General features: G+C 36.3%; 1 long non-coding RNA gene and 1 pseudogene across 1 annotated transcript; one reads left to right on the top strand and one right to left on the bottom strand.

Annotated features, from left to right (window-relative positions):
* Positions 1–11,855: 11,855 nt before the first annotated feature.
* LOC141417448 (uncharacterized) lies at positions 11,856–30,004 on the bottom strand. Its single transcript, XR_012442010.1, has 3 exons — positions 29,936–30,004; positions 12,537–12,582; positions 11,856–12,052 (listed from the first exon to the last, which is right to left on the bottom strand). It is a non-coding gene; the product is annotated as an uncharacterized lncRNA (long non-coding RNA).
* Positions 19,552–24,265, top strand: LOC109677078 (uncharacterized protein C2orf78-like; annotated as a pseudogene).
* Positions 30,005–69,546: the final 39,542 nt, after the last annotated feature.

Below are 69,546 nucleotides of genomic sequence, written 5' to 3'. Positions count from 1 at the left end.
TATACCAAAATGAAATAAGATAGAATGTCATTGTTTGTACACGACACCAAAGGTTCTTTTCAGATAGCTATGATTATCCTAAGGGCAATTAGGTAGATTTTATGACCCTATTTGCTCAGACAATTAGAGACCATACACCAGAATTAATTCTTTAAATTTAACATTTGTAACTCATAATAAGAAACTACCAATTTAAGCCACTAGGAATAATCTAGTTTTAACAAGAACCCATCCCAGTGCCCATTATTGTCACATTGTTCATAACTTCAACTATGAAATAATAGGGCTAAAATTTGTTCTCACATTTTTAATCAATGAAGGAAGTTACACAAGTGGAAGCACAGAAAACATTGTATCAAACTCAAAGATAAACTTTAACCATACTTTATTACAGATTTTAAGAATACTTTAGAATTATTTAAAATGTTTTTAACTTCTGTATTAGTTACCAAATTATGGCATACTTACTCTAAAAGGAGTATGCTGCATTTTAAAGAAAGGAAAAGAACTTTCCAAAAGTGTAAATTTAAATTTTTTCATACCTGAGATGGTTATTTCCAGTGTCATCAAGCCTTTTCTGTTCATTCACTTCCAAATGTGTTTATCCTGTCAAATGTATATATTTATTTATAATAAACTGGTTAGAACAGCTAAGTAAAAGCAATAGTCTATAAAAATAGATATTAAGCTGAGCGTGGAGCCTCACACCTGTAATTCTAGCTATGTGGGAGGTGAAGATAGGAGGGTGACAGTTTAAGGACAGCCAGGGTAACAGTTAGCTAGACCCTATCTCAAAAACAAGCAGGGCATGGGGTACAAGCCTGTAATCCCTGCTACTCAAAAGACATAGGTAAGGATAATCATGGATCAAGGCTAACTGGGCAAAATTAGTATAAAACCCTGTCTGAATAACAAGCAAACTAAAAGCAACTAGACTTGGTGTGGCTTGAGTGTCAGAGTTATTGCTTAGCAAACACACAGCCCTGAGTTCAAACACTACTACTGTAGAAAAAAGAAACTCACGAATACATAATAAGGATAATAATTCAATTGTATTTTCCAAATTGAGCTTAATACTAGTTGAATACTTCTATAGGAAATACTTGTACATATAAAATCTGCAAAAATGTCTTAGACAAGATATTACATATAACCACATTCAAGACATACAAACATCGGCCTGACACAGTAGCTCATGCCTGTAATTCCAGCTGTGTTGAATGCATAGGCAAGAAGATCATGCTTCCAGACTGATGCAGGTGAAAAAAAATGAGATTCTATTAAAAAAAATAACCTGAAAGTGATAAAGGGCTGGAGGCATGGTGCAACTAGCAGAGTACCTACCTACCAATCAGAAGGCCCTGAGTTCAAACACCAATGCCACCAAAAGAAACAGAAACATCTAAAAGATTTATCCACAAATGTGAGCGCAGAGAATCCCTCTATTTCCCCAGCCCCAGACCTTCACCAGGGTGTTTACTATTGATTCTTGAAACTGACTGCTCGACCCTTAAATGGCCTCTCAGCCACCTATTGCACTAGTCTGAGCATGTTGTTGTATTTAGGTGGTTTATTTTTTCCTCCTTGGGTTGTACCGAGGATAAAAGGCCTCAAGAGAAGGCTCTTTATTAAGATGAGTCCAGAATAAACATGAAAGAGATATTCAGGTGGACAAATACACAAATTTCCACTTTGATTCACAAGGAACATAAAATAAACAAGCCAAGACAACGCTTTCTAAATTTAACTCTTCAATAACTGAATCCAAAGATACTTAAAAGGATGAACTGCTACACAAATAACCCAAAAGTCTAGTTTTAAAAATGATTGATGACTTCAAAGTGGATTTAAACAAATGATACATGAATAAAAATAGCCAATTCAAGAACTAGAAGAGAACATCGACAACATGGAAGGGAAATACAATGACCTGAATGAGAAATCCAGCAAACTGTTAAGGATTCTGAGTAAAAACAACAAAATGAATAGGAATGCTGGCAATGAAAAGCTTAATAAATCAATTTAAACACTCAATGGAAAGTATCAACAATAAACTAAATCAAGTACAAGAAAGAATATCCAGAAATGAAAACAAGGTTGATTATTACATTCAAATATTAATAAAGAAAAAAATGCAATCATGACTCCAATATCCAAGACCTCTGAGACATGACTACAAGATCAATCATGTGAGTCTGTGGTATAGAAGAGGGCACTGAGAAAGAGACTGAGACATAAAAACAAAATGAAATTTTAGCAGAAAATTTCCCAAATCTAGGGGAAAAAATGAACATCCAAGTAGATGAGGCACTTACAACTCCAAAGACACATGACCAGTAAAGACCTCTGTGTCAGGATCCAGTGGCTAATGCCTATAATCCTAGCTACTTGGAGGCTCAGATCCTGATGACCACAGTTTGAGGCAAGCCTGGGCAAATAGTTTGTGAGAACCCCACCTGCAAAATAACCAAAGTAAAGTGGGCTGGAGGTGTGGCTCAGGCAGTAGAGTGACTGAGTTTAAACCCAAGTCCCACCAAAAAACAAAGAACCTCTTTATATCATATTATTAGACAAAGACAGCCTCTTCAAAAAATGTTGCTGGGAAAAAAATGGATACCAAAATGCACATGATGGAAACAAGATCTCTGCGTCAAATTAAAATGCTTCTACACACCAAAGGAAACAATTACCAGAGTGAAAATATATTCCACAAATGGGATATAGTCCTCAAGAGCTATCCATCAGCAGGAGATTAACAACCAAATAACCAGAAGAAGAACTCAAAAAACTAAACACCAATATAAAAAATAACTCAATTGATAATGGGTTAATAAGGCCAGGAGCAGTGGTCCCTGCCTATAATCCCTTCTACTTAGGAGGTGGAGATGCAGATGATTGGCAGCCAAAGACAGTCCAGGGAAAATGTGACAGACTCCATCTCAATGATCAGGTGGGGCATGGTGGTCCATTCCTGTAATACCAGCTATGTGTAGGAGGATTGTGGTCAGAGTCTCGTATGGCAAAAACACAAGACCTTATCTGAACAAAATAAAAGAAACAAGGGCTAGGGATGCAGTGGTAGAGTGCCTACCAAGCAAGCATGAGTCCCTGAGGGCAAACCACAGTACTGCTTAAATAAAAATAAACAAGCAAATACGTGCAAAGGAACAGACATTTCTCTAAAGAAGTACAAATGGCCACAAATACATGAAGATATCCACATCTTTAGGAGTCAGGGAATTGAAATCAACACTACATTGAGATTCCATTTCACCCCAGTCAGAATGACTCACAAAAGAAAGAAATTACAATAAATTCTGGTCAGGATGTGGGGGAAAAGGGCACTTACACATTAGTGGTGGGACGGTAAGTTAGTCCAGCTACTATGGAAATCATTATGGAAGTATCAAAAAAATTTTTAAGATGCATGAAAGTAGAAGGGACACTATGTGGGAAAGGGAAGGGGACAATTGGGGGAGAAAGGATGACAAGAAAGGGAAAGTGAGGAATAAATATGATCAAAGTACATTATATACACATGTGAAAGTGACATGAAGTAACCCAATAAAAATGTTCAAAACAATCAATGCAACATCATGAGTAGTATCTCAAATTGAAGAATTTGAAACAGAAAATAATTAATTTTCATTATGTACTTAGGCAATCAAATAAGGAAAATGATCAAATATTTTATCTTTAGTCATAGTGACACAAGTCACACTTTAGTGGAACACAAAACAGTGTAACAATAGTTATTAAATGAAAGGGAGTCATTATAAAAATGAAATAGAAAATCCAATTTTATAACAAATTCAAATTGCTGTAATGTGACTGTAGAGGAAACATACATCATACTAATTTTAAAAACCTATTTCTTATTCATACAAAGATAATATAAGATTTCTAGTGGTAAAATTAAGTAAACCAACATTTTCATCAGAGAATATGTTTAAGATTGTAAATTTCCTATAAATAATCTCTTAATTAATGATAAACTCCTACACTATTAGGAAAGAAATTTGGAGAAGATATGAAATGCAATATACACTTAAATTGTTTACTTTTTTGTTGGGGGGGGGAATCAAAGTTTTTTCACTCTTGCTTTCTCATCTTGGGTAGAAAACTAAGGTAATTCAGAATCAGAAATATTACCTGAATTGCCATGTGAGACACTTTTAAGTACCTTTCCTTCATAGTTCAAAAGCATTTGCCTAATGCTATGAGTTTAAAATGTGATAAATAAAATTACTATTTTAATGTTGGTAAGAAAATATTTATCAAATACAATGAATTCTTAAGAGTATCTCAGACAATATCAGTGTTCCTATCAGATCTTTTTTCTTCAAAATTTTGAGCTTAACAAAGATTTATTGAACTTGTAATTAAAGTAGAAAAATGAAGGTGAAACTTTCCTGCATAGAGGGCAATAAAACTCAGCTGATTAACTAGATTGGCATGACACATGGAAAGTCTTCTAAATTCAAAAGAAGTCCAAACTCTACAATGAACAAGTACTTGCTCTTGAACAGATCATTTCTCTTAGGTTGAAAACTCTTCTAAAAAGTAAGGATTTTACAAATTTAGTTAGCCATATTACTATGAAAGTGTGCACAGAAAAAAATTAAAAGGAAAGAAACATTTTTTAAAAACTGAACTGTTTTTAAAAACATCCCAAATAAAATCCAGCATGTATGTGCTCAATATTAAGAGTTCAATTTTAAAACTGCATTTATCAGAAAACTGTAAGTCATAACTTTGCTTATTTTGTCCTATTCTTTGTACTTTTTAATTCAGAACAAATCAGCTATCTAATAATTTCTAACTACATTGTATTAGTATATTATCCCATTAAAGTAGATAACATAATTTCCCATATTATTGACCTAATCGGCAGGAAAAGAAACAAAATGTCAAGACGTGGTTTGGACTACAACTATTCCTATGCGACCTAATCAAACTCAGAATCAGCAGATCAGTGATAGAATGGCATTTAGTTTCCACGTCTATTTCCAGCTGACTTGGAAGACAAAACTTTCTTTTTTACATAGGTACCAAGGAGTCATTGTTAAAGTAGGCAGATACCCAGACTGATGAGGAAAGAGAATGGGCCTACACTTCACTTCCACATCTGTCTGGCCCTTCCAAATATAAGAAACACCCTAGACTTGTAATTAATGAACACCCCCTAAAGGGGCCCATTACCTCATTTCAGGGCCTAGCATGTGTATGCTTACAATGAAAGCCACAGATGACCACTATGATCTTCTAGAAGTGGTACCAGATGGAGAAGGTCAGAAAGGATCCACCATGCATGTGCCTTCTCGCCACTGCCCAGGTGCTGGCCTTTGCACAACTTGTTAACTTACACCCATCTGGCTGCTTTAGGCAGGGTCAAGGTTGGACATAAAATTCCTGCCAACAGATTTCCCCTTTGTGTTACCCAACCCTACTTCAACAAAGGACCCCTACTGCAATAGATTCTGGGCAGCTGGATTCTGCACGTCCCACCCCCATCTCTCCTCAAGGCACCAGTTAGTTGTAAAAGCAGCTCCTGCTCTCCTCCTTGCCTGCTTAGTTTACTTTCTGCCACCCCCGCCTCCTCCCATGGTACTCTATGTTAGACATCATCGCCACCTACCACCAAAAATATCATTATGGGGTTTAGCTCTCTTGAATACACAAATCCACTTCAGATTCAGAGAATTCTGCACAATAGCTCCTTTTGGAAGCAAAATTCAAAAATATTTGAACTTAAGGCAGAAACTAAAGTAGCTTAGGAGTATTTATTACTATGGACAAGAGATCATGTAAGCAGAAAAATTGAAGTTGACACCTATCTAAGAGAAGGGTAATATGGAATTCCCTATAACCTCAGAAAAGGTGCTACAGAAGATAAAAGGCATCTTTTAGTACAGATCTAGTAGTAAACACAATGAAAACTGGTCTCTTCCTACAATTTTATCTGAACCAATTTCATAGTTTACAATGATCATAACTAATAACTACTGGCAGAAAAGGCAAAGGCCTCAAAGCAAAACTCTCCCTGAAGGTATAAACTGACATATAATATGTTGGACATGCAGGATGAGTCATTTTACCAGCAATGTGTCTGGCTAAAGCTGGAAGGCCCAGCTGTCAAGGTAGAGTGATCCTACTGGAATTATGGCTGAGTGCAATAGCATATGTCCATGTGAATTAAAAATATCATCACACACACTCACAGGAAATCAATGTGAGTCAATGCCCTGTATAGCTATCCTTATCTCAACCAGCAAAAACCCTTGTTCCTTCCTATTATTGCTTATACTCTCTCTACAACAAAATTAGAGATAAGGGCAAAATAGTTTCTGCTGGGTATTGAGGGGGGGGAGCGGGAGGGGGTGGAGTGGGTGGTAAGGGAGGGGGTGGGGGCAGGGGGGAGAAATGAACCAAGCCTTGTATGCACATATGAATAATAAAAGAAAAATGAAAAAAAAATATCATCTTTTATGTCTAAATATATCCCTGGGTATCAAAATCATTAAAGACAAACAGAAAAGGCAAAATGTTACCAGGCTGCAGGATGAATGTGAATAACAAATCAGCAATCACAAAGTCAACAAAAACAAAAGAATGACTAAGATGTTCTTCACTCTATTTGACTTGTGAGAAAGGATTCTCTTCGTAGTACATAAAGATATTCTTAGATTGTTTTTCAAATAATGACGATTTAAGGATGATTATGGGGAAGATAACTACTAAGGAATGGTAACCACATATTTTTGAAAGGATATTTCCTACAAACAGCTAATTAGAAAAATCAGAAGATATAATATTTGCAGCCTGTGCATAGTGCTTGATATCAGAATGCTGTGATCCCTAAGGATAAAGGTTTTAAATTCCTAAGACAGGTGCTAGGTATGCAGCTGAGAAGCCCCAGGTTCAATCCCCAGCACAGCCAAAAATAACTCCTGAGAATCTGCACCCAATGCTACTTCTGTCTATTGTATGTTTTGCTTTGTTGCTGGCTAGTGAAGTTTTTTAACTCACTACCATTACAAAACTACCAAAACTACAGTATGAAATCTCACTGGATGCATGATTATGCAACTGTTGTAATTATTGTGAAACTCAATTTAGTGCTAACTAGCTTTTAGATATAAACACTTACGCATTATCACCTCCACCAACAGCATAATGTGATGCAGTCCATCCAAAGTGTCTTTAAAAAAGACATCAACACCTTGCTGAAGAAGAAGGTCTACCTGTGTTCTGAACTGCATTTTACAGCATACATGAAGGCAGATCTAAAATAACACAGGCATAACTTCACCTTTAGGTACTTCAATACACCTATTTATACACATGATTGGACACATTTCATGAATTTGATATTATGTCAGTGTGTGTAAAATATTTCTGACTTGAGTGACTGTTACTCACACTGGAACACACTAAGATATTGAAAAGAATAAACAAGTATACCTACTCAGCTTATCAACTGCATATAGATTTGCTTCTTTCTTTAAGAAAAGTTCAACCATATTCTGTTTGATTGTCATTAGAGCAAGTAAAAGTGGTGTGAAGCCATCCTGAGGGGGAAGACAAAAGACTCAAAACACCTTTTTCAAGACATTATTAATTTACATCCATTTGTATTTACTTACTCAGACTATTAATTAAATTAATAATGAGTTTAAAGAATGGATGAAACTAAATTGTTCAAAAAATTCTCACCACTGGTCCTACTAGCTACATTTTTTCAGTGTTTAAAACTTCAGGCTGATGATATAGGCATCTCTGAATTAAGGGACCTGAGGACTGCCACTATACAACATCAAGTGAAAATAATGTTCATGATTTGCTGCTGTTCTCAACAAGAAAACCCTGCTGGTTCTTGACATTTGTTGACTTATGACCTGAATGATAAAAACGAGCCATGAAATCTTTAAATGACAATGTGTGTTTATTAATTACTTATCATAATCCAACTTCTAAAGATCTTCTGAGAGGCAGTGAATGACTTATAATTGGATGGAAAAGGGTGGTATGTTATCCAATAGCTATGGCCAATAATATTCCTATTCACTTCCCAACCAAGGAGGTGGAGAAAGACAGATGAGAGACAGGCTAATGTTATTGGAAATGAGAGATGGGAAGACAGGAGTGCCTGTTCAAACTCCAACTCTTCTAGGTTTAAGTTTTCAAGAATAGAGAATTCATATATTGTTTTTCTAGAATACATTTATCATGAATCATATTTTCTTGTGCAAGAATTTCATCACAATTTTGAGGAAATATTTTAAAATATCCGTGTCCAGGCCTTATGAGAATTACTGAATCAGACTCTTCAGGGAAAGACTGGACTTGCAATCTATCAAAACTTTCCCCAGGTCATTGTTATGTGCAATATAGCTGAGACCAGAGAAGCAGGTTATTTTGGTTTTATCATTCATGTACCTGAAGAATTACCTTTGTTATTTGGCATTTTGGCAAAAAGGGGCAAATAGAAAGACACAGTCACTTACTGGCAAGTGAATTATATTTAATCTCCTTGGGTAGGAATAGAATGGAAAACAGAAATTGCAAAATGCAACTTGATTTCATTATACAAAAATACAATATAAAATATCACCCACCTCTTAATAAGAGGTTATATATACGAGAGCAGATTTAGACTCTCATCAAAGTGGCTTTTTCTGCCAGAATAGATAATAGGACAGTGAGTTATTTAAACTTCACTTTTGTTTTCCACATTATCATCACCTAGTTACTGCCAGTCTGGTTTCCTCAGATTCTACTAAAATTGATCTCTATAAGCATGTTCGAAAGACAACCATTTTCTTTCCTGAACTAAGAATTTTTATTCCTCAAAATGGAGAACATAATTTCTAAGCACATAAATTTTAAAAAGAAGTTCAAATAAACAAAGTTTTCTTCATAGTTTCCCTGTGTTACCTAATATCAAAATTGGATTGCACACTTGTGGTCACTTTCCATTTCTTATTTTTCTTGCTTCAGCCTCACCTCCAAGAGAAAAATCGTTTGGATATAATTTCCTAACAGCAATAAGATTTCCATTTGTTGTAAACTGATTGTGCTTTGCTTGACTTTTAAGATACTGCCCATTTCCAGAGCACAGTTTTCTTTCTCTGTTGTTTTCCACTGATTAGAAAAAATGGTGCAAAATATATTAGGAAAAGAGAAAAGCTTTACCTTTAACAATATTAGTACTTTTTGCACATTTATCATATGTGGGTAAAAGAAACCTGGACCTGAAACTTCATCAAAAGTATCAATATTAAAAGTGAAATTATGGAGAACTAAGTCATTTTGAAAGATTTTCATTCAGGCAATGCTTCAACATCTAAATTTGGAAAACATGCCACCACATGTCACTGTTAAAACACCAAAACAGTGTTAAACTCCAAATGTTTTGGAAATAATCTTGGGTGATGTATACCTTGGTTTGGGATTCAAAATTTGCCTTGTGTACAAGGAGTTTGGCAACTACTGAAGTCTTTTCACTGCACACAGAGTAGTGGAGAGCAGTGTGGCCAATGCAGTCCATCACGTTCAGATCAGCAACATTTTCCAAAAGAATACTCACACTTTCCTCAGGTTGGTATTGTCAGGCATGTGGGAATTGTTCCAAAAAAGTGAACAGTGAAACCTGGTGGAACTGTTCTAAGAAGGAGGGAGGGGGAAAAGAGAAAGACAGAAAGGGGGAATCTAATTAAGATATATTGTAAGCACCTATGTAAATATCACAATGTACCCCATGTGCAACTGTAAAAGCTAATAATAAAAATACTTAAATTCCAGAGATTCAGGAGAAACATTCCACAGGTTTCACAATTAGTTACATTTAAATGAGATAAATTCACTTTTATTTTAAGCATTTTTGGTTTTGGTTTTTTTTTGAGACAAGCTCCCACTGGCTTTGAGTTCAACCCACCCTTGAACTCACTATGTGGCCAGGCTTTCTGCACTGGAGGTCTTCCTGCCTCAGCCTCCCAAGTCCCAGGACTACAGGACCCACAAATACCCATGGCTATGTAAACATACATATCAAACTCATCTCCTGCTGAATCATCCTACCTTAATCAATACAGTGCTGGGTTCATTATCACAAGCATCAATTAGATAATTCTGAACTAAGAGAGTCACAACATCTGGATGGCCATAAGCACAGGTATAGAAAACAGCAGTTCTGTAAGTTGAGAGAGCGTTTTAGAAGCTCAGATGAAAGTACTCAAAATTATCCATGTAGCTGTAGACATGAAATAGCATGTAATTAATATTTCAGAATGTAATTAATTTAGAGGAATGATTAGCCTATTTGATCAAATTTGTTTTGATTTTGCTTGCAGTGCTGGTGATAGAGCTCATGGGCTCCCTCACACAAGCCTAGTTCTCTACCATTGTGCTACATGCCCACCCAGAGCAGCCTGTCTGAATAAAAGAAGTACACTCTTTAGATATAATGCTACTTGGAGGTCAATACTACTTTAAGATGTTATTTACTAGCTATTTCTGAGTTTTCTGTGAACACAGTGAGCCAACTTTCTCTTCCATAAAATGGAGATTCAAAGTAGAAGTTATGTTACAGAATCCAGTGTGATTCCTCAGTCTAAGGGAGCTATCTATTCACAATAGCTTGTAGCACATGTCAACTCACTACCTGTGAGATATTATGAACATTATCATTGCTACTACTAACAAATACAGCATTTCAATTAAGCAAAATAATACAATTGCACCTATTCCACACAAGTGTTTTAGGGACTATGCTTTCAATGAGTCTTTAAGTTTTTTAGTTGTTTTTTTCTTTAATTGCCACAGTCTTGGTTATATTTCCCAGGCTGGCCTTCATGTCAAGATCTTCCAACTTCAGCTGCTTAGGAACTAGCATTTCAGGCAAGTTCACCCTGCCTGATTCAGATGCCCTTTTCACATTTTTATTAATGTGTATTAATTTTACAAAGGGTTTTCATTGTGTATTTCTGTTCTTGCATTGACCATACCTTGTACAAAAATGAAAAAGATGTTGACTGCTGTCTACCTGAATTTGGAACAAATTGAAAAATGAAAGTGAGTTTGAAGCTTTAAGATGGGGAAAGCTGCCAGTGGACTGTATTCTTCATCAGAAGTAACTGACCTTACTGAAGGTCTTTTAGAAAATCCAAACATTGTCAACAAACCCTCTTACAAATATTGTTGGCTGATCAAGATGGCACTGTGTAACTCTTCAGAACTAGACCCACTAATGAGTAAAAAGGCACATGAGGAATATGTAAAATTTCCTCTTGTGAAACTAGAGGAACACTGTACACCTAGATAAATAACATAGTGTGAAAAAGCTTCAAAAAAAGAGCATGGATCCATTACCCTACTTAAATGATTCCTCACTAAAGAAACAAATACATGGGTACATAAAGCGGATATTGGATTTTATCTGAATTGTTTATCCCAGAAGCTGACACATTCTGGGAAATATTTGTCTCATTATGCAATTTCTCACAATATATATAATAAAAATTTTTCTAAATGTATACAAGAAAAATAAAACACTACATATACTAAATTGTGCTAGTAAAATAACTTTTCAATGATCAATAGAGTTCTAGAGTGGGAATTACGGGTGGATTTGGTTTGCTGCTCATAACAACGGCCCAGCCACTAGACCTCTCCAAGTTGTGCAGGTCCCAGGTGCCTAGGTGCCTGTGTTGGGGACAGTGCAGCATCCTGGGTGAAGTTACACCCACTCCTCCCCCTTTCCTCTCACCTCCCTTCCCCCTCCTCTGTGTCAAGTCTGGGAAGCAGGCACTCCTCCCAAACTGCCTGCCTCCACTGGACAACCTTCACCCCCAGGCTCTGTCACCTGTTCTCCCAATCAGTGTCATTCACAACGTGTTTCCCACCTTCCAGCATTTTCTGTACTTTGGCCACATGGTTGGTGCTCGCAGCTTCGTCCATCTTTCCCACCACTTTGTAGCACACAAGGTAGACTTGGTGTCATGTGGCTTTTGGTATACACACCACACACTCACAGCACAGGAAGATCCTCCTCCTGGTGACAAGAGGCAAACCAATGAGAGAATAAATGACAGGATATTTTAAAAGGTACATTTCAAGTGATTATTTATGAACCATAGTTGCTTCACTAAGTATTGCCAGAGAAATCCACAATCATCTCCAGTTGAATGGCTAATATGATGCCTGGCACAACTGGCTAGAGTCTGGGTTTTCAGTCATAAACCTGAGATGGACATGATGCCTTTGTTTTTCATGAATGGTGTTAGTTGTATAGGCTGTCGGTTTCTTAGGAAGGTAGACGTGATAAAGTATTGAAACAGAAAAAGAGATGCAAAGATGTTTTGAGATTTGCCTGAATAAATGAGAAATGAGCATGTACTTCATTACAAATGGTTATGTTTATCACACCTTTCATTTGACCAGTGTATGAAAACAAGGGGAAGGATATCATTTGCTATTTAAAGCTTATTTCAGGAATCAATTAATCTAAGGTTAATTCATAAATGTTGGCAACCTACCTTCATTTAGATCTCTAGTTATTGCTTCATTGAACCCTTGCTGCACCTGAAAAAAATCAAACATTATTATGTTCAACATCAACAATACACCTCATCATAAAATGCCATATCACATAGCAAATGTGGGTTTTAAATAAGATCTGAGAGACTAGGCCTAGATTAAAGTGTCCTTTAAAAACCTCATAAATAAAATAAAATACCTACTTATTTTAAGTTTCGATCACATACAAGTGTTAAGTTGTTTGAATTAATATCTTTAAAAGTATGATTAATATTGATCTTCTGAAGATACCTCACTTCAGAAGATTGATAATTTTGTGCTATTAATAAGAGGTTTATAAGTCAAAACATATTTTATACTGAATACATCACTTTGTAATTCTTAGTGAAACTCCACATTTCATAAAATATTATCCATTTTTCACTTAAGCAGATTTTTCCTTAAAATGAACTTTGTATTATATACTTTTAGAAAAGTTGAAATGAAACATATGTTCTATCCTATTAAGTTTTAGCAGAGAATCTTCAATACATAAATGAAGGAAGTGATATTTTAAAATGTCATGTGAAAATTCTACTGGCAAAAGATTTAAAATATTATACTATCTTGATTATGACTAAACATTTCTTTATCGAGACTTTAAAATTTCTAAAACTTTCCTTGATAGATACATGTTAGTGCTATGGATCAGTTTCTTTGATTCATACATTTTTGGAATTAGAAAAAAGGAAAAGAGTACATAGTTACTTAATCATGATTGAATTTCCATTACAAATTAGTACCAATTGTTTGTGAGCATGTGCACACACACGTTGGCATGTATGTGTGTGCATGTGTGGCATGTATGGTTTTTAGAGACAGGGTCTTGCTATTTATCACTGAACGTCTGATCACATGGCCTAAGCCACTTGGATTATAAGTAAACACTATCATACCCAGCATAGAACAATTTTTTAAACAGTTAAAGATAATTATCCACTTTAGTATGGAATGTATGAGAATACTTCAAAGTATATTGGGTAGTGCCAAGAGACACCTTTGACGTTCCTCTTTCTCAATTAATATCTAAGAAAATATCAGATACATGGCTTCGAGGAAAGTACATTTAGAAAAACAAGGGAGGGCAGCAGAAAAATGGATAGTTACAGAGCAGGGTAACCTCAGAACAAGTGGACTTCAGAACTATAAAAGAAACACAGGGAAAATTTGGCTCATGTGGATCACAGAGTAGCTACATACTCTAAGACATCCCCCCATACCCAGTGCTAGCTGAGGAAACAGACAACCTGTGCAGAGTGTGTCCTGCCCCACTCCATCCCTGTCTGTGTATTTGTGTACTGAGAACTACTCATGTACCGCACACACTCATTTGCAAATTAAGCTTGAGCAAAGCAGTGTACACCTTATCTCAGATCAGCCAGAACTACCAGGTGCCCTGAATGGCCAACCTAGGACAAGCTACAGCCCCAGGATAAGCAATGAGAGAAAAAAAAAACTCAGTAGAATCAAACCCACCCACTAGGTGGACATAGATGCCTATCACTGCCCAGCTGCTGCTGCACATGCCTGGAGCTGCTCACTCCTGTTAAAATGGCTATCATACAGAAATCAAACAACAACAACAAAAAATGTCAGCGATAATATGGGGAAAAAAGGAAACCTCATACACTGTTGGTGGGAATGTAAATTAGTATAACCACCATGGAAAACAGTATGGAGGCTACTCAAAAATCTAAAACTAGAACTGTCAACCTTTGAGCAAAACCACTCTGAGAGATATAACCAAAGGAATTAATTCAGGTTACAATAAAGACACCTAAACACGCATGTTTATTGCAGCATTACGGACAATAGCCAAGCTATGGAAACAATCCAGATGCCTTGCTACTAATGAATAGATTAAGAAAAATGTGGTGTTTGCAAACAATGATGTTTTATTTGAAGATAAATGAGAATGAAATTTTGTCCTTTGCAGGAATGTGGATGGAATGGGAAAACATCATCTTCAGTGACATTAATCAGCCAATGTCCACAGTTTTCCTCTCATATATGTAATATAGGCTCAATAGAACAAGATGCAAGAAAACATGCTAAAAATTGTTAAACAACACAAGATACAGGAAAGGTAACCAACTGCAGTGGAGGAGGGATACAATGACTTAAGCACAATACTTGTACAGATATAATATGAAGACAAAAATCCCACTAAACAATGAACACACACCTAAAAACAAAAGACAGGAATGGCAAACTGGTTAAGCAAAGGCATGGGTATTAAAAAAGAAGTAAAGAAGGTGAATGTGGTTGAAATACATTCTATACTGGATTGAATAGAGGTTCCATCCCCTTGTGCCTTGTTGGTTGGGGTTTTATGAAAGATTGCACAGGACTGGATAGTGGTTGAGTTCTGGTGTTTCTTTGCCAGGAAAAGGGAGAACTATGTGACCTGCTCCTTCATTTGGTGATATGGTGTATGTTCAGACATTCACATGAACAGTGGAATTAGAAGAGAAGCAGGATCATGTTGCCTGGAGATGTAAAGACATTCTTGACTTCTCGTACATGGTTGAATGGTTTGAGGGGGAGATATGACAATGACAAAGAAGTGAAAAAAATGTCTTTTTTAAAATCATGTAACTGAAAACAGGCTGATATGTAAAGTGAGTTATTGAGCTAACCTACAGTTGTGAGTATATTTAGGTGTCTATTCTGGTCACAAGAACAGAATCATTAACCAGGTTATGAAAAGCAAAGGCAATCCAGATGAAGCTGGGCTGACTGCAGAACTCTGTTCCTTATGTTTGGGTGCACATGTGATTCCCAAAATGCCTTTTCACAAGCCTTTTTTTATTAATTTTTCCACAGACCTATAAGTTCAATTAGTTAATAATGCTAAAAAGTAAATAATCATCATGAGAAAAACAAGTAATGTGTCTAAACAATGTGGTCTCCTAAAAAATATGACCACAATAAAGAAGTAGAAAAAAAACAACTTTTAAAAGTAGCCTATAGTATAAAAACATACTAATTAATTATGTAAATGAGCAATGTGACATAAAACAAAATCTTAAATATTTACTTGAAAAAATATTTCTCCCTCAGTGTACAGAATTCATAACAACTTCTGTATTATTTAGCTACATAAAAGATACTGAGCTTTTATGTTAACACAAAGAGAGGTCAAGTTGTGTAGATTTGTTTCTCACAGAATCCAAAACCATTCTAACGAATCTTCTTTTTCTTAATTTTACTGTGCTCCACTAATGTATCCTTTTTTCTCTAACTACTCATCTCCCTATTTTTCTTGACCTTGCACCCAAGCATGGCAGACAAAGAATGCAAGAGGCCCAAGATTCTATACTAGCTGTTTGCAAGGGGGAAGAAACTACAGTAATGGCCACAATAGTTTTACTTGTGAAAAAAAGAGAAACTAACTTAATTCTTCTAAGGGATGAAGGAAACAGTGTGGGATGTCTACAAGGCCCAAGGAGCCAGGGATGGCAAATTATGAAGCAACATATTGTGACTGAAATCCAGATGAGGTAAAGTCAGCTGGATCTTTGCCTCTGGATCTTTTGACTCTCTGGTATTTGCATCTAATGGGAAGAGTCTATTTCTCAAAGCATTGTGGCTCTGAAAAGAAGACTCCTGCTTCTGAAACTTTACAGGAAATAGCATCCATACCAGTATGACTGCAAAATCAATGCTTGTCCAAGAAACAATTCAAACAATGAAGGAGAGAAGAAAATGCAGGTCCAACGTAGCCCAGGCCCACCACAGGCTATGAAAGAAGAAACTAAAAGAGAGTAAGATTGAATCATATCAATTCTACAAGGAGCACTCACTGAACTTCACCTTACAATTCAATCAAGTTACAAAAAAGGATGCTTTAACCCTTACCTTACCCAGTAAATGCACTACTCACATCAATTGGAATAGTTTCAGAATAACTATAATTGCTAAACCTCAATGTGTCTTTCCTTCTTCCCCAAGGATATTAACTATATATGCATTATATAATTCTAGTATGTGTTAGAATGTAAAATATAAAATTATGAATAACTTTATTAATGAACATTTATAAGAACCATTGAGATGATTTCCCTAAAAGTCGAAAGACAGACTATAATGTCTGCCTTTCAGGACTTCAGCACCTCAGAGCTCAGTCATTAAGGGGCTGTTATAGCTCTACTGTTATGAGCTCTAACCAATCCTGCTTTGTGGTTTGGAATCGGATCTTGCTATTGGCTGCTTCATAACTCTAAACTGCCAATGACATCATTCACCCACCAGACCTCCTGCCACCTGGGTAGAATCTTGGGGTTTCCATGGAGCTGCCTGTAAACAAATTTGAATCACTGCAAGTGACCAGTGACCAGTGATCAGTTGCCAGTGTCCTTCAGACTTGACACACGCACTGTTCAGCTTCAGCTACCCAGACAAGTATCATCTCCTCATTTCTTGTATCTGTAGTTGATGTTAACACTTCTCAGACCATGTTGGGTAAGGAAAGAAATGTTTTTTAAACACAGCTTTTGAAAACGAATGAAAAAAATAGCTTTCCTCCCTGACTAAATTTAGTAGGAGAGTCAAAACAGCTTAGAATAATTTGGGGGGGGATGGAGTATTGAAGTAGATATGTGGGAACAATTTCAATTTTGGCTTTGACTTTTACTAGGCATGTAACTTTAGACAGATTGTATACTCACTCAGAAAATGTTTTTTCATCTGCTACATGAGGATGGTGTTCAGCCCATGTTCTGTTCCTTTCCCTCTTCTAATACTGTCTCAAGGGCATGTGAATAGTGAAGTCAGAGACTTCTTGAGACTGTTAGTTTCATCAGAACCAGAGAAAAAACTAGATGGTATTAAAAACTGAGCACTATATGCCAATATGTTTCATCTACAACAGTCTCTCCCTTCCCTAATATTTCCACTTTAGAATTTCAAGTTTACACTGACCAAAATTGTCCTTGGGTTTTGGAATTTTCTGTTCAAGCTAGGTAAAAAGAAACATAGGAAGGAAAGAAGGAGGAGACTGAGTTATATGAAGGAAAGATTTTCTAGAGTAAGGAAGTTTGGGATTGTTTTCATTAAGCATAAGCCAAGAGTAACAGGAGGGGTGAAGAAAATGTAAAAGTGAGGGAAGAGAAAAGCCTAACAATGAAAGAGATGCAGAGGAGGGAGACATTCTCAAGAAAAAAGAGATGGTCTGGGACAGAATTTTGAAGAGAACTAAAAATTTTTAAATTAACACACAAGTGTAGAGTGAAATCTACTCAGAGCAAAACAAACTGAAGTTAGTTTTGGGAAATGCTTGTATTGCTGGACTAGGAAGGTAAAGAAGAGTAGAATAGGGCATCACCCATAAAGGCAGTTAATCAGAAAAATTCCATTTGATTACATTTTTTCTATTGACTCTAGACACAGATAACACTTGACAGTTTTGTATACGAACAATTTAGAGACATATTTTAGAAATGATTCTGCCAATAAACACACTAAGAAAGGGGCTATAGAGAAGGCTGGTATAACAGAATTATCAGTGTCCTATTTCATTCTGATTTTTAAAATACATGGATTTTTAAAAATCATGCATCTTAACTTGAATCAGTAGAAAGTTTCAAGGTAAAGCTACTTTTAATCTTTTCAATAATATTTTTCTTTTTTGACACTACTGGGGTTTGAATGTTAGACACTACTGTCTAAGATTTGCTAGGCAGGCACTCTACCACTAAAGCTATGCCTTCAGTCCAATCATTTTCTTCCTAAAACAGAATACATAGTTATGAATAGAAAATAACTGTTTTTAGACACAAGATTCAAAAGAAAGAACTTTCTAAGAATAAAAAGTCAGTCTCCACATCTCTAATTCCACATTTATCTAAAACAAAGTTGTAAAACCTTTTGAATTTTCAATATTTAAAACAATTGTTTTGGGCTGGAGGTGTAGCTCTAGGACAGAGTGCATGCTTATCAATTACAAGGCCCTCAGTTCATATTTCAGGAAACCCTACCCAAAATTTTTTCATTGTATTACTAGAATTTTAGTGGTAATTTTTTCAGACTTTAGGTCTGATATTTTCCTGTAAGTTCAAGGTGACCATTAGCTACCTTTTGAGAATAAATATAGAAACTTTCATTATCTTTTTTAAACACTTTTTAAGTGATTTTTTCTGATTTTTATGTGGCTACATTAATTGAACTGTCTAGTAGGATTAATATCTACTATATGGTAGATAATATTCAGAAAAATATGAATGAGCACCATAACATAATTCCTTTACATTTATTGCTTTACTCTCAACTTTATAGCATTTTATTTTGTTTTGTTTTATTTATGTCTTGCTATGTGGCTCAATTTGGCATCAAACACTTTAGTTCAAGCAACTCTTCTACTCAGCATTTGACAGTTTTGCGGCTACAGATGCACCCAGATTCACACAACAATTTATTGAAATATTGTTCTGCATAAAATATGACTCCCTAAATGTTTACATTTGCTGCATTTATCTGCTTGTTACATGCTTTTTAAAGATATAGTTTCTCTGTGTTTATGTAATGATTAGAAATACATTCAAAAGAAATCAAGGTGTGGTGTTTGGTGCTTGTAAACCCAGCCACTCAGAGACTGAGATGAGAAGACTGTAAGCTTAAGGCCAGTCTAGGAAACTTTGATGCTGACTACATATCCAAATTTACTTTACAATCTACTTACTCTTTTTTGGTGTTTGTAATTTGTCTGTCTTTGCAGAGCTTACTATGTATTCCTCCATACAAATCATGTACAAATGTCATTTTATTCTTAGATTGGATACCACTATTAATATTGAATAATAATAATATTGAATAATAATACATGAATTATTGATAATAATTCAATAATACTGCATGACACTTGTGCCTGAAAAAGTTTAAATAAATTTTTCCCAAAAGGAATTTTTTTTTGAGAAACTAACTCTCAGGTAGTTATTTTGACTTTAGGATCAGAAGTCAGACTTTACAAGGTTAAACATGATCTTTTACATTTACCACCTGGTCTGTGTTGTAAGTGAACTTTATGAAATGACATGTGACTTGCACAAAGAAAATGAGACAGTGAAGGTAAAATTGGTAATAGCACATTGTTGCCTTCCTGCCTTTCTTCTTTCTTTCCCTTCCTTCCTTCCTTCCTCTCTTTCATTCAAGGCAGTACTAGGGATTGTACTCAGGGCTTCATGACCGCTAGGCAGGTGGCCTACAATTTAATTCACACCACCAGCCATTTTAGCTCTAGTTAATTTTGGAATATGTCTCACATTTTGTGTGGGCCGGACTGGACTGTGATGCTTTTACTTTATCCTTCCCACCATAGCTGGGCTGACAGGCATTGGTTGAGATGGGGTCTGCTGAAATTTTATTTCCTGGTGGTCACATATAACAATTCTCTAGATCTCATCCACCCAAGTAGCTAGAATTACAGGCTTGAGTCATGGCCTAGCTAGTAATACTAGTCTCTAATGAATAAGAAAACAAAAAGCAATATTAAAAGCTCTATTTCTCCTGGTTTTTGGTCTTTTTTCAGAGGACAGTACCTGGTGAGAGAGTCAGGTTCTATAACCTGACACAGATAACAAGGAGACATTTTATTGTGGTACTGGGGTCTGAACTCAGGACTCTGAACTCAGGGCACTCTACCAAGTAAGACACTTTGTCAGCCATTTTGGGGGGGCGGTATTTTGGAGAAAGTGTTTTTTGAACTAGTTCCTGGGCCTGCTTCACACCATAATCCTCTTAATCTCTGCCTCCAAGGTAGCTAGGATTATAGGCCTGTGCTACCACCTCCCAGCAGTGGGAGATCTTGATGGGAGAACTTGAAGACATAGGTCTGCCTCTCAGGCCCTCAGTTTGTTCACCTACAAAATGGTAATATTAGAAGTTCTCTAAGGATATCTTAGTCTTAAAATACTTCAATTCTAGAACATACTTATGAGATCGTACTAGGGCAGGCTCAAGAAAAGCCTGTTTTCATCTAGAGAACAATGTAGAAACCAGGCTACTTTGGGTCTTCTGTGCACAAATTAGAAAAAGGTAGTTCATCAGAAGAGGACCAAACTGCTTCACCAGTTACAAGCTTCCTACACTGTTTGATTTTTGGTATCTCAGTGAGTAATGGTATTAGAGACTTCTGGTTTACAACAACCTTAAGCTAATAGTGGTCAGCAAATAAAGTTCTGAGAGTTTGTCAATCTCATCAGTTTACATCACCCTCTTTCTTCCTACAGAAAATTTCCAAAACCCACCTTTGCTTGGAATTGACAATTCTCTACAGGTCTCTCTTCCTGTGCTCAGCAATGCCACTTCCCTACCAGGACGAGTCTGCAACTTCTCCAGAGATTCTGGTCCAGATGTCACTCCAGCATGGCTAGAGCCATCACTCTCTGACACCTCTTTCCAGGCACTCACGGGTAGTGCCTACCTTTACCAACATTCTAGCATAACCATGTCATCTCAATTTACTGCCCAGAGCCAGATCTCTACTTCAGCTGCCAACACAGTGGTTCCTCTCTATCCATCATTGCCTGCCAACTTTGTTCAGGTTGCACCATCTCATATTGCAAATCAAGGACATAGCCTGTCACTTCCCTACCAGGAAAGAAGTGAGGTCTATTATTATAATCAAAACACATTGGGGCCTCCAGTATATCTAGAAAATGGCTGCAGCCTGCAAACCTATGGCACTGTTTGGTATGCAGGGGGTAGGGCCTCTGTCCCACAACCAGAAATGGTGATGGTACTTAACGAGGGTCAGACTACAAACATTATAACACCAGTTTCCACCTCTGGAGTCTTCCACTCTGAGACTGCTCAACCCATCACAGAAAATTTGAGTTTACAAGGTGAGTACAAAGGTCAAAAAAGGAAAAGAATGGTTAGCATTCAAAAGGACAGCCAACTCTTCAGATGAGTGGTGGTTAGTCCACAGATAGGAAGAGTCCAAGTCCTGAGATTACAATCACTGTTCTCACTCAGGACTCTGAAGTTTCACATTCTATATAAGGTGGAGGGCTGAAGCCATGGCTTAAGTGGCACTGTGCATGCCTCACAAGTTTAGGATGTGAGTTCAAACTCCACAAACACCAAAAATTAAGTAAATAAATAAAAGTGGAAATTCAGAGCACTGTAATGTTCATTCATGATGCATTTAAGAGCACACTGAATAGGCCTCTCTGCCCTGGCATACCACCTACAATGTAATTTAAATATCTTCCCTAACTTATTGCTCTGGTTTCTTTGGAAAACACTTCCAAACCCTCAGGTTCCATTTAATTTTCTTTAATTGCCTTGTTTTAAGTGATGCTGTAAAAAGATCCCAGTGTGCACACAGCATGTCCTTCTTTATGTATTTCATGAGGAAGAACTCCACTTTATCTCCCTAGTCCGTGGTTTACCATATTCTTATATTCACAAGGAGGGCAGAGAGAAATGAGTGTACCATATAGGAGAATGCAAGTCTTTAAAAAATTGTTTTCATTTTTATATGCTTGTGTTTAAAACCAGGGGCAAGAGCATAGGAGACAAGTGCTCTACTACTAACCCAAACCACAAGCACAAAACATTTCATCTTTTTATCAATCACTTTCACTTTTTAAAACTTACACAAATCCTATGAAAAATTACATCAAAAGAAGAGCAGTAGCAATTCAAGCAGTAATCACTTATCTCCTAACACAGAGTACTACCATTGTCTTAAGAAGAGTCAGTAAAATGATTTTGTTCACTGTTGGCAGGGGCTTGGTTGCTGTATTAGTGTGTAACTAGGAGATGCTACTTACGAGGGATTGACTCCTTTCTTGACTACCTTTTAGAGATGGAAATTTCCATGGGGATGGAGAATTCCTACACTTGCAACCTCCAAACCCGACACCTTGTCTTCCACAATCTCCAGAATTCCTCAAGTCCTGCAGTAGTATAGATGCTCAGATACTTGAGAGTAACCCACCACGTGAACATGGAGACATTTCATTAATACCTCCAGTCCAAAGTTCTACCAATATCTATTCTTGTCTCCAGCCCCATATACCAAACAAGTAGACAATGAGAATTTGGTTGAAATTAAAACAGATTTCAAAGCCTCTGGATGCCTTCTAGGTCCCAATCAAAAAAATCACAATCTTCACATACTCTTTTAGAAATCCATGACATTCACCAACTTCTAGCCTACATTACCTTTTGGGTTCAAAGGGGAAGTACGGTTCTGAAAAATGCCAATTTGTAAAATGATTGCCTAAGTCTTTAGGAAAAAGGGACATTTAAAAACAGGATTGAGTCTAGCAATAGTATTGCAGACATTGCTACATTGGTGGAAGATATTCACATATTGCCTATTTTCAATTCATTGACAGGCTTTGAACAATCCAAAGTCGCCACAGCCATCAAAGCCAATGATACAAACATTCTCAAGATGGAAAAGTCCAGCATCATAAAGGATCCCACTGGCCCAGTGAGAAAAAAGGATGGAGTTCCAAAGGCCAAAATTCAGCACCAGAACCGAAAGTGCCTGCTGGAGGGAGAAGTGGTTGTGTGCACTGCCACATCCAGTGACAGACCACCTGTGAGCATCATCAAGCATTCTCACAACAAACCTCCAAAAGCCACATCCAGCAGGGCCAGCAAAGCTAAAGGCCAGGGACAAGAAAATACCAAAAGGATCAGAGAAAACCTCTCCAATAAAACTGAAGAGAGTAAGCAGACAGGGAGCAAAAGGAAGTCAGAGAAGACAACCATTCCCAAGGCAAAGCGCAACAGAAATCAACCTGAGTTTAGCCAAGAGAACTTTACTAAGCCTCAAAGCACCCTGGCCATGCATCTGCTGGAATCAGTCCAGGTTTTTCATGCACTGGGGAAGAAAAATGATAAGAACATTGGGCCATCTTCCTGTCAGGCTCTGGGAAATTCAAAAAACACCAAAGGCTCCCAGTATTCTCCAGCTATCAAGTCACAGCTGCATACACCACATGAGAGCAAAGAGCCTAAAAAAATTGAACTCAAAGCCCAGAAGAAAAATAGCAGTGATGGCAATGAATGTCCATCTCCATCCCAAAATGAGGTTCCCCCTCCTGGAAAGGTCAAGTTGGTACCTTTAGCTTTCCCAAGGCTGGACATGCCTCAACCTCGACCTGTTTCTTACAGACCACAGTCTCTTGCTTCATGTAGGCCCTTGGCATCTTACCCTGTCCAACCTCATTCTAACACAGCCCAATCTAAGGCAGTCAATGTATCTCAACCAGATAGTGCCAACACATCTTCGATTGGTCCTGTCAAACCAGCTCAACCAATTCCGACCAATGCAACACTACAGGGTTTGACCAAGCCTATCCAGCCAAATATATCTCAGTCTGCTGCTGCTAGACCTGCACCCTACAAGACATCATCTACCACTTCTTTCCAGTGGGAGCCTGCTTCCACGGCTGTGACAAAGTTCCAGCGACCACCTAAGCTACAAACCCAATTTCTACTGCATGATTTCAGCTTGCAACCCATTCCATGGAGGAAACCCAATGTGCCTGAGCCAGTAATGTCAAGCCCCATCACAAAAGAGCAGAGGCCAGAGCGTGAGGCCATGAAAAGGAAGGCTCAGCAAGATCGTGAGCACGCTGCCAAATACCCTTTTTTGGGAAAACTTCAATTTTTCATTGGGAGGGAAAAAGAACTGGAAATTTCTCAATACTATGGTTATGTAATGTAAGAACACCTAAGATTTTTGGCACCACTATAGATACCAAATGCTTTTACATATACATATGTTTATATATACATAGGTTTAGATAAATATATGGATATATAAGTATATACAATTTTTTGATAAAATGTAGATTAAATTTTAATTATTGTAATGTATTTTAAAAACTTAAGTGTTGTCGTAGATTAGTAGATGAGCAATAAAGAGGCCTCTGGTGCTTTGAGATGCAGCTTCCTTGGTTTTCATTAGTAGAGGTGGGGATCAAAATCTACATTTGACCAAAGGAACTGAGAGTTGGATGGGAGAACAGGGGGAGAAGGATAAGTGGGAAAAGAGGATGGAGTATGATCTGGGTGTAGAAGATCAAAAGAGTGGAGATTATATAGGTGGCTAAGAAGAATCATGGATAGGTAAAATGACAAAGACTGAGATTTGAGTTAAAATAATGAAATTTACAAAAAGTTGGAAAAGCCTGAATATGTGACTAAGTGGACCAGAAGAAATGTTAACAACAACAAAAAAAAAACTCTTTTGTTGATAATGGCTCTTGCCTCATGACCCACTAGATAAGTATTTTAGACATTCAGGACAAAATTCAACATGTTTGAGTTATCTATGATAAAAGACAGGAACTGTGAATAAAATGTATCGGAGGATCTACCACAGTAGTGGCAAGAGCTCAGTCATCGTAGGGGCAGCTGATAACCTGGGGTCTAGCCAAGTGAACTGCAGCAACTTGAGGCCCACCCTGAAAATGACTTGAAATATAAATCACCATTCTTTCACCACTCAAGCACCAGGGCAACATGAGTGTACTTGCATTGCTCTATTCAGAATTTTCCTGGCTCTTTTGCTTTCTATAGTTGTGATCTTCTTTCTTCATTTTGTCAAGTACTGCTACGAGTCCTTCATTAATTTGCAACATGATGGTACACCAAAATGCTAGGTGGTCATGGGGGTGGCACCTAGCCACCAGGTGACACCAAAGTATAGGCCAAAGGCACAGGAAACTTAAATATTTAACAAAATAATAGCAGAAAACTTACCAAAACTCAAGAAAGAGATCCCATTCCAGGTGTAGGAAGTCTCTAGGACACCAAACAGACATGACCAAAGCAGAACCTCTCCGCAGTATATGTCAGGTAAAACAATTAGCACAGAAAACAAAGACACAATATTGAAGGTAGAAGAGAAAAAAATAACATATAAAGGTAAATCCATCAAAATAACAGATTTCTCAACAGAAATCTTAAAGTCAAGAAGGGCATAGAAGAAGGTATTTCAAGCAATGAAAGGAAACTATTTCAATCCTAGGATACCCTACCTAGAAAAGCTATAATTGGAAATGGAAAGAGAAATAAAACCTTCCATGATAAACAGAAACTAAAACAACATATGACCACTAAACCAGCACTCCAGAAGTTTCTCAGAGGAAAACAACACCCTGAAAATGAAAATGAACTGTCATGAAAGGATATGAATTATTACTCTCAAGAGAACAGCAGACAAGTAATTAGAGAGTAGCACATACTTAGTTCCACACACAAACTCTTGCAAAACAAAAAGGACTAAATGACAGGAATCATCACATCCCTCTCAATATTAACACTGAATGGCCTCAACTCCTTCATCAAAAGACATCAATTGACAAACTGAGTTTAAAAGGAATACCCAATGATTTGTTATTTACAAGAAAGTCAGCTACAGGGAAAAATAAATATTGGATTATGGTGAAAGGTTAGGGAAAGATTTACCAAGGTAAAGGCCCCCAAAGATAGGCAGGAGTAACTATTCTTATTTTGGATAATTTAGTCTTCTAATCTAAATTCATCAGAGGAGAAAAAGAAGGTCATTTCATACTAATAAAAGAAGCAAAGAGACCTCAAGTAAATGATCTCATATTGCATCTCAAATTATGGTGTATTGTATTTTTATTTTTGTTCAATTCAAAATGCTTTCTACTTTTTTTATCTTTTTGACATAAAGCTTTGTACATGTGTTACTTTGCTTCCAAATATTCACATATATTCCAGAGATTTTTTAAAATTGATTATTCTGCTTCAATTGCTTTTTGATCTAGAACCAGACTGTGCACAGTTAAACGGTTTTGACCTAATACTTATTAAGATTTATTTTATGGTGGTAAATTGTGTTTTATTTTGGTAAAAGGAATGGTGTTGTTCAAGTCTAATACAATCTTGCTGATTCTTTACCTATATAATTCTAACACTTATTGAGTAAGGGGTAGTGAAATCTCAAACTACGATTGTGATTTTTCTACTATTTGCACTTCTATCAGTTTCTACTTTGGATTTTGATGCTGTTACTGGGTACATAAAAATTCAGGGTTCTATATCTTGATTAATTGATCCTTTTACAATTGCAAAATGATGTTTCTTGTTGCTGGTAATAGTTTTTACTATAAAATCTATTTTGGTGTTAATGTAGTTATTATGGCTCAGTTTTTTTTCTTATACTTGGTTTTATTTGTGTAGTTTTGACAAAGGATTTCCACATGTAGAAGACTGAAGCTAATTTCCATTCACCTAGTATAAAAATAAATTCCCAATGGCTTGGCAATCCTAATATGTGAGCAGAGACTTTGAAACATGTAGAATAAAACAGAGAAAACTCTTGAAGATTTAAGCATATGTAATTTTTTTTATCTGTAAAATGGTCAATTGCTCAGAAAATAAGATCAAGAATTGAAAGATGAGATTGTAACAGATTAAAGAGTTATACATAGCAATCGAAACCAACAACAAGAATCAAAGCAAAACCTACAGAATGTAAGAAACTCTTTGCCAGTGAATCATCAGATAAAAGATAAAATGTCATAATACATAAAGAGCTCAAAAATTAAACACCAAAAGAATGAATATTATTCAATTAATAAATGGGCAAATGAATTAAACTGTTTTCAAAAGAACAAGTAAAAATGACTAGGAAATACATAAAGAAATGTTTAATATCTTTAACTATAAAGAAATTGATAATATCTTTAACTATAACTATAAACCACTTTTGAATCACTGAAGTTCAATCTCATCCTAGTTAGAAAGACTATAACAGAAACAACAAATGTTGGTGAAGATGTGGAGGAAAGGAAGTACTTTTTACATTGTTGGTGGGAATATAAATTAGTCTACCAACTATGGAAAACTGTATGGATCTTGTTCAAGAAAATAAAGAAAGAGCTACCAAATGATCTATTTTAACACTCTTGGGCCTATATCCAAAGGAAGGCAGGTACACATGCAAAAGAGATACCTGTACACTAATGTTTAAAGCAGCTCTATTCACAATAACCAAACAATAGAATAAGCCTAGGTTCCCATCATCCAAAGAATGGATAAAGTATGTGTGGTTTATTTACACAATGACATATTTTTCAATCATGAAGAAGAACAAATTATGTTATTTATAGGAAAATGGATGGAAACTAGAGGTCATAATGTTAAATGAAATAAGCCAGACTGAGAAAAACAAATATTACATGTTGTATCTCATATATTTAGGGGCAGAATCTACCCCTTAAAAATAAAACACAGGAGTGTAAAACAGGTTCTATTTTGAGGTGGGTGCCAGTGGGAGAGATGTTAAAGGAGAGGGTGCAATAAAGGTAAACATGGTCAAAGTATTTTTCACACATGTATAAAAATACAAATGATGAGCTGGGCAATAGTGGCTCAAATCTGTAATCCTAGCTACTCAGGAAGCAGAGATCAGGGGGATCACAGTTCTAAGCCAGCCCTGGCAAAATTTTGCCACACCCTATCTCAAAAACAGCCATCACAGAAAAGTGTTGATGGAGTGGCTCAAGTTGTAGGCCCTGAATTGAAACTCCAGTACCTCAAAAGAAAAATACAATGATGAAATCTGCTAAAATTATTTTTTAAAATAGGTGTGGGGATGAGTGGAAATGATAGGATAAATTTGATCAAGGTACATTATATGCAAAAATGGAAATATTGTGTGAAAGCCTGTGTTCAACTAATACATGCTAATAAAAATGGGGGGAGAAAAAGAAAAATTTGGTTGAATTTCAGTAATACTGAGTTGGGAAGAGCTACTTTCCTTTAGGTACAATGACTATTTAGTGGGGTTGTTTAAAACATGTCCATGTATTCCTTGATATTGCTCCTGGGAGATTCCCACTACAGAATATGAGCTGACCTTTATAACTGGTTTCTAGTGAACAGAATATCATGGGCCTTCTCTGTGACTACTAAGGCCAGGTTAGGGAATGTAACCCCTAGGGAATCCCACATGACTTTCTCTAGGAGAGCCACCCTTGGAACCAGGCCACCATATTATGAAGAAGCTCAAGCCCCATAGTGAATCCTTATACAGAGGTCCTGCTACAGCCACTGCTAAAGGCTCAGTAAAATGCCAGCTTCACCAGCCAGGCATGTGAAAGAACAAGACTTAAATTATTCTAGTCCCTAGCTTCAAGTCAACCAAGGTGAGGCCAAGAGGAGATATAAAGACCTGGCCTCCTGCAAAATTGCTGATTAGGAACAAAATAACAAATGTCACTTTGGAACACTGAATTTGGGGTGCATCATGTCAGTAACTTGCAGATGCTGTTACTAAATGTGAGTCACTGTCATTTAGGAAAAAAATACAACAAACACACATAGAATAGCTTAGATAAGAAGGTAGATGGAAGCAGAAATGACCTAAAAAAAGAGAAAGACAAAAGGGCTTCAAAGGGACTTTACATGGAAGCCTACTGTGTAATTTTACTCTTTGAGAACAGCTTTAAAAACTATTTTTTGATTGTTCTTTTAGCAGAGCTTAAACACTAGTAGTAAACCAATGTCCAGACCAGCATTATTCTCACTAATCAAAATTTGGAAAAAAACCTACTTGTCCTTCAATGGATGAACAAGTAAAAATATTGTGTACAAACATGGTTTTTAGACAATCAGAAACTTTTTATTAATATATTACTACCTAAGTCATTAATTTTATGAAGTCAGTAAATTTCTATAAATAATTACACTACTAGTAGCAAGTAGTATCAGCAGGAGTATAACAAATGTTTTATCATTGAGATTCTTATGCTATCTAAAATATTCCTATATGCTAATAACCAGAGGAAGAAAACTTTTATTTCACTCTGACAGCTATTAATAAGAGGACTTAACAAATTTTCACATAACAGATTTTCCATCAAACTTTCAATTTTCACTGTTTGCTATTATTTATTACAATATTTGATTTTATTTTTTGAGTTCAAGACTAGAAGGTATGTTTTAAAATATGCTCACATGCCAATTTTAAAAATACCACACAATTTTTGAGCAAACATCTGAAACTACTTGATTTCATAAAAATTTTAAAATAGATGATTTGGTAAATGTATCATTTCTCTGTGTTTTGTTCATACTGGGGAAAATTTATGTACAACATGAAAAAATAAGCATCTTTCCTTTCAGCTGTTTATTCGTTTTATTGGCCTACTTTGTGCTGCTGGGATTGAACCCTTGGCTTTGGGCATAAAAATCATGCACTATACCACTGAGGTCCAAGCTCAGCACTAAGGCCTGCATTTCAAGTAACATAAAGATGAAGTGTTTCCCAGTCATCACATAAACGTACATATTTTCATGGCACACATAATTCTCAATCCACACTGCTTATTTGCTTTATAGACACTCAAGTATTTACATTTTTTCACACGTTCTTCAATCTTCTCAGTATGTTGTCCAGTCTTTGCATGTGGATCCAATAATTCCTGTGATTAAAACAGAGAAAACAAGGCTTTATAAACAATGCAGTGCAAATATGTCCATCCTGAGTTTCTGTGCTAAGATTTACTGAAACATAACCATACCCTTTCATCTGCAGACTGAGACTGGGAACTTTTGGGTAGAAACTGCAGAGTTCACTGAGTTGTTGCAATAGGAATTTAATTTCCCACACTGCCTAAATTAGCAAGAGCCTAAGGTAACACTTGCCAGAAAAGCTTACTTACCCATGCTGTAGGACTACAACATATTATTATTCTTATTAAGTAATATTTTAACAACACTCACATTGATAAAATTGCTAGAATGGGAAAATTCCCTAAGGTAAGAATTTTTATTTGGCATTACAAGCATTATGGTTTGAAAAATTCATATATATTGATGACCATAGCTAAGCCAAGGATGATAATAACTAGCACAGATCTTTAAGTGACAAGCACTGGTCACATTGAACAGTATGACAGGCAGTATCCTCACAAAAGCCTGAAGGCTGGATGTGAATCCCAGCTCTACCCGTCATTGGCTATGTGACCTTGAGCAGTTAACATTTCTGTGTCTCAGCTTCTTCACCGGTAAAATGGAGATAATAATACCATCTACTTCAATGGATTGTTGAGGAGATAAAATTACAGGTATAATCTTGCACAAGTACAGGGCACATCGTGACCAATATATAAAAACGCTATCAGCATTAGTATTATGATTGAATTTTATGTTCTAATGAAATTTGATCTTTTAGACAGGTGTCATGCTAAAGGAAAAAAATGGCAGCAAATAGGAGCATATATCCAAGAGCACATCCTAGAATTTCATGAAACTCTTACCAGTTCCACTAATCAACAGTACTTTTGTGAACTCAAAATAATTTAAGGCTGATTTTCTCACAGTACTACTAAGTGGGCAATGATCATGGCACTCAGTGCAATGGTACCTCCGATTGAGTAGTATGTCACATAGATGAACGTCAGCAGGCTCAGCTACTGACCTGAAAACAGTGGACTCTTTTGTGCAATCAAGATTACCGAATCAGTTCATTCACAGCAGGAATTCAAGCTGGACTGCCTTGGCTAGTGTTCTGATGAGGAGATGAAGGTTGTGTGGAGTGTCACATCAGGAAAGCTCTAGCCAGAGCTTTTTACTTGGTTAATTACTACAAATCCCTGTTCCAGTTGCATAATCTAGGTATATAGGGCTTAATTTTAACCTACCAAGTGTTAAGAAAAACTATTTTTAATTTGTTCAATAACAGGAGCTATTAATATTAGTAGCTATAATCCCACCTTAGATAAAGTTAGACAAAGACAAGATTATTTCCCTTTTGAAAACACTAATAGCAATGTGAAAACAAGGAATAAACTGCTCTGCAAAGACAAGAGAGGGTTGACAAGAGTTAGGTCAAGAAGACTCAGAGGAGTGAGTCAATGCTTTGTGAAAAAGTAAATTGTGAGCCAATTCTAAATAAATGAAGTCAGATGAATAAAAACTGAAAAGACAGAAAGGATACCATGAATAAAGGCAGAGAGTTGGAAAAATCAGTCCAAGGAACTAAGAGGTTAAAGTCCTAGAGACAGGAAACACACGTTTGCAAAATACCTGGCAAAAGAATGTGAATGGCAGCATTATTGATAACAGTCAGGAAGGAGGATCAACCTCAGCCCCATCCACGGACTGGTAGGTAAGTGAAACAGCCACACAATTGCACATTAATAATCCATAGAAAGAAGCCAGGTACTGATGATTGCTAGAGCACAATCGCTCACACCTGTAATTCTAGCTACTTAGCCTACTGAGATTGGGAGGATTGTGGTCCCAGGCCAGCAAGATGCAAAATTTACAAGACCCTATCTGAATGGAAAAAAGTTGGGCATGGTGGTGCATACCTGTCATCTCTGAGAGTGGGAAGCACTATATGGGAGGGGCGTGGTCTAGGCTGGTCTGGGGAAAATGTGAGAATTTTTCTCAAAAATAACTGGAGCAAATCCCAGTATGGACAAAATAATTAATATTAATAATAATTATTATAGATTAATAAATAAAATGAAAAGTAATTGCCTAAGTTCTCAAACACTTTTAAGATAAACTGAAGTGTTTACTTTTATGAGGAAGGAATAATGACCTTTCTTTACAAGCTATCTGGATATGTATGAACTATATGTTCATGGATCCTAGGCTGTGGACATGTCTCAGTGGTAGAGCACCTGCATAACATCTATTCGGCCCCGGGTCCACCCCCAGAAAACCATAACATAGAAACAAAAGCCTTCATTGATGGGATAAAGAATGGTGGTAGCACACTTACCTAAGAATATGTTATAACGTGTCATTATTTTTAGGAGCTCTTTGTACTGAAATAGGGGATAATAAGGAGCAAATAGTAACTGTTCTCAAAAAGTACAAAATGACAAACAAATTATGGTCTACGCTGTCTACATTTATACTCCTTACCTAGCACTGGAAATAATAAGCAAGCCTCCACATTAACATATGAAGGGCATGAAATCACTCCCTTGAACTTGAACATAGATTGTTATTAGCTAGGGTTTTAAGATCTTGGAAAAATCAATTCCTTTGGAAAATGAGATCCTGGAAAAATCAATTTCTGAGGAAAATGTTAGAAGTCTTCTCCTTGGATGAGGCCATTGAGAATGTCTCTACTGAACTGCTGAAGTGAAATGGACTTGGGGTAAAAGCATTACTTTCTCCAATGGAGAAATACTGTTAGAACCACCCCCGAAGTATGCACAGTGTGTATATGCACATAGGTTTTAATTCATCCATAATTTCCTTGGTACATTTAGTAGGATTTGAAATCATGCACACAGAAATGCAAACACACATATTTGAAAATAAAGGGAAAAATACTGATTTTCTTGCATGTCTTGCAGAGGTGATTTGCCAGGATCTCACCTTATAATATTTTAGCATTCTGTTCTTGGGAAAGCCTTCTTCTGACCTAAAAATACATAGAATTTTCAGTCTCACACCATTAGAAGGAATAGAAGGTTATTAAGAGAAGAACACTTTAAAACAAAACTGTTGAACTATAGCACGGTTTAAAAGCACAAGAAACTTGAGCCCACATGAGTTAGTCAAATTTTCATTGTATAAATGATTGCTAAATTTGTCAAAAGCAAAAAGTGTTCTTGAATACAGAGAATTGTGAGTTAAAAGTTCTTTAAAAAGCATTCAATCTGTTTCATTAAATTTTCAAAGCTAATTAGCCACATTTTAATATACAAATGCATACATTAACAATTGTGTTAGTGATTAAGTACCAGTTGGTTTCCATTCTTTCATTCAGAAAACAGATCAGGAACATCTATTAGTTACCAAGATTTACAACAAATTATTTTAGCTACAAATATTCTAATTTATTTATTAAATTAAATTTATTTATTAAATAAAATGTTTTTATTTAAGCCTAAATAATACAATGATATATGGCATAACAAAGTTCAATCAACAACAGCCTGCACATACAGTGATGGTTTTGTAAGATTGTACTGCCTACTGAAGGGAGAGATGCCTTAAGTCTGTGCAAGTACACACTTGTGATGTTTGCACAGTCACAAAATTTCTAAACACACTTCTCATATAGTAAATCCATTATTATCAACACATATAAATGGCCATTTCATAATCTGTTGGTGGAAACTGCATTAATATAAACTTTCTTGAGAACAACTTAGAAAAATTGACTCAAAAAATTTAAAATGTTTCTATACTTTAGAATAGTGATTCTATTTGGGATAATTTATTCAAAATAAATAATTAGAAATATAGAAATGATTTATATAAGCAATGTTCCTTGCATAATTAATCACAATATTTTAAAAGGATTATATTTGATACCATAAAATTATCAGATTTCTATACCGTTAACACTGATTAGAAGAGTATATTTTAATTATTAGAGGTATTACAGCTAACAACCTTTTATATTATTTCCAAGAATTTCACAACCACAAGAATAAGAACTTTTCTCCCCTCCTAAACCCCAGAATGCAAGTAAGCAACTGCAGAAATTCTACTCTATGTTTGTACTATTAAGCACATACTTCAAACACATCCTTTTGTTGGTTTTTTTGAGATAGTGCCTCACTATGTAGACCATGTTGGTCTCAAACTCATGATCCTAACACCTCAGTGGGAATTCTGAGTGCTGGGATTACAAGCAAGCACCACCAGGCCTGGCTCAAATTTTGAATTTTGATTTCCACCATTGTCCATCAATACCAAGGACATACACAGGCTAGGCAAGCACTCTACCACTGACCTGCACTGTAGCCCTCAAACTTTATTTAAAACTTGGATATCATACCTCAAATTGCTGACTTCCTATTCCTGCTCTATTTTATCATCCTTTGTTTCTTAAGCTCCTTTTGTAATATGCTGATAATTTTTCATATTCTCAGTTTTCCTCATAAGTACATCGCAGTGACTAATTTTAACTCACATTATTTTTATATGAATGAACTATATCTTAAATATTCAAAAGGCTATAAGAATCTGTATCAGGGAGAAATTAAGATGGAAATAAAATATATGAACACTTTTTTGTATATGCAGTACTATATATTTTCACATTCACTACTTCCTACATTGAGCAAATGCAGACTAAGTGTACATTTAAAACATATTGCATACCGTGTAACACATTGTAGTAAGCTCTATAGTTAAAACAAATTAAACCTCTATGGTGTTTAAAGTCTAGTGGAGAAGGAAGAAAATAACCATTATAAAAGTATAGATGCTGTAAGAACAATGGAGTTCTCTGAACACCTAAGAGAATTTGACCTAAACTAGAACCAGAAAGGTTTCTCAGAGGAAGAAAAGGCAGCACTGAGAAATAAAGGATGAACTATGCAGTTAAGCAAAGAATGACAAGGAGAATTATAGCCAATTTGCAGCATGTGCTGAGGCTCTATTGTAATCTGCTTCTAGCCAAGATGAAGTAACAGGTACCAATTTATGTTACTTTCTGAAATACCCCCAAACAAGACTGACAAAATACATGAAATGACAAATTTCAAGGCAATGGACTTTAAGCAATGAATGATTCTTGAAAGACAGCTCCCTGCAGTGAACTAAATTTCAGGCCATGACACAGGAGAACAAACTGAAGTAGAGTCTACTGGATGCCCAGACCTCATGTGATGAAATTGAGATTGTGCTGAAACAAGGAGATCATAGCACAGAATCCTGGAGAACATAGAGTGATACAGAGAGAGAACCCTGAAGATCTGCAGAGAATATTTGGAACAGTAATGAAAACACATGCATCCTAGAAAAAAATACTTGAGACTGAAGGGGAAAATAACCTGAAAAGTGTATAAAACACTATGCCTGGTGCCCACACAGTGTCCATTCCCATTAGCCAACCTGGACAAGCTCATAATTCACATTACAGTGGGCAGAGTAATCAGAATGTACTTACCTCAGCACTGGGGAATGAGTCCTAGGCTCACCACTGTTCTGATGCACCTAAAAAATCAGAAGAACAAGACCAAAAATAATCAAGCTCTTTATAAATAGCTGAACCATATCCCAAAATGAAATTCAAAAAGAGAAGTTGAGAAATGAAAGATATTTTGAAAAACAGACTGAACTTGTGGAGATGCAAATCAAACTGCATGTTTAACAGACAAAATTAACTACAGTTGAACTTTCAACTGTGAAGGTCCATGTATATGCATATCTTATGGTTTTTTTTGGATATTCAAGACAATTAAAAAAATTTGCCAGGTGTTGGTGGCTCACACCTGTATTCATAGCTACTCAGCAGGCAGAGAACAGGAGGATCACAGTTTGAAACCAACCCTGGCAAATAGTTCACAAGACCCTATCTCAAAAACAACATAAAAAAAGCTGGCAGAGGCAGAGTATCTCAAGTGGTAGAGCACCTGCCTAGCAATTGTGAGGCTCTAAGTTGAAAGTCTAGTGCCACCAAAAAAAATTGTAGATGAACCATGTTGCCTGGAAATGTCAAAACCTTAATTAAAAGGTATGTCACAAATGCCTAAGATAAATGTAAATAAGTCTATTTTTATCATTTGTTATCATAAAATATATACAAAGCTATTTTAAAATGTTATAATTCAGTAAAATGGAAGTCATCAATACCTAATAGTCTGTAGTCATTCCAAGTCTAGAGAATGTAAACAAGCATGAACATGTCATATGACATAACTGCATTACTACAGTATTTCATAGCCACCTACCAGTTGCCATTGTGGTGAGCTCAGTGTTAGGATGATCCTCACTTAAAACACCATGGAGTGTTAATCACCTTCCTGCTCACTGTTCATTTCCCCATATGCTTACTATCACAGGAAAAACTTAACTCACATATTTTATATACCTTTACCATGTATAATGCATACAAAATCATAAATGTGTCTTAATCAGCAGTTTATGTTATTCTGAATGTTTCTAGCCATTAGCAAATTATTAGCAATCAAGTTTTTGGAGAGCCAAAATACAGAGAGACTTGTGGTTAAACTACAGGGCCACCCATCCCAACCTAAAAATCATATGAATGATGACTCCTATTTTATAATTGAGTTAACTGAGACTTGATCAGTGAATAGTCAAATGGCAAGCAACAAACTGTGCCAATCAGTTTGACTTTACAGCTTCTGGTAACAAAAATTCTACTTCAAACTAAAATAGTTTGTCTGGATGGGCTAGAGTCATGGCTCAAGAGATAGAGCACCTGTCTGGCAAGTACAAGGCTGTGAGTTCAACCACAAGTAACTCCAAAGAATAGTTCGCCTGGAATCACAAAAAAAAAATTACAATTCTTCAAATTAGAAAATACATGCAATATGATACCTCAAAATCTTTACCTGTTTTAATTTATTTACACAATAAATCTCTAGTGCTTAGGAATAAGTATTTTATTTATATTTGACAAAAAACCAAACTGCAGAACCCCTGTTATTATGTGCTGTGTTTTGGATATACTTCGATCGTGTCTGCCAATGTTCACTTGTTAGAAATTTGGGTGTCAGGCTGGTGCGAAAGAGAGGGCGTGCATCCTTAAGAAGCAGAGACTTGTTGGAGGTTACTGGAGGCCCTCCACTGAGAAAGCACTTGCACATGTCTTTCAAAATGAATTATTTGTTGGTTGATTGCTGAGAATCAAATTGTTAGAAAAGGGTGAGCCCAACCCTTGAACCTCTCTCAACCGTCTCACCATGTGATCTCTCCCTCTTGCACATGTCCTCTCCAAGATGTGACACAGCCAGGGGTCCCGTTCATGTTTTTTGGATTTGTAGCTTCCATGTCTATGACATAAATAAATCTCTTTTAAAATTTTTTCTTACAAAGCATATGAAATGAAAATGACCTTAAAATTTCAAGGGAAAGACTGGTGTGCAGACTACATAAAAAAAGATACAACTACACACTGTCTAAAATAAATGCACTTCAATGTAAAGATGCAGATTAGTTAAAAATATGGGAAACATTATCATGCCAACACCTGATGAAAGAACACTGAGCTGGATTAGCTGCATTAACATAAAGCTGATATCTTAGCAGAGACCACACCAGCAATAAACAAGGTCATTTTGTGGTCATAAAAGGATCAATTAATCAAGACAATGTACAATAGCTTTTGTTTATGCATTCAATAACAGCTTCACAACGTGAGCCAAAAATTGACAGAACTGCAAAAAGTACAAAAAAAATCAAAGTACAATCTGAGATTTCACTACGACTTATTCAATAAGTGATAGGACATATAAGCTCCAAATCATTAAGTGTATATTAGACTTGAACACCTTTCCTCTTACCAAAACAGAACACAATCTACCACCACACAATTAATCTTAATAAGAGGGATTAAGTCAAAATCATTTAAGCCTGCAGCTTATGTTTCCTGATCAAAAAAATCAATAAAACTAGAAATCAACTTAAATCATATTTAAATAGCCCTAGATCAAAAAGCTAAAAAGAGAATCTAGAAAACATTTTAAACCTGAGCAAAAATAAAAATACAAGACACCAAATTTTATCCAATACAGCTTTCTCATTAACTCCAATTGGAAAGCTAAGCCACCACACACTCCTGCCTCATAAAACCATATACTTTGTATTATTCATTAGTGTTAACTCTCCCCTCCCCTCCCTATTACTACCCTCATTCACTAAGGATTTCCTAGATCATGAAGATTCAGCTTTGTTCCTATATTCCTCTAAACATACTGGATCAGAACTGGTGACTGCCCGCTATTAGGGTTTGCCATAATCTCAAAGTTGTGATAGCTTTTGCAGCTAACCTTTCTCATCCTGAGTGCAGTAAGGGACTTCACTCAGGGTCTTAAGTGTTGAACTCAAGAAAAGAGGAATGACAAAAATGATCATAAAGAGGGATGCATAAGCAGCTTAATGATTCAGAGTATATAAATAAACAACTAACTGAATTCAAACTGAATTCAAAGAACAGATGAATGAAATAAAGGAGACAATGCAACATAGGAAAAAGGAATTCAATAAAGATATAGAAATACTGAAAAAATTGCAAATTGAAATCTTGGAAATGAAAAACTTAACACTGCAAATCTCCATAAAATGTCCAGCTAACATAATGGATTATGTTGAAAATAAGAGTATCAGGCACTGAAGACAAAGAAAAGGAATTAGATAAATCAGTCAAACACAATGAAAAAATTAATAAAATATGATTAGAAAATATAAGGCCACCATGTCACCAACAAAAGACAAAATCTATGGATTATGGGGATAGAAGAAGAAGAGATACAAATCATGGGCATAGATAACTTATTCAATAATAACATAACAGAAAATTTCCCAAATCTAATGGAAAACAGGTTCATCCAGGTAAAGGAGGCTTTTAGAACACCAAACAAACAAGATCAGAAAAGAAATACACCCACACATGTTATAATTAAATCACTAAACACGCAAAGAAAAACATTGAAAACAGGAAATGAGAAGCAAAAATTTGCATATAAAGACAAACCCATCAGAAAAAGCAGCAGATTTCTCAACACAAATTCTAAATGCAAGGAGGGCATGGGATGATTTATGAAAATCCTTGAAAAGCACTGAAAGTAAACAATGATTGCCCTAGGTAAGTGTATCCAACAAAACTATCCTTCATAATTGAGAGAGAAATAAAAACCTTCCATAATAAACAAAAATTAAAGGAGTTTATGACTACCAAATTGACACTAAAGAAGATACATAAAGAAACTCTACACAGAGAAGAGGAAGATTAACAGAAAAAGGAAAATACAAGAAAGAATAAACCCCACTAGACAACTAGATTAGCAAACAAGGAGTAGGGAAAGTAAACATCAGAAAAACACAATGACAGAAAATGCTACATAACTTCCAATAATAACACTGAATGTTAGTGGTTCCAATTATCTAATCAAAGACACATAATGATGAGTAGGTTTAAGAAGCAAGATCCAAGGATAAAAATAAAGATTATACTATATTATGATATATTATAGAATAGTATATTTTTTTCTAAAAATGCAAGATCCACCCATTTGTTACCTATAAGAAATGCATCTCAGTGACAAAAAAAATTGGAAAGGTGAAAATTAGTGAAAGGGTGGAAAAAGATCTAAGCAAATGGACCCCTAAAAGAGACAGGAGTGGCAATACTAATATCTGCTAAAGTAGACTTCAAATCACAACCAATCAGAAGAGACAAAGAAGGTTACTTCATATTAATAAAGAAAACAATCAAGAGGAAATAACAATGGCTAACATATGTTTTAGCAACATTTGCTAAATGTTGGTGTACCTAACTTCACTAAACACTACTAGAATTAAAAGCAGAGACAGACCACTACACAATTAGTGTGAGACTTCAATCCTCAACTTTTACCAATAGATAGGTCATCCAGACAAAAACAAAGACAAAGAAACTACAGAAGTGACACTATAGACTGAAAGGATTTATCAGATCTTTGGAATATTTCATCCAACAGCTACACAACACATATTCTTCTAAGCTGCCATTGTAACTTCTCCAATATAAAACATATTTAGGTCATAAAAAAAGTCTTAACAAATTAAAGAAAACAGAAATAACCCACTGCATTCTGTCAGATCATAATGGAACAAAATTAGAACTCAACAGCAAAACAAATTACAAAAATATTTACAAATGCATGCATACTAAATAAAGCACTGGTGAATGACCACTGGATCATTAAAAAAATAAGGGGAGAAATCAAAAAGTTCTTAGAATCTAGTGAGAATGAAAGCACAACCTACCAGAACTTTTGGGATACAGCAAAGCTTTTGCTCATAAGAAAGTTTATAGCTTTGAGCCCCCATACACCTGTAGATAGATATAAAACAGAGACACCACAAGTAATCTAATCATGCACCTTAAGCTCTTTGTAAAGCTAGAATAAGCCAATTCCAAAACAAGTAGGAGGAAAGTAATAATAAAGATTGAAGAAGAAATTAATTAAATGAGAAAAAAACCCACAAAAAGTTGATTCTTTGAAAGAATAAATAATAATGATAAACCCTAAGTGAATGTGACTAAAAAGAGGTGGAAAAGACTCAAATTAGTAAAATGAGATATGAAAGAGGGATATTACAAAAAATGCCAATGAAATTCCTAAGATTGTGTGGTAATATTTTGAAACCCTATATATACCTAAATAAATTGAAAAATCTAAAAGAAATGGATAACATTCTAAATGCATTTGCCCTACAAAAACTGAACCAACAGGACACAATCCACTTAAATTGATCTATAAGAAGCAAAAAGGTTGAAACGGTATTAAGGATTCTCCAAGCAAAGGAAGCCAAAGACCTGATGGTTTTGATGCAGAATTCCAGCAGACCTTTGAAGGAAAACCAACAATATTCTTCAAACTTTTCCATGAAACAGAAAGGGATGGAACACTATCAAAATATTCTATGATGGCAGCATTACACTCACTCCAAAACAGGACAAGGACAAAATAACAACTGAAGGAATTATAGACCAATATCATTGATGAATGTAGCTGTAAAAATTCTCAGTAAAATACTTTTGAACCAAGTTTAACAAGATCATAAAAGATCAGATTCCATTGATTGGGGAAAAAAAAAGATCTTGCACCATGATCAGTTTTCATTCTATGGAGGTGAATATGTTTCAACATACATCAATAAATATGCAATACATCACACAAAGATAATCAAGGACATATCCTCCAGGGCATATATCTAAAAGAGTATAAATAAAAAAGAGACATTAAAGAGGGATACTTGCATACTCTTGATTATTGTAGTTCTGTTCACAATATGCAAACTGGGAAGTCAGCCAAGGTGCCTAAAACCAATGGATGGCTAAGAAAAATATGCAGAAATACTGGATGGAACTGGAAATAACCATGCTAAGTGAGATAAGACAGGCTCAGAAAGCCAAATTCCTTTTTGCTCATTTGTGTAACCTAGACCCAAAATGATGATAATAAGAATAATAATGTGCCATGAATGTAAAAGAGGGACTGTCTGTGGGGGAATCAGCCGGAAGACAGAGAATGAAAAAGATAATGAGGAGTGAAGAGGATTGAAGTACATTACATACAGACCTAGGAAGTCAGCATAATCAAACCTACCACACAATGTTTGAAAAGGGTGAGAGGAGAGAAAGGAGTATGGGATTATAATGGTTGGGGTGAATTTGTTTAAAATACACTGTATACATCTATGGATCTATCAAAATGAAACCCCCTTGCATTATTATTGTATGCTAATTCAAAGCTTAAGTAAAAAATAAAACAGAAAAGAAAAAATTAAACTCAAACATAGCAGATCAAGGAAATAATAGACATTTTTATGGTCTATATGTTTGTGCTCCCTCAAAATTCATATGCTGAAATCTAATTGCACCGCTGATGGTATTAAAAGGTGGGGCCTTTGCACAGGAAATCAATGTGAGTCAATGCCCTGTATAGCTATCCTTATCTCAACCAGCAAAAACCCTTGTTCCTTCCTATTATTGCTTATACTCTCTCTACAACAAAATTAGAAATAAGGGCAAAATAGTTTCTGCTGGGTATTGGGGGGGGAGAGGGAGAGGGCGGAGTGGGTGGTAAGGGAGGGGGTGGGGGCAGGGGGGGAAATGAACCAAGCCTTGTATGCACATATGAATAATAAAAGGAAAATGAAAAAATAAATAAATAAAATAACTCTTGAATAAAAAAGAAAAAAAAGGTGGGGCCTTTAGAAAGTGATTATGTAATGAGATTAGATCCCTCCTGAATAAGTCCAGTGCTCTTAAAAACAGACACATTTGTCAAGCGTAGTATTGGAAATTATTTGAAAATATTTGACTATATGATAATCAATAAATATGAATAATGATTGCCAAAAAACAAGGACCCTACAGAGCTCATTCATTCTGCTATGTAAGGAAACAGGAAGTTGATCACCTGTCAACCAGAAAGCAGATCCTAACCAGACATCAAATCCTCTGTGCTTTCATTTTGGACTTCCTGATCTGTAGGCTTTTGGGAAAAATTAGATCATATATTAACTACCTACATTATGGTATTTTGTTTACAGGAATTCAAACATACAATAATATCAAAGGTAGAATCAATTAAGCAGAAAACAAAGATACAGAAATCAAACACTTTGACAATACCTACAGAAGTGATAAACCTCTGTCTAGATTTCATGTAAAAAGATCTCATAGAAGTAGAGAACATAATACTGATTATCACAGCATAAGAGAAGTGTGGCACAGGGGGAATGGAGAGAGAATGACTAAAGGGCACATGGTGGAGGTTGGATAGCAAGAATCATGTCTAATATTCCATAGCACAGAACCACACAAAACACACTACTACAAGCTACAAAGTATTATTGAGAAAATTAAATGCAACATATGTAAAGGTATATTCTTTGCTCAGGAATTCAAAAACTCATTATTAAGATGTTAATTCTCCCCAATTTAATTGCCCAGGAGCCACCAAGTTTCTTATTTTTAATTGACAATATGATTCTAAAATGCGTATGTTGGTCTGGGTATTTCCCAGAGTGGGAGAGAGCACTTGAGGAGTGTGAACATGTCCCCCAGTTCAATCCTCAGCACCACAGAAAACACAAAAACAAACAAACCAAAAAACTTAAGGAAATCAAAAGATCTAGAATACCAAAATAACTGTTGGAAAAGAAAAAAATAGGATGGATGAGGGATTTATTTGAAATATTATAAATCTATGATACTGAAAACATCATGATACTGGTAAAATGAAAGAAAAATCAGTCAGAAAATGCAGAAAGAGACCCAACACATGAATAGTGAAATTATTTTTGACAAAGTCTTGAGGGCACTTCAGTGCAGTAGTAAAAGGATACTTTTTTCAACCTTTTGTACTGAAACAGATGGATCATCTCCACAAAATGAACTTGGATCCATACATCAATACATCATACTATACATAAAAATGAGCTCAAACTGCATCATAGATCTAAATACATAGTTTGAAACTATTAAACATCTAGGAGAAAATCTTCCTTACTTTGTTTTAGGTGAAGGTTTCTTTGATATGACACAAAAATCAAAATTCATAATTGAACAAATACTTAAATTGGACTTCATCAAAATTTAAAACTCCTCTTCATAAGATATAATTAAAGCTATGCATGTATTTCAATGGATGTGTACTTGCCTAGCATGCATAATACCATGGTTTGAATCACTGACACTAGGGGGAAAAACATTGATTAAAAAAATATAATATTATGAATATAGTCAAGGGCTTGGGTGTAGCTCAAGTGGTAGAATGTATAACTAGCAAGCATAAAGCTCTGAGTTCACACCCCATACTTCCAAAAAATGAGTCTATTCAAAAACTGTGGAAAATTCCTTGCAAAAATATAGCTGATAAAGAAATGGTACCCACTGTTGGTACCAGTGGGAGGGGGGAGAAACTGGGGAAAGGGTGTGGGAGGGTGAATAGAGTGCAAATACAGTATACACAAGTATGTAAATGAAAAAATGATACCTTTTGAAATTATTCCAGGAATGGAGGGAAGAGGGATACATTGTAAGAACTTTTGTGGATGTCACAACATACATCCACCCTGAGCAACAGTAAAAAAAATTTTAATTAAAAAAAGAAATGGTATCCAGATTATATAACAAACTCTAAAAACCCAATAAATCACAAACAAGCTAATTTTTAAATGCCAGAATATTTGAAAACACAATTCACAAAGAAGATACAAAATGGAAAATAAGCACATGGAAATATGTTCAATAATACTAGTGATTAATGTATTGCTTTTTAAAATCATACTTGTGTGCACAACACACACCAATTAGAATGGCTATTAAAAAGCTGATGATCCTATGTGTTTGTGGAGATAGCAGGGAACTGGAACTCTGGTATACTGCTGAAAGGAATGGAAAATTGTACACATTCTTTGGAAAACAAGTCTTCAATCTGTTAATAAGGGAATAAAAAGGAGCATGAAGAGATGCTGTGGATGGTGGATTTGTTAACCATCTTTATCATGGTGATTAAATATGTGTTTAGCACATATGTCAAAGCTTTCCAAACTGGATACTTCATACATGTGTAGTTTATTGTATACCAGTTATATCTCAGTTAAAGCTATTAAAAACAAAAACCTCTCTTGCAAGAACATGCATAAGATAGAGGCTGGGACACAGAGATGCAGGATAAAGAAGGATTATAGCAATGAGAAATAATAGCTGGGTTTTTAGCAAAAGGTTAGCACAATCAGATATGAAATTTTAGTTGCAGGGTAGATCATGGTTCCAGGAAGAAGGGTAGCAGGTAAACTGTTTTAAGGTTTCTACAGGAAACCTTAACCATGTAGGTAGATGATTGACCTGATCATGCTAAAGGCATGGGTGAGAAGCAGAGTCCACAAAAACCCTGAGAGTTCTACTCACACTGTGAAAAGTGCAGTGGGAATGATCATTTCTCTTTGACTGAGAATCAATAGGTATATTGTTGTTATTGTTTGTTTTTGCAGTGCTGAGTAGCAAACTCAGGACTTTCTAGCACATGCTAGGCAAGCACTTCACCACTGAGCTACATCTCCAGGCCTCTCTCTTTTTTTTTTCATTTTTCTTTTATTATTCATATGTGCATACAAGGCTTGGTTCATTTCTCCCCACTGCCCCCACCCCCTCCCTTACCACCCACTCCGCCCCCTCCCTCTCCCCCCCCAATACCCAGCAGAAACTATTTTGCCCTTATTTCTAATTTTGTTGTAGAGAGAGTATAAGCAATAATAGGAAGGAACAAGGGTTTTTGCTGGTTGAGATAAGGATAGCTATACAGGGCATTGACTCACATTGATTTCCTGTGCGTGGGTGTTACCTTCTAGGTTAATTCTTTTTGATCTAACCTTTTCTCTAGTTCCTGGTCCCCTTTTCCTATTGGCCTCAGTTGCTTTAAGGTATCTGCTTTAGTTTCTCTGCGTTAAGGGCAACAAATGCTAGCTAGTTTTTTAGGTGTCTTACCTATCCTCATCCCTCCCTTGTGTGCTCTCGCTTTTGTCATGTGCTCATAGTCCAATCCCCTTGTTGTGTTTGCCCTTGATCTAATGTCCACATATGAGGGAGAACATACGATTTTTGGTTTTTTGAGCCAGGCTAACCTCACTCAGAATGATGTTCTCCAATTCCATTCCAGGCCTCTCTCTTATTCTACTTTAATATAAAGCTCATATCTGATGTGAACAGTACTATAACCCATCAATGTTATGTCGTGCAGTGCTAAACAATGTGCACACATTTCTTTAATATACATAAAAGCCTTATATGTACGCAACAGCCCTACATTTACACTCCATTCCATGTTGCTCTAATAGACCTAAAGTGTTCTCATAGCATGTGTCATCTTACAGTTCTCTGAGGTTGTTTCATATGACAGAGTTAGGTCATCATGGTCTTCCAAAGCATGTTTCTCTTTTGACCTATAAAATAAATAGTACATTTTCAAAGTGTCCCTAAAATATTTATATCACATGCTAAACATAAAGGCTCAGTTATCCATCTTTTTGTAGTAGCAGTAGCACAGATATTTCTGAAAAAACTGATTTGGGTCAAAAGGATAACTTTCAGCATTGCTACTGTTTCTTAATTCCTTTTTCAAAGTAAATGTCATTAACATAACCAAAGATTCTATAGTTTTAACTTTTCCTTTGATGGTGTATTTTTAACTTGTATTTTATAATATGTCACTTGTACTTTTGTAATGCATTTTTTAATAAATTATTAGTTTTGCTTATTTTATACAATACCTTGTTCTCTCTATGTCCAAAACTAACCCATAAAGTCCATCTAAGCAAATATTGAATACGTGAATTTGAAGAATATCTGCCACTCATCTTTTCCTATAAAAATCTCTGTACTTGTAATTGATTTCTCCTATTCATAAACTTTATAAACAATTTAAAATATAATAGTTTTCCATAAGAAGATTGAATTGTAAACAGAAAAAGTAACAAAAGGGGACAAACTAAACCATTACTAATAATATCCTAACAAAGAGTTCAATTTAAACCAAACTTTCTATCGGTCAAAGCAAAAGGGAAAAAACTTGCATTACTTGATAGAAAAAATATACCAGGTTTTTTGTTGTTGTTGTTATTGTCATGTTCAATATAAATACATTTTTATGGACACTCAAACCATTTTGAAGCTATTACTTAAATAGGAAGGCCTGTTTTAGTGAGGATGGGAGTTAGTTTTCTCAGAACCTACCATACAAATTCTACACATTATTCTAAGCACTGTGCATGGCTTAGCTCATTTCAACCTCACAATAATTCTGTTAGGTTACAAACATACTATATTTTACAAAAGAAGACACCAAGCACCCACACAGCTTCTCAGTGACAGACCCAGAATTCAAACCCATGAATTCTGGCTCCACACATGTGATTCCCAATATGCTGTGAAAGTAACATTTATCCTCAAGTGCTTCTATTTGATATAACAGGTGAACCTGTGTTATCATTCCTTTTCTGGCTATAATTATTAAAAATAATTTCTGAATCTTGAAAATCTGTTATAAATAAGGATTTTATAGCCAGTCAGTTTTGGAAACCTACTTTCAATAAACTAAAGTTTTATTTTTTTCTAAAGGAACTCCTCAGTAGACACCATTTATGTAATTTAGCTGTTTATTCTTTCATCAAAATACACTTATTCAGGACAAAACACATGTCAATGACACTGTTGGTTCGTTGACTTTATAATCCAAAAGTATTAATCAGACCTAGATTGCCAGGAGTTTACTTTCTGCCTCACATACACCACGTCCTCCCTTCATCCCCAGAATACTCACAACCATTAAACTGGTACAGCTTATATTTTAGAGCACGTTGTAAAGTCATGATCGTGACTGCCTCAGGACACACCTCTCCTCTGGGGTCCTCTCAGCCATTTTCCGTTGTTTTTCTCTCAGAGACCCCACAGCCTCTGCTGCTTTACCTCTTCCATTCTGTGACACCTGCTTCTCTTGGTCTGCTTGACCTTCACCTCCAGCCCCGCCCTGTTGGCGGTTTCTGCGGTTTCTGCGGTTTCTGCGGTTTCCCGGTTTGCCAACTGCAGCCAAGGCGCCATGAGCCTGCGACGCCATCAGCGCCCTGCGGTCATGGCTAACGTCCCAGGGCCAAAGTGGAATGAGTGCAATAAATGAGTAAAATCCTTCACCATTTTCTTGATGTTAACAAGAAATACCTCATCATACTTCCTCTCCCAGCAGTACTCACTGCTTGGGACTATTATTTTTCTCCTTTTGTAAACTTCATGGGTGCATTTATTAGGCTATTTGCAGGTGGAGTGAGTATCAAGTGAGTGTTGTATCCTTTTCTTACTGGCTTCTTGATGTAGCACAATCTCTGCCCTCCTGTCTGTCACTGTCACCATAAAGGAAATTGTTGTACCTATCTGAAGCAAGGTGCTTGCTGACTCAAGACTATTATTCCAGTAATTTTACCTCTGACAGTAAAACGTTTTGTTGTCCATTAGGTCATTTCCATCCACACATGTATGCATTTAAAAGATTACAGAAACAAAGTAGGGCAAACTTGGTAGCTTAAAAGAGAAATTTATCTCACAGTTCTGGAGGCTGAAGTTGCAGGGTTAGCCCTCCTGGAGGCTTTAGGGAGAATGTGGACTCTTCTCCCAGCTCCTGCTGGGTGCTGGCAGCCCTTGGTGTCCTTGGCTTACACACTCATCACTCCAACATCTGCCCGTCTTCACATGACATTCTCTTGTACGCATGACTTCTCTCCAGCTGGATGGTTTCATGGAATATCTTTAGAAATGTAGTTTCCTCAACCTACTTTTGACACATTTCAATTTTATAAATTTCATTATAGTTTTGGAATCATTTTTCTTAAAATTAATTTTACTTTAAAAGTAAGCCACAATTATCATGAAAAACAATTTAATCTGTAATGGGGCCTTTAGTTTAAATGGGTTTTTTTGTGGGGATAGAGGGTTGAGGCAGGATTTAGCAATGTAGACCAAGCTGGCCTCAAACATCCAATCCTCCTGCCTCTACCTCCCCTGTTCTGGAATTACAGGTGTGCACCCCATAACTTCTAATTTTTATAATGTATGTATTGACTATTTCAACAACAGTTCCCAAAAGTGCATTGCGCTCTTCCTTGAAATGAATTTTAGTGACACTGGCCTCAAATTCTCTTTTCTAACTCATATTTGACTGTGAATTAAAACATGTTTTCAACTAACTACTGTCTTTAATTGAAGCAATAATGTAGTTGTATAGTTCTTGGGTGAAGTAAAAATTTCAGTGTTACCAAAAGATATTTTTGCTATATTTCCTCACAACCAAATTTAAAGAACGTGTTCACAAGTTGCATAAAGTATCTTAAATGTCTTATTTTTGAGAATTTTCTTTGTTTTTCTCACATATTTGAGACATTATCATTGCCTCTGTGTGTGTATGTTTAAATTTTTTTGTGAAGTTTCTCTTAAACAAGTGTATGATCCTTTACCAGCAGAGCCCCCTACTGGCAAAAATTCTAAAAAATGCTCACATGCAGAAATATTTGCCTTTGGCATATATTTTACATAAATGTGCTAGCATAATGCCATGAACTTTTTCATGATTTCTGCCAAATTTAAAAATTCTATTATCATGCTTTTAAAATTTATTGGATGGTCTCTGCATTTCAAAGCTTGGATTTTGATGTTGTTATAAATAGCTGCAGACCCATGTCTCCTTATGTTCTGTAGAATTACTGATTATTCATATTTTCCAAATTTGGTATTAGCTTTTCATGCTCAACACTATTGATGTGCATCTCACGTTAGTCATGTTCAAGGACATATGGTGAATACTGCAGCCTTTGCATGAGTTTTATTCCTTTCCTGGATTGCTTTTATTCTTTCCACCATTTTTTTCTGCAGCTACCAGGGTATGAAGTTTAGGCAAAATATACAACCCTATGAAGTTTAGGCAAAATATAAAACCCTATGTGGACAAAGGTTATTAAAAGCTGTAATCAAATCAATTCTTCCACCTTCCTAGGTTACAAGCTCTTTCTGAAAACTTTAAAATTTTTCTGAGATTCTCAAATTTCATTATATTATACTTAACTGATTTTTATTGTTTATTTTTATCCTTTTTGGTATCTTGAGGATACTTTCCACCTATGTGTCCCATTACACTTTAATTCTGAGACATGGTTATTTATTATGTTTTCAAATGTTTCCTCCTGTCCATTTTATTTTCTCTTTCCCTCTGGACTTCCTATTATCTGGCTGTTGGCATTTATGTAATTTTTCTACACATCCTTTAGCGTTTGGTTTTTATTCTCTGACTCTTTCTGCTTTATCACTTCTCCTTTATCTTTTCTGTTGTTTTCTGGTAGAATATCTCAATCATGTCTCCCAAATATCAAAGACATGTACTAGCTTAATATTGGAGAAAGTGAGAACGGAATAATTTTTTTTCTAAATACATTATCTCATTGTTTCCTCTGCCCATTCCCATGCCAAGTCCCTGTCTTAAATACCTCATTCATGTGCATTTGTCCAGAAGGCCTCTGTTGCTATGCATCCTACATCACCACCAGTGATAAGATTTAGGAGACACACTAGTCCAATATGAATCCATCTTAACTCCATTATTATCAATTGTGAAGAGTCTGAAAAGACCCTATTTTCAAATGATGTCACAGTTACGGGTACCATGGGTAACCACTTATACAGTTCTTTCAAGGAGATGCAGTTTAACCCACTACCCAAAGAAGTATGTTGAGCCTCAGGCAACAGAACAAATGTTATTCCATCTTAATTTTACTGCTCCATCCACAATTCCCATGGTCAGGCATAAACTTTTATATTCTTTAGGACAAAGCATTGTTCTGGATCTTAATCAGCCTTGGAAGGAGAAAGACAGGTGAACAAAAGCCTATGCCAGCCTTTATCCTGACATGGCTTTGGGAAGGAGGATGTGTATTAAGGGCTTGTATTATTTTAATATGGAAGAAAGTAAGGACAGGATTTAATTTTTTTCTAAATAAATTGTCCACTGTTGCTTCAACCTTTTTCTTCCCCTACACCCCCATTATAAATGTCCCATACATAATTCAGCCTCCAGTTAGGAATTTCTCATTTTTTAAAATATCATTATTTATTGTGAGGAATGTTTCCTCTTCATTTTTGAGTATTCAGAGATTTGATTTTGGGATTCACCATCTTGATAGCAACTGATATCCCTCTATTTAAATTGGTAATCTTCTTATTGCCAACATCACTTTTATGCTATAACTCCCATAAATAAAAATGCCAACACTTGGAGAACAAATTATACAGAGTTAAAGCAAGATTTGTATCTAATTGATCTATGTTGAAATTTTGAGTACTAATTACCTTTATGAATTGTTTTGTAACTAATTTCTCTCAGCTCAGTTTAATTACATGTAGTATGGGAATAATGATGTATACAAATGACATTTTAACAGTGGATCCTTTACTATTATGCTTATCTTTCTTGGGTTTAAATAACTTAGTGCAATTTCCATTGTTTTAAGTAATTGTGACTCAAATGAGTCAAAATTGTAATTGTAGCTTCCAGAAGTTACTTGATATACTCTGAGCAAATTGCTAAAATATCAGAAAAAAATAAAGTCCATAAATTTAATTAAAGTAGCTTCTTTTTGTTAATTAAATGGTGTGTGGTTTTCTCTGTATCTCTTAATATTTTGCTTACACAGGAAGGAATTAAAATTTTCATGTATAATTTGGGAGCTTGGTTTATAACAAAACAAAGCCAGCAAAGCAGCTGTCAGAAACTAGTGACAAATCGGCAAGTGTGCTAGGAATATCTCATCAAAAAAATGATTGTTCCATTCACCATTGTCATTTAAGCCAAAATGAAAACATGGTGCCAAGACAGCATGTGATAAAATTGAGACAACCGTCCTAAAATTCCCATCTACAGCAGAATTGCCTGTTCATCAAGTAAGACAAAGGAATTGATTGCAGAGATGAAATGATCAGAAAGGTTACCACATGTCTGATGATGGTCAGGTATTTCTTGGTCCCTATAGTGGAGGAGTCCCCGTGATGGTCCTCATGTTTGGTGATTTAGTATCAGAATGCACAGGGCTCAGCACATTCTTATACTGATGTCAAGGTTTATTACAGCAGGCATATGGAGGGAAATCTACAGGAATCTAGGTCCAAGCTTACAAGAGTCTTCTCCCTAAATTGTAAAAACATGAATAAAATATCTACCAGGGAAAAATAGTTAATTTACTTTGCATTTCTCACAGGTTGTTTCTACTTTGGAAGAAACCTAGGTATTAGGCACTGAAAATGGAGAAAAACCGGTAGTGAAACCTGAACAGGAAGACTCATCTTTCTCTGTAAGTGTATAAACCTATTAGAAAGAAATAAACACTGAAAAGGGTAATATTTGCTTTTTTGCATCTACATATATTTTCAAGAAAAAGTCTTGTGCATTAAACTGATCCTCTTAGGAAACTCAAAGACATTAAAGTGACTGATGTGAATACAGTAAGTGGCAGAAATGAGACTTGAACTCATGTTTCTTAACTCTCAGGCCAGTAGTCTTTCCTATTTATCATTCTGTACATGGGTGTTTTATAATAAAATGGGAAAGAGATTATAGTAACCCCAAATGGTAGAAGTTAAAAATGGAATGAATTGGGAAATAGGAAGTTTGCAGAAGAACACTGGGTTAACTAGAAATAAGAATTTTAGAAAGAAGATGAAAATATTGAGGGTTGTGACAAGTTTCATAAAGCTACAATCAGAATTAAGGATACAGGATGAAGGGAGCTATCTTGAAAGGCAGGTTATAATGTGGAGGTTGAAGGGAGTTTCAAACAGGTTGTTGCTTTTTATTTGTTTGTTCACTTTTATGAACTGAAAAGGTTCATGGTTTTTATTGATACTTAAGATACTAAAGTAATTTGATCCCTTGGAAAGATCTCTATAGAGTTTCTATAGTCTCTCTGGTATATAGGACTGTTGTATCATCTACTTGCACCTCAATTTACAGAGGGTGAATTAGAGTCCCTCAAGTGCTAGGTGAATCAAAGTTTCTGAATGACATGGAGCTGTGAGGAGTTCCCTTAGCACCACCTCTTTTCCCAACTCATCTCTGTTCTTCCTGTGTGCATACAGGTTAGGGCAGTGTTAGGACTGGCTGGCAAAGCAGCCACAAAGGTTCAGCAGAATAGCTGGAAATAAGCCTATGCTGAGGGCAGGTGATTGAGACTCCGTTTAGCTTGTTTTACATGAGAGGGATATAGTGTCTCCTCTTGGTCATTTGAGCCTGTATTTATTTCAGAAATCTATGCTGAAAATCTAAAGGTTGGAGACTGCCTTTGAACCCTGCAGAAGAGGGACCTAGGAGGTGGAGCCCCATGGCAAAAATATATTTAAATAGTACTTAGAGAAACAGAGGTACAACTACAAGAACTGCTTTTCCAGCAGTCTCTTTGATGAGTATCTGAGAGCATAGGGATGGTTATTACATTTAATTTTTTAGTGGTAATGAAATTTTTTAACTCAGGACTTCATGCTTTCTAGGCAGGCACTCTACCACTTGAGCCATTCCCCTAACCCTTTTTGTTTTAGTTACTTTTCATGCTTTTTGCCTGGCACTGACCTTGAACTGTGATCCTCCTATGCCTTCTACAGAGCTGGGATTACAGGGATACACTGTCACAGCTGGGCCCCCTATGGAGGTTGTTGAGTGCTCACTAGCTTATGTGGTCCTGCATAAGGCAGGATGTATATAAGAAAAGTAATTGGATTTTTTTTTTAGTTTGTAACTCTTTTTTTTATTCATTTATTCATACGTATATACATTGTTTGAGCCATTTCTCCTCCTTGCCCCAGCCCCCTCCCTCTCCCTCTCACCCTCCTCACTTCCAGGCAGAACCTGTTCTCCCCTAATCACTAATTTTATTGAAGAGAAGACATAAGCAATAATAAGAAAGACAAAGCGTTTTTGCTAGTTGAGTTAAGGATAGCTATACAGAGAGATTCCTAGCATTGCTTCCATGTATAAATGTGTTGCAACCCAAGTTGATTCATCTCTACCTGACCTTGTCACTAGTTCCTGATCTCCTTCCCATATTGACCTCTGTCACTTTAAGGTTTCTGTATTAGTTCCTCTGCAGTGGAGACATCAAACACTTTCATGTTTGGGGCAGTAAACTTTTAATGGCTGGGTTGTTTTAAGCCGTTGACTGATTTCCAAAGTTCTGATAAAGTGGGTTCTGACTCTTCCTGCTTTTGATGTTTCTGTGAGAGACAAGAACTTAAACTGTCTAGTCCATCATTTTACCTATGCTACTACCCTTTGTTTTAAGTTAATCATTCCCTTGCCTTTCTTTATAATTTCACCATTTAAAATGCATATACTGAAACAATGTATCACTTGATTCACCTGGTTCTAAATAGAATAACACACTATCAATCTGTTATGAACTAATCTTTGTGCTCAACTTTATGTTGGAGATTCATCCATAGTGATGTGTACAGTTGAACTTCATTCATTGTTGCTATTGTATAATTTTCTGTTGAATTAACATATCACAGCTCAATATCCAATCTATGGTCAGTAGATAGATAATCTTTGGTCAGAGATTTCACAGCTTTGTTTTTTCAGTGCTTCTGTCTTCTGGTGCACATTTACAATAATATCATCACCACAGACTAGAATGCTTCTATCCTAGGATATCCGCATATTCTGTTTAGCCAAGTCATGTGAAACTATTGTTCCTAAGTGGCTTTTGAAATGCTTTTACCACATTTATTTCCATATAGACCCGTGTTTGTGTTCTTTATTCTATTCCACTGGTGTATTTGTCTATTTCTGTGATAATATCATCTTATCTTAATCATGGTACCAGTACCATAAAATAATTTTGAATAAGGAAATTATTTCTACTTCTCCTGTGTTCTTAAGAAATGTCATCAGTATTCTTAGTCATATCTTCCACTAAGTAACTCAAGCATCAAGAATGTAATTTCAAATATCTCATTGTTAACTTCTTTTTAAAAAAATACTCAGCCATCTTCTTGCTACACTCATTAATATCTAATATTTGTTTTCTTCTGTTGCAAAACTGTTTATGAAATTTCTTCTTCCTCATCTTTAAAAATTTCTATGTTTTATTCCATTATTTTGTTCAGATTAACAAGTGAGGAGATTATGACATGGTTTATTTCTATAATATCATTTAGTATAACAGGGTCTTTATTCTTCTCCTTTTTGTCAATTCCTTCTTTAAAAATGTGATAGAATAATTATGTAATAGATAGGCAATAAACAAAGGATAAGTCATCAAAAATTTTGCCACCCAAGAAGAAATCATGTAATCGTTTTCTCTTTATAGTTTATTCAAAAACACATTGTAACACAATGTATGCACATATGAACATATGAATAAAGAAAAAAATCACACATTGTTCAATATTATTAATTTTCTCACATTATTTTTACTTACATCACTTATTTTTATAATTTGAAATTATTTACCTAAATTCTTCAGTTTAATATAACCTGAACAGACTGAGTAAATTATAGCAACATATATGAAGTTAAAGTAATTTAATTATTTCATTGGCAGATAAAATACAGATACTGACATATTTTACCGTTTTGTGTGAATACTGTTTGCTGTGTTACTAAAGTAGCTTTCTAAAATATTTTTAGATTCTTAGGTTTACTCAGCAGTACTTAGAACTTGCACTTCAAATCTTTCAATTTATCAGGCCATCCCTTTGTCCTTGTTATTCAGCTGAGACAGAAAATTCGTTTTGTCATACAAAATGAGCACATATTCAACCCAAATATTATGGTAAGTGCCATGGAAATATTCAGTAGTATTTTTTTGGTTAGAAGATGTAATAATTAGCTAAATTCTTTTCCAAGGTCTTGGGGCAATTATCTATCATTTCTTTAAGGATTCTTATTACTGCCTGCAAGATCTAGCTTCTTATATAATTTCAAGCCAGAGCACAATGAAACAATATAAATTGATATGTTCCTTCTCTTTTTGAGAACATTTTATTAGTTGTACAGGGTTTTTTTTACTGTAACATTCATATATATGCTTACAACAGACCTTGGTTAGACTTACCCTTTCCATCATTCTCCTCCTACTCCATATCCCCATTCTTAAAAGTTTCAGCAAGAATTGTTCTATTTCTATGGTTCTATTTTCAGGCAAGAATAAAGAATACATCAACCATACTCAACTTCTTTCACCCTCTCCATGAACTGTGTCCCCTCCCACTGTTACCCATCTCTAATTAGGACCCAATTCTCATTCCTGTCTTCAATTTTTAAGCGTATATTCATTGTTTCAAGGATTTTGCCATGGTATTTCACACATGAATATATTACATTTCAGTCAGATTAACCCCCTATATTACACTCTCTTCCCATGACCCACCTCTCTATTATTGAAAAGCTTTCAGTGCATTTTGTTATGTCATCTTCTTCCACAGATGCAGAGTATTTCAATATTGTTCACTCTCAGTCACTCTCCTTTTCCTCTCCTGCCTCCCCCTAGTCCTCTCATATTAATAAATTTATATTTATTAATTATATAAATGTACATATTTATATAATTATGTATGTGTTTTTTGTGTACATTTACCTTGTATGGCTAACCTCCATGTATGAGAGATAGCAGGCAACCTTCATCTTTCTGCATCTGGTTGATTTTGTTTGACATAATAATTGACAGTCCCATCCATTTACCTGTAAATGCTATAACTTCATTCTTGCTTATGACTGAATAATAATCCATTGTATATAAAAACAACATTTTCTGAATCCATGAAACAGTAGAAGGCATCTGAACTATTTCCATAGCTTGATGTTTGTGAATAGTTCTACACTACACATGGGTATGCAAGTGTCCCTATTGTATCCTGACTAACATCCCTGAGGTATATACCCAGGAGTGGTGACATTGGATCACATAGCAGTTTTGGTTTTAGTTTTTTGAGGAACATCTATACTGTTTTCCATAGTGGCTGTACTAATTTACATTCCCCCCAACAGTTTATAAGGGTTCCTTTCCCCAATATCTTTGCCAACATTTGTTACTGTGTTCTTGAAAATAACCATTCTAACTCAAGTAAGGTAAAATCTCAATGTCATTTTGATTTTATTTGCATTTCCTTTACAGCCAGGGATAATGAGCATTTCTCTGTGTATTTATTAGCTATTTATACTCCTTTTGGGAATCATCTGTTCAGCTCATTTATAAATTTGCTCATTAGGTTATGGATACTCGGGGAGCTTAGCTTTTTGAGCTCCCTGCATATCCTGGTTATTAATCCCTTGGTCAATGTGTAGGAGGCAAAATTTTCCCCCATTCCAAAGTCTGTCTCTTTACTCTAGTAAATGTTTCCTTTGCTGTGCAGAAGCTTTTTAGTTTTCTGCAGAACCATTTGTCAATTCTTTCTCTTATTTGCTGAGCTATTGGAGGTCTATTCAGGAAGTTATTATCGAGGCCTGTATGTTCCAGTATTTTCCTTATTTTTTCCAGTAGTAGGTTCAAATCTTCAGGTCTTACATTAAGGTCTTTGATCCATTGTGAATTGATGGATAAAGAGTGAAAGACAGAGATTTCATTTCAGTATTCTGCATGTCAATATCCAGTTTTCCCAGTACCATTTGTTGAACAGGCTGTCTTTTCTCCAATGTATGTTTTGGGCTCCTTTGTAAAAAATCAGATGGCTGTAGATGTGTGGATTTATTTCTAGGAATTTCATTCTGTTCCATCAATCTTTGTTCTTGTTCTTGTGCCAATACCAAGCTGTTTTTACAACTATGACTGTAGTATAGTTTGAAGTCAAGTATTGTGATAGTTCCAGCATTCTGTTTTTGCTCAAGATTCCTTTGGCTAGTTGAGGTCTTTTGTGCTTCCTTAAGAACTTTAGGATTGATTTTTCTATCTTTGTGAAGAATGTCATTTGAATTTTGATAGGGATTTCTTTTGGTACTATAACCCTTGTCATGATATTGGTTCTGCCTTCTCATCTTCTAATGTCTTTTTAAAATTTCTTTCTTTAGCAATTTATAGCTTTCATTTTTGCTTGCTTTGTTAAATTTATTCCTGGCTATTTTATTTTATTATTTATTTGGTACTTTTGGAGTTAGAACTCAGGGTCTCATGCCTATTTGGCAGGCACTCTGCCACTTCAGCCACTCTCCCAGACCTATTTTTTGATGAGTATTTTTGAGATAGGGTCTTGAGAACTATTTGTCCTGGCTGAGATCCTCCTGATCTCTGCCTTCTGATTATAAGCATGAGCCAACAACACCTGAATATTTTATTATTTTTGAAGTTATTGTGAATGAATTGTTTTCCTGATTTCTTTCTCAGTCTGTTCATTGTTAATGCATTGGAAAGCTGATTATTTTTGCATGTTGACTCTATATCCTACTACTTTGCTAAAAGGTGTGTATGAGATCTAAGAGTTTGTTATTAGAATTTTTAGGTTTGATAACATATCACCTGCAAATAGAGATAATTTGGCTTCTTCACTAATTGAATCCCTTTTATTCTTTATCTTGTTTTATTGTACTTGCTAATAATTCCAGTACTATTTTGGATAAGAGTGGGAAGAGTAAACATCCTTGTCTTGTTCCTGATTTTAGAAGAAATGATCTGTTTTCCCCCATTTAGTATAATGTTGCTTGTTTATCACATGTAGTCTTTTGTATGTTGAAGTACATTCCTTCTATTCCTAGTTTCTTCAGAATGAACATTATAAAAGGATATTGAATTTTGTCAAAGCCTATTCTGGATCTTCTGAGATGATCATGTGATCTTCATGTAGGATTTTGTTTATATGCAGTATTACATTTATTGATTTGCATGTGCTGAGCAGTTTTTGAATCCCTGTGACAAAACCAACTTGATAATGGTATATGATTTTTGTATTTGTTACTTAATTCAGTTTGCAAGTTCATCAAAGGGATTGGTCCGTAATGCTTTTTTTGTTGTCTCCTTGTCTGGTTTTGGAATGAGTACAATATGGCATCATAGATTGTGTTTGACAGTGTTTCTTCCCTTTTTAATTCATGAAGAAGTTTGAGGAGTATTGGTATTAGTTCTTCTTCAAAGGTTTCATAGAATTTAGTAGTAAATCTACCCAGTCCTGCGCTTTTCCTTTTTGGGAGACCATTACTGCTTTAATTCCATTGCTAAATAGATCTCATAGATTTATTTAGGTGATTTACATTCTCTTGGTTCAATTTTAGTAGTTCCAATGCATCTAGGAATTTATCCATTTCCTCTAAATTTTCCGTTTATTTATATATAAGTTTTCAAAATATTCCCTCATGATTCTTTGGATTTCATTGGTACTGGTTCTGATATTCCATTTTTCAGATCTAATTTTTTTATTTAGGATCTTCTTCCTCCTCGTTCTAGTCTGATTTGTTGATGTTTTATCAAGCTTATTTACCTTTTCAAAGAACCAACTTTTAGTTTCATTGATTGTTTCTATAATTTTTGTCTCTATTTCATGAACTTCTGGCCTGTTTTTTATTATTTCTTTCTATTGGCTTGTTTGGGGTTTTCTTACTCTTATTTTTATTAGATCTTGATGTGCATCACTATTTTATTTTTGAGTCCTGTGTTTTTTATATAGGTGCTCAGTTCTGCTTTTGCTACACCCCAGAGGTTCTGGTAGATTGTTCTCATTTTCATTAGATTTTAGGAATGTTTGGATTTCCTCCTTTATTTCTTCGATGACCCAAGATCATTCAACAATGTGTTGTTCAGTCTTCATGTGTTTGAATATTTTCTGTAGTTTCTTTTGCTGTTGAGTTCTAGTTCTATTCCTCTATGATCTGATAGAATACAAGGAATGATTTCAACATTCTTACATTTGCTAAGACTTGCTTTGTCTCCTAAAATAGTATCTATTTTGAAGAAAGTTCCATTGACTGCTGAAGAGAATGTATATTATGTAGTAGTTGGATGAAATACTCTATAGGTCTATAGGTGTCAGGGCTGTTATCTTTGTGACCCTGATTATGTTAGAAGTTAAATGTTTGGGCAGGGAGAACTTGGCTGCCCTACTTTGGTAAAGTGTACTATATTCTTTAGTTTTCCAAATTCCTGTGTGAGCTAAGAACCACATGGAGCTTGTGGGGCTTCATTCTCATGGGTGTCAAAGAATAGTCAAGACCCTAGGCTAAAGCACCAAGGGGGCATTTGAAGTTTGTAGTAAAATTAAGGTGACTTAGTGTGGTATATCTGTTATTACTGTGCATTGTAAAACAGACTCCTTGTTTCCTTAACTAACCACCAGGAAAGTTTTCAATACCTCAATGCAATATTCTGGGTCTGAAGTTGATTGATGACAGCTTTATCCCAGCTCTTTGTCTGGCTCACTGTTTCAAGGCATCCCTAGAGTTTCTGATACTCATCCTCCTGTGGCTTTTATGGCCCTCATAGGCACTACATTGCTCCCTGCAGCTCCAGGACCCCAAGGTCCAGAGCATCTCTTGAGTAACTTAGAAAACAGGACTTTCAAAACAAGATACTCTTTCCTAAGAGAACTCTGGAAAACATGAAAGAGTTGGAAATATTTAGAGTTGCTATTTGTTTTGAATCATAAAAACAATATGGTCCCATATAATTATGACATTTCAATTACATTTTCATGATCCATAGAAAGCCATGGTTGGAAATAGGCTTTTTGTGATAATATTGAGAAATCTTATTGCTCCATTCCAGGGAAAGCCTTCATTCAGGAGAATAGTAGGATTCATATTACTACAAACTGTCAACAGGGTCAAGGACAAAAATCACAATGAAGAAGCATTTGTTTTGGACACTTAAAATGGAGTTGAAAAGTCATTGTTAATGAGTACTCAGACACATTCACGACTGAACTTCTGAACTGGGGTGCAAACAGACCACCCTTCACAGTGTTAACTTCTGACCTGTTGTACACAAAGAGTCTTCACCAAGAACCTGAGACTGTACTGACTCCAAGGTCTGCCAGCATTGCTCAGAATTCATGAATAACAAAGGATGTACTTTCCAGTCTATATTGGCTTCCAGCTATAACTACAGCTGCCACTTTGCAAAACTTGGGGAACATTTTCACAAACATTTAATCTGTGTTTTTCTAGATTGCAATTATAATTATCTTCATATAAATGTAATTTTCTTTGGTCTTGACTGGGATGATGTCATTCTCAGTAAATAACACTTAATAAGAAAAAAGACCCAGTATCATAACAGAATTCATGTGTTGGAAGAATTAATTTTGGTTATCTTAAAAATGAAGAAAACAGAAGTTCCACCTTTTCCCACTCCTAAAATATCTCTGTTCCTCCTGCCTCTACCTCCCATGTGCTGGGATTGTTAATGGCAGTGGTGCAATCTCTGATCAGAAGATTTCTAAAGTCCCTGTATCCTGCAAGAAGAATCCATGGCAGGGCAGGGAGTTTATTAAAATTCCATTAATGGAATTTGTTAAAAGTTAGGGAATGGAAATACAGGTGGAAGCCAAGAAGCAGAGAAATTGTGTCTCTTCTCTGGGTGATTTTAAAACTTATGCTAACCTATGGGAAAGGAAGAAACAGGTGATTCTCATCCAATAATCAATGAGTGGGGAGGGGCATGGGTGGTCCCTGGGCCAGATGAGGGTAGTCTCTGGGCCAGGGCATGATCAATCTGAAATGCAATATTAAGTCATGTATTTTTTATGAGTCCTGAACTTTCCCTAATTCTAACCTGCCCCTGGATTACAGGTATATGTCACACCAGTTAATTCATTAAATTATTTTCAATATCTGCATTTGTGTCCAGATTGCCAGAGAGGTCTATCCTGGTGACAGTCCACCATAAAAGCCTTGGGCTTCTTATTTGCTGACTAGAATCTCATTTTCTAGCTACAGTTTTGCAGAATTTGTTTCAAAAGATATCATCATGCATTCTTGAAATTTCAGTGTTGTCTAACCTTGTCAATAGCAAAAGAGGGAAATGTGCCTTTTATCTGTGGAGATGGATAGTTGGTTGTTTTGGGGGCCATTGGCTGCTAAACTGTCACTCATGACAAGCAGTGCAGTGTGCAAGGCTTCTACCACCTTCTGTGACTTGTCCTCTTCTTCATACTGGTCCCTGAGCACCCCCAGACTATGGCTAACACATATGAGCATTTTCTGAAGCAGGCCACCCTGTCACCACTTTTCAAACACCTGCAAATTTAGAAACAAAAACATTATTTATAAAAATAACATTAGAAATAATGTATTGATTAAGAAATATTAACAGACTATTCTAGATGACAGCAATTCTTTTTTTGACAAACTGAAATTGAAGCAGGCTAGAATTAGGGAAAGTTTGAGACTGAGACCCCTCCATGACATGCCTTAAGAGCTCCACTGTAACTAAAATAAGTCAGAAAGAATGGGAACTTCCTACCTCTTGGGAGGGACAACATATATCTATGTTAATTCCTATGAAGTCCATACAGCTTGTCCCCAGGCTCAAAGGTCAAGGGAGCTAGGTAAAGAGAGGCATGCTCAGCTCCTCCCCCTGGCTCTAAGGTTATTGAAGCCAGGTGATGACCTGCCCTCACCTGGCTTGGGAACCACACATTCCCCTTCCCACTCATTGATTTTTGGGTGGAAATCACCGGGTTCTCCTTTCCCATAGGTTAGTGTAGGTTTTAAAAGCACCTAAGAGAAGAAACACACTTTGTCAGCCTCCAGATTCCATCTGGCCTCACCATGCCCCCTTTTGTGTTTCCCTTCCCTAACTTTTAATAAACTCCGTTTATACACATGTGTCCTGCCATGGATTCTTCCCACGGGACACAAAGAATTTGGAAGTTTTCTGATCACAGATTGCACCAGCACCATTCACAATTGTACAATGATTTAATTTCTACTCAGAATTTTTAAATTACATATTGAAACAATGAGAGCACACAGCTTTTAATTAGTCCACTGGTTCTTTCTTTGCTTCCTCCAAAGAGAAAAGAAGAGAAGGAATTGATGTAACAAAATGTAATTGGAACACTAAACTAACATGTTTAAGATAGTCTAAATACAGTCAGAACCTTGAACTATACGCCATCATTAATGCACAGTGAGTAAAGAGTACCACAGTATGCACACACTTGGGAATGAAGGTGCTAATGGCAGTTAGGATTGAGGTTCTCATTCACATTATACCAACGTAGAACTTTCAAGCCCAAATTGGATTGTGTAAGGATATGCATGATGAAAAGGTAGGTGTGCCAATGAAAACTTAATTCATCATATATTTAAGTGACCCAGATAATGCACAAAATGCTGACAGCTTTGATGCTCGTCATTTTGACACTGGATTGTTGATCCCAAGTTTATGCCCTGGTGTAGTTGATGATTGAAGATGCTGGACCAGGCGGTAAGGGTAAAGCAAGCACAAAGTTTACTGAAAGGATAACCAAGCACCTTGAGGGGTGGGACTTCATGAAAGAGCTAAGCCAAACAATCGCTGATGTCTAGGAGATAGTATAGGATACTTCCTGGCTTAGGTCCAACTATTCTATCTTGAAACTATATTTGTGATTGGTTGGCACTGAGTTAGCTTCTCATTAAATTCAACCACCTGTCCATCCCTCTCTTTATCAAATTGCACATTCCAGGAGGGTCTGCTAAGCTCATCCCTGCTTGAGAAGTTTGCCCAACTCATCCTGGCCTTGGGGCCCACCACCCACATTGTGCAGCTGCATCTTGTTACTTTGGTATGAGTCTCATTATTTCTCTGAGAAGCCTGTTGTTTCCCAGACCTCTTTAGATGTCTGCTTTTAAAGTGCCTCTCTCATCCAAAATAGAGTCACCTCTGTCATTGCTCCCCTTATAACTTCAATATGGTCCCTGAGCACTTTAAAATCAAATAAGTGTCATCAAATAGACAAATATTGCTATATTATTATTACTATTCTAGTCACAATTTGAGATTTTGACCCTTATCAGTCACACATATTTGGGTTGATAACAGTTTTAAAGGGGTGTGTTCTCTGAGAGAAAAATATGAGATGGGCATGTAAAGAGAGTGGGAGATGCCTGTAAGGGCTCTGTCACAGTCTCTTAACCTCTCAGAAAACAAAAAGCTCTGAGCTGGCCAGGAGTCTTGTGGGCTTCCAAGGTCCACAGCTATCTAGTGGCTAGGGGTTCTCTGCTCCACATCAGCATTGCTGAAACAGCTCACAGCCTCCTTTCTCCTTGTTTGCCTTTAAGTCACAGTCACTGTTTTTACCCAGTTCTTCTGGGAAAAACCTGAGAGAAGGTACAAGATATGTAGAATGTTTGTACACAAACATCCAAGGAGTTGATCAAAGTAGTAGATCAAGCAACCAACCTGTAGAGAACTTTCTCAAACTCTGTTCTACTGAACTAACTGGGGGTGATGGGAGATTCAGAAAGGACAAATGATAGACAAACATGCATAAAGTTGGGACCAGGTGTGCTGGGTGCTTGGATGGACACACACTACAGCCTTGTTGCTTCTTCTCTCTAATAACTCTTCTTTCACTTTGCTTTTTTTCTTCTCTATTCTTTAAGGCCTTACTTCTTTACAACCTTGCTTCTTGTCTATTCTTTAAATTCTCTTTTCTTAGATTTGCACCCTCCCATGTTTTCTTTAATCTTTCTTAAAGTTGTGGCCCTCAGACTTGCACTGTCTCATGTTGTCTCTTAAAGTCTCAGTGCTCAGACTTCCAGACAAACAACAGCAGCCATGTCTAAAAACTGCATTAGCATAACTCTTAAAGTCTCAGTCTTAGACTTCCACAGACCCATGTTGTCTTTAGTTTTTCTTTAGCTTAGCTTTCCTAAAGTCTCAGTGCTCAGATTTGCACTGTCCCAGGTTTCCTCTAATCTCTAGTATAACTCAGCAGCAGCAGCAGCCTCACAAGCAGCCCACAGCCAGCCAATCAAAACTCCCCTGTCCTCCATCAGGAAGTCTTTTATATCAAGTGATAAACAAGGAGGTGGAGAACAGTTCTCAGAGAGGCGCATGACATTGTAGCAAGAGAAATCTGCATTCCTACTTCTTTCTCTGAAGGTAAACAATTTCAGAAAAGAAGCTGTGCTGCATTTTGCCTTTGCCCCCTTCTGCAGTAGGGGCCATGCCAAACTCAGCCTGTAGATTTTTGGGCACAGCGATGCTTATGTCAAGTTCTCATAGGCTTCTCATAATCCACTCCCCTCACCAACTCACCACATCCTCCTTCAGCTAGTCTTTTATATACAGTGGTAAACAAAGAGGTGGAGCAACTGTTCACTGGGAGGGGCATGACACTGTAATAAGAGAAACCTGGATGGCTATTCTCTGAACATAAACATCTTAGGAAAAGCAGCTGAACTGCATTTTGCCCAGGCACTCCTCTGTGGCTGGGGACATGCCAAATTCAGCCTCCAGATTATTTGACACAGGTGTGCTTATGTTAAGTTCTTGTAGGCTTCTCATACTCCCCTCCCTACAGTATACAGGGGAAGGAAACAGATTTGGACACTACAGATTCATGGGATCTAGGCCAGAGACTCTAGATGCAGGACAGCACCTATCTACAGACTCTCAACCAACTGATAACATGGATGAGATAGTTCTTGGCTTCTGGCAACTTGGGCCCTTGCTTTCAGCTTCCTCCTCAGAAGTGATGGACAAGACTAAACACACCACCTTCTCGAAGAAGTTATCTGTGGGAATCCAGCACCAATATGAAGAAAATGTTTAGAAGTAAATATTTTTTCCTAGAATGTTTCTCTTCTAAAAATAATCCCAGAATCTTAACAAAGTGAAAGATCTTACATTTGCTTGATTTAAAAAGGTTGAGGTGATAAAGCATTGCTCATAATATCTACATGATTTATGAGGGGAGGCTTCTGTATTTAAGGAAGAGAACTGACCCTATTTTTCAAGATGGGCCAATGCAACAAGAACAGCTGCTTTCTCCAGGCAGAAGACATGGGGATGATACAAACAGTGGTCATTTTCCTCCCTTCAAAAGAAACACCATCCAGCCCAGTTTATTGAATATTTTGGATGAACCAAGGTGTATGGCAAGAACATTTTCTTTTTTAATTATCAAAAATGGGTAAAATAAGGAAGGTTAAAATTGTGGCTCTGGTTCAGAAATTGTTTTAACATGAATCTTATATATTTTCTCCATATAATTGAGTCTCTAAAACTACTCAATTAATACTTATAGTTGCATTAGAATGAGCTACATTCCCCTATTACAGAGTCTCAAAATAACCATGGTGTAATCTTCCAGAAATTCTATTGATGTCTGCTATGATCTGAGTGGTTACATCTCCATGAAATTCATATGCTGAATCGCGAAGTCCCAAGGTGCAGTCTGAGGGAGTGGGAATTTGGGGAAGTGCTATAGTTTTAATGTTCCCTCAAGGCCTATGCATACCTGCAGGGAGGTAGTGGACACTTTAGAAGGTAGGACCCAGTGGAAGAAAGTTGGATCACTGAGGAGATGTCCTTGAGGGGACATTGAGACCCCATCCCTTTTTCTGTCTTTGCTTTCACACCACCGTGAGTGAGTAACGTCCACAGCTTCCCCGCCATCATGTGTCCCTCCACAGGGCCACAAGCAACGGAGCCAGGCCACCAGAGACTGACCCCTCTGAAATTAAGCCAAATAGCCCTTTCCTCTTATTTTTATTTATTTTTATTATTATCATACTGAGGATACATCATGACATTTAGAAAAGTTCTTACAATGTACCATCTGATATTTGAATTCACCCCACCATCTTTCTCCTTTATCCCTCCTCACTCTCCCCCATTGACCTTTCTTTTTATTAAGTTGGTTAATAGTTTGTGAATTTATTATAGTAATGGAAAGCCAAGTAACGCAGAACATGATGAGTCCATGAGGGTTCCACCCTCATGATAGGATTAGTACCTGTGTAAAAGAAAGCACTTTCATCCTTTGCATCATGGGAAAACACAGAGAAGGTGCCATCTGTGAACTAGAAAGTGGGCCCTCGCCAGATGTCAGACTTCCTGGCACCCTGAACGTGGACTTTGAGCCATCAGAATGATGAAAAATTTCTGTTGCATAAGCCTCTCGGGCTAAAGCATTTTATTACAACATCCCAGTAGGACTAAGCCAATGGTAGATATCAAGAAGTACTGAAGCTTCACTTTATTGTCTATAGGTTCATTCAAGATTCAGATGAAAATTACTCATTTATAACTATCAAAGCCATGGTGTCCATCATATTTTTATTATTTTTCCCTTGATTAAAGAAATAATGTTACCTATCATGTGAGAAAGAGCTGGTCCTGTCCCTGCCCTGAGGTTCATTGTCTAGGAGAATAGGATGTACAAACATCAGCTTCCCAAGACATGGTCTGTCAGAGAAGGTTGAAGAAGGAGAGAGAAAAGAGGACTGGGGTGAGGTTATAGGGATTCACAGAGTATTGGGTTTGATGAGTCATTCAGGGGGTGGTTGGGGCTAGTCTGGGTTAGCATGTGCCAAGGGTTCAGAGCAGACCTGGACAGTGGACAAACAGGATTCAGACAGGATATGAAAAGGACCTAGGAACACAGGCAGGTGCTAGACAGTAAAGAGCTTTACCAGGGTGGGAAACAAGGTCATGCCCCCCAAGACACACCCATATCCTAACCCCAGAACTTGTGGATATGTGTTATTACATGACTGTGAGATTTGAAGTTGCAGATGAATTTAAGACAGTAATCTGCTAACCTTAAATGGGAGACCATGATGGATTATCAGGTGGTCTCAAAGTAATTATAAGGATCCTTATTAGTGGTGACAGTAGACAAGAGAGTCAGTGTCAGAATAGTGGTACATGGGAAGTGGTACATGGACCTGCCATTTCGAATGTAATTGAGGCAGGCTACAAAACAAGGAAAAAGTTACTGGGACTCAAGTGCCATGTGACTTTTTCTAGTGGCAACTGTAAAGTCTTAGTCGCAGACCCCTTTCTAATTGTAAATCCCTTGCAAAAAGCCTTGAGGGAATTATACCATGCCCCCCTTTATTCCTAGTCCATCCCACTCAGAGACCACTCAGATTCTTCCAGAGACCACCAACATTCTTGCCAACACTTGCCTTTGTGACCTAAAAAATGACTTGAAAGAAGAGTTCTCTCTTTTTCCTTTTCTTCTTCTTTTAAAAAATCTTTGTTATTGTTGTTGTATTAGGGGTACATTGTGACATTTACCAAAGTTCTTGCAATATCATAGTTGAAGTCACCCCCTTCATCATTCTCCTTCATCCTCCCTCCCCCCATTTCTGGAATAGTTTCAATAAGTCTCATTTTTCCATTTTCATACATGAGTACATAATATTTCTACCATATTCACCCCCTTCACCCTTTCCATATATCCTCCCCCATTCCACTGGTACTAACTCCAGACAGGACATGTTTTATCTTCCTATTCCCTATTTTTGAAAAAAAGACGTTTTTGTTTTTTTAAGATAGATACACAGGGAGTTTCCTTTTGACATTTCCATGTATATATGTATATATATAGAACCTGTATTGGTTCATCCCTTCTATTTTTCTCCTTTCTACCTTAGTCCCCTTCTGATGGTGATTTCAACAGGTTTAAAAATTCCATATTCATTCTTGCATAGAAAGTACATCAGCCATATTATGCACCTTCTTAACTTCTTCCTTTCATCCTCTCTCTCCCATTAGTGACCTCCCCTTCGTGTGACCTGTTTTTCATAACATTTCTTGTATTTGTATCTCTCTCTCCTTTTTTTTTCTTCCATCCAACCTGGCAGGGATCACACCGCTTTTGGCAGTGTCTTCCCCTTACCTTGGATAAACTTTATTATCCCCCTCACTACATCTACTTGTCCTGCCTGGATTCTTTTCATGTGGGATGTAAGAACCTAGGTGTCTTCTGACCAGACTTTCCAGAGACTGCCCATCCAGTAACATAAAGATGGAGAAGAGGCCACAAGCAGGGAATGTGGCTGAATTTAGAAGCCAGAAAGTGTATGAAACTAGTGAAAAGTTCCAGTGTTACAGAAGATGTGTGTAGGACCGAAAGCCTCCATTCAACCTTGTTGACTTAGGTGTTTAGCCAGAGGGTGGCAGGGGTCAGCATTCCAAATTCTTCTCTCATGAAGCCAAAGAATGAACTTCATGGATAATGAGAGTGAGTAAAGTGAGAGCTTTTACTGAGAAAGAAAAGTTGCAAAGTGTAAAGCTCAGAGCTGGGAGGGGTCCCAAGAGAGGGTGCCAGAGAAGTGATGTGGTCTGAGGTTTTAACCTTTCTACTCCAGGGTGGTGTTCAATCTCTATGCTAATGAGGTGTACAAAAAGCAGCATTCTGGTTAGTTGTGACTGCACATTCTGATTGATCATGCACTGGTCCTCATACTGTCCTTATTCTGGTCCATCCTGCTTTTTCTTCTTTTTTACCATTTTAAGGTCACAGGGAGGTAATTATGGAGGTTTTCAGGGGCCCTTCTGTCTCACCAGAACCTGCCACCCCAAAATATAAAGACAACACACACAGGAAAACTCCTTACATCCCTCTAACTGCCTAAATCTAGTGTAAGTTTCTTCTTTGGTAAAGGAAATGTACTATTAGAGTTAAGTTGACATTTGTAAAGAGGAGTCTACACTAGGAACAGATCAGACCACTCTCATCACCTGAGAGGCTCTTTTCTGTCCAGGGAGATAATCCTTATTCTCCAGAAATTCTTTTCTCACTTGTTCAGAACTCGCCTTCCCACCAAAGCGGCTCAAACCCCTTTTCCTATTTAGCCTAAAATGGTGGATAAACCTCAATCATCATCTGCCTTGGGCTACATTTTTCTGTGTAAACCCCACCCCCCTTGTATGCTGGAATAATTAGTCCTGTTTTTTCTCCTATCTGTCTTTTTTTTTTTTTTGCTTGGTTTGAGGTCCCACACACTGCACCTAAAAAGGTACAGGGAAAAAAGGAGTTTTATAAGAGACAACAGTACCTCAGCAAGAGCC

Source organism: Castor canadensis, chromosome 15 (genome assembly GCF_047511655.1).
Source record: "Castor canadensis chromosome 15, mCasCan1.hap1v2, whole genome shotgun sequence".
Classification (NCBI taxonomy): Eukaryota; Metazoa; Chordata; class Mammalia; order Rodentia; family Castoridae; genus Castor; species Castor canadensis.
The sequence above is the reverse complement of the archived record's forward strand: the minus strand, read 5'-3'. Positions and strand labels throughout refer to the sequence as shown.